At 38.6% G+C, this 72,089-nt stretch overlaps 2 pseudogenes; both read right to left on the bottom strand.

Moving 5' to 3' along the window:
• Positions 1-30,491: 30,491 nt before the first annotated feature.
• On the bottom strand, positions 30,492-31,240 carry LOC122889747 (annotated as a pseudogene).
• Positions 31,241-53,016: 21,776 nt separating this feature from the next.
• On the bottom strand, positions 53,017-53,112 carry LOC122898253 (annotated as a pseudogene).
• Between the last annotated feature and the right edge of the window lie 18,977 nt (positions 53,113-72,089).

Below are 72,089 nucleotides of genomic sequence, written 5' to 3'. Positions count from 1 at the left end.
TGGGGCCCGCGGGGGCACTGGCCGGCGCTTTCCCGTGATCCTCTCCGGTTTGAGACCGCATGGGAGCTCTTCGGCCTCCGTAGTTGCTCTCCCAGCATTTGGCCCCAAGGCTTGGGGTCAGACAGCCTTTTTGTTTTGGGGGTTCTTACGGGAAGAATTCACTAAGTGATGAGAGCGAGCTATGTTGATAAGTTCAGTGTGAGTTCTTGAGCAACCCTGAGTTTCTTTTTGCCTGACTTGTCCGCTGGAGAAAACCCGTAAGTTTGATTTTTTTTTTTACTGTTTTTGTATTTGCACCTCTGCTTTTTTCATCCATAGGAAATCATGGGGGAGTCCTAGAGTGAAAAAAAGCGTCCAGACAGAGAGTGAGGGTGTGTGGGGGTGAAGATAAATCAGAGCAGTGGATGGATTTGAGGTCAAAGCTCGGAAAGGAAGGGGTAGTGTCCACGCCATGGGGGCAGATCAGGAATTGGGACCCAGAGACCCAAGCTGGCCCGGTTAGAAGGACTCTGAGAGAGAATATATATGTAACTATTATATATATAATTATAAAAATAATATATACTTTCTTTTATGTTATAAAATATATAATAATTATATAATGTATGTAATTTATATATAAAATTAAAAATAAAAAATCCCTACTATTAATATCCTACTATTTCTTCATTTACCTAAAGTATACAGATAGTGAGGACTTTTGCTTTCTTATACCCTCTGTTTCTTGAATCATCCTGATGGAATCCCATTTTAGTTTTTAGTTAAAAACATATTCATTGTTTTCATGAAAATTACGAGAATATTGTTAACTACTGATGTGAGTGATACGCTATGATTATGTTTTCTTTGTTGTGTCTTCCCCCCGCCCTGCCCCACCCCGGAGTTAATAATTGTCATTTTCATTTGCTTAAATTTCTTTGAAATGTGATAAGTCGTCCTGACTTCCAATAGCTTTGTAAAATGGCTCTCTATACAATTTTCCACATGGACAAAGTTTTCATATCACTTATCAGTTCCATTTCATTCTGTAAAGTTCTTTCTGTGCACCTCTGGCCTCCTACTCTATTCTGGACTGATTCTCCCTAGGCTAGGAGGTTCTAGATTTTTAAAATGATGGACTGTTACCAATTTCAGCACATAATACCTTCAATATTTGTATTATTTGTTTATAAAATATATTTTTCTGTAATAAAGTACTGTGTACATTATGAAACATAAACAAAAATATAAAACCCAAAGGCTAACATAAAAATAAATTTTATGTTATTTCCTTTATGTGCCCCTAACAAATAGCTTTCACTCATTGGGGTGTGAGACCTCTCTACTCTAGGTTTACACACAATGTCTCAGAAGTTTTTACTAAGAATTTAGGAAATTCTTTTGACTATTTCTTGTGTTGGATCTTATTTCTTGTGTTCCATGTTTCATCCTTCTGAGTACTTTCTCTCATTTGGATGGAGAACATCTTGTTATTGCTTCCTAAGAAAAGGTACAAGGGAAGCATATTTCATGAGATCTTGCTTGTCTCAAAATGTCTTTATAAAGGGAATGAAGATATAAGTGACAGGCTGGGAAAAATCATGTTCAAAACACTTATATTGTAAAGGACTTGTGTCTAGTATATACAAAGAACTCTCAAAACTCAGCAATAAGATAGCAAATAACTCAGTTAAGAAATGGGCAAAATATCTGAACAGACACCTCACCAAGAAAAATATATAGATGTCAGATAAGCATATGAAAAGCTGCTCAAATCATATGTCATTAGGGAATTGCAAAATAAAACAATATGAGATACCACTACACACCTACTGGAATGGCCAGAATTCAAAATACTAACAACACCAAATGTTGTGGAGCATTCATTCATTCACTGCTGAGGGAATGCAAAATGGTATAGCCACTTTTGGACAAGAGTTTGGCAGTTTCTCACAAAATTAAACATAATATAAAATCCAGCAGTTATGCTCACTGGTATTTACTGACATTTTTGTGCCTTAAAAATCACTTGAATTGTCCTCATTTTGTCCTCAACCAAATACACATTTAGGTTCATTTTTTTTTTACTTCAAAAAGTTCTTTCTTGAAACTTAGTTTTGTTTTATAATTTTTCAGGTATTTACATGGTTCTGAAGTAAAATCTATAAAACCAGACATATTCAAAGAACTTTAGTCTTTATTCCTTTTCCCTCAACCTCAATCCTATTCTCTCTTTTACAGGGAACCATTGTTTTTATATTTTAGCCTTTCATTTAAAAAATATAGTCGTATATACACGTATAAAGGTACATTTTGTGTGTGTGTGTGTGTGTGTGTGTGTGTTGCGCGCGCGTGCCTGGGGGCTTTGCAGTCCATTTCACTGACCCTTCTTGTGCCTTCCCTTGCTAATTGCTGTGCTGTTTCTTCCTGCTACTCTTTTCTCTTCCTCTTGCCCTTTACCTCATGCTTGCCTTCTCACCGCTCATCTCTCTTTAGCTCTTCATTCTTTCCTTAAGTACTCTCTTTTAGTCTGGTGGCTTCAATTACTACCGATGTACAGTGATTGGAGTGGGAGTGGTGGTCCATAAAACTCTGTTTTCTAGACATGTGGTTTTAACTTCCTTCTGTATGTGCATTTGTTTTCATTTTTAGATTTCTCAAGCTCCACACTTCCCAAAGTGCACTTATCTCACCATTTTGTAGCCTCTCATCTTTTTCTGTGATTGTTCCAACAAGAGCACCTTAAACCATCCCAGTTCCCCAAGTATAAGCTGGCACCTCCTTTACTCTCAGTCCTCAGATTCAATTGACTTACAAGGCCTACAGAGTCTACTTCCAAATGGTTTCTTTCAAATTCCTCTTTTCCTCACCATTACCACCTCCTTTAGGGTCTCATTATCTCTTGTCTCAACCAGGTAGAAATTTTTTGATCTCTCTTTCTGCATCTAGACTCAGTGTAGCTGTGGTCCTCTGTCAATAGCAGAGTAAATTTTCTGAAATGTAGAGCATATCATTTTCCCAATTTAAATCCTTTGATTGCTTCCTATTGCCTTAACATTAAGCAATTTCTTTTCTGTAATCTGGTTCAAGTCAGCTTTTTCACATTCTCTTTCACCATATCTCTCCATGTATACTTTGCACCATAGACCAATCTGAGGGCTATGTTTTTAGCCTGAACACATGGCTTACTTGAAAAATTTTTTTGTTCTTGTTCCTTCCTCTCTTGAAACATTCTTACCCTTTCCCTATGTATCCTAAAACTTTGTCAAGGCACAGCTTCAATGTCATCTTCCTGGAAAAGTTCATTTTTCCCTGTTCAAAGTTCGTAGGGCCCTTCTTCCTAAATGAATGTAGCACTTAACAGAGTGAATTGAATACAAAGCAGTTTCTCCTGGTAGAATTTAGGTTCCTTGAGGGCAAAGGGCTATTGATTAATTTTCTCTTTGCCCCCACCTTAGTACAGTGCCTGTCCTTACTAATTATTTGTTGAATAAATGTATGCTTAATAAATATTTCTTGGATTGAATTGCATGTGAATGATTTCATGATGGGTGATACAAATAGATGCCACAAAAGGGCTATCCATTTAGTGATTGATGCTTGTTTTATGGAATTTATTCTTGTTATAGTCATTTTATATCTTTTGGCTATCTTTAATTCTTTCCTTCTGCTTTTTCCAACATCCCTGTTGCCATGTCTGTGTTCACTGTATTTTTACAGCCATCCTTCTCTTCCTTTCCATCCCATTGACACCACAATAATGCAAACCCTTACAGTCCTATGCTTGACAGTTTCTTTTTCTCTTGACCTCTCTGCCTTCAGCCCATTTTCCTCCTATAACCAGACAGATAATCTTCTTACACTTAACTCAATTATTTCCCTGTTCAAAAAAAGTCATTGGCACTGTCTTGATATAGAAAAGAAATCTGTATTTCTAAATTCATTTAGGGACCCCCCCACCTTAGTTTTATTACCACATTTCTGACTCATCTGTTCAAACTTGTGGTTTCAGCTACATCATCCAGCATACACAGTTTTCACGTTTCTACCTCTCTGTCTTTGTGTAAGCCATTTTCTCTCCCCGAAATGCTCTGGTCTTCTTGGTGCATTTAAATTGTATAGATTGTCAAGACCATTATGGTCACCTTGCAGAAACAGAACAGGATGGACCTATTATCCAATATTCATTTCCCACCCAAAATCTGGTTTGGATGTCAAGACTGATGATGTTTCAAGAGGGAATGAAAGTTTTGTTACACACATCTTTGGGAACTTCTATGGAAAACAAGGCAGGCTTTCAAAGTGTTCTGAAATGACTTGAGAGAGGAGGAAAAGGAGACAGCTCATGCTGTAGTTAAGGAGTGGGATGGGATGAGGTCTTCCACATGGGCTGGGGCTAGCGTGTTTTGAATTTACTACTGGCACCAAAAGAGGGGGCAACCAAATCTTGTATCAGCTTGCAGAACGGTTACAAGAGTGATGGGGCTTGAAAGCAGTTGGTATCAAACATAAAAATGAAGTCAGTTTATTTCAAAGACCCGGTCCACATTCCATTGACCTCTCTAGTCCTCTGACATCGCTCTTCTTATGAATTCCCAGAATTTAGCATTTGCTGCCTCATTCTGTTCTTTAACTTCACCTGTATTTAACTCAGGGAAATAAATTTAATTTCTTTAGAGTCATACTTCCAAGGAGTGAATGCAAGTTTCATGTCCTGAAGCTTATAGAGTTTGAGATGGAGCCCGCTTTACGAAAAAGAGTAGAAAATAGGTATGGGGACTTAGAAGGATTTATGCTTGTTAGCGGTCCTGAATGTTCAGCTTCATTAGCTTCATAGTAAATCTGTCTCTGAATTCCTCTTATACATTAAAAAATGTATTTAAAAATTTTACATGCAGTAGAGTAATGAGTGTGTATATATGCATAGATTTTGTAATCCCCATGACAGGGTATTCAGGCTTGTCCCAACCTGTCCTTTTATATTTTGATTTCTTCCCTAGGCTCTAATGCTTTATATCTGGTAAGAGTTTGTTGTTGTTGATGATAATAGTGAGAAAGATGACTCTTTATTTTCAAGTAAGAATAGATTCTTAGTGACAGATAGGGCCATTAAACATATTCTCTGATAAGGGTTATGTAGGAAACCTTCTATTCATTTAAGTCAGAATTCACAAATTTAAAAAAATGACCTTTTTGGTGTGAGACCCTCAGTGATGAAATTCATGAAATTCAACTACTTTTCCATTCCTTCCCTTTGGCATTTGACTTAATGGCACAGCATAGTACCTTGAAATGTAGATGTTTAATAAATACGTGGCGATTTAAATTAGTGGACTAGCTGGCTGAATCAGAAGTTACTAGGGCTCAACTCCAAGTGGCATTCTTTTTTTAAAAAATATGTTGAAAAGATGTTTGTTTGTTTGTTTAAAGGCCCAAATATTTCCTGTTCTTTTAGAGTTCTAGAAACAAGATCAGTAATCACAGTACTGCAAATCAGATCCTTGAAGGAGGGCTGATTTCTCAAATCTAGAGAAAGCTAGGTCTTTTCAAATGAAGCAAACTGAGAGAGGAGAAGAAAAAGACTTTTGCTGAGATAGCAACTGAAATATGTAATGACTACTTTGTAGCCTAAATGCCCCAGTATCCAAAATGATTTCGCATAGTACAAATCCTATTTTGCCCAGGCTCATCTGCAAGTGATGAATACTTAATTTACTGTTTTGACAGAATCTCTACTACTGGACCCTAAATTTTCACTTAATCTGAAGTCGAAAATGCCTTTCCAACAAGGAAAGTAGGAAGTGGAATGCTTTTCTCTCTTCCTTAATGCCTGATGATGAATTGTTTTCAAATACCGCTGTGTACCTGACCTTCAGCAGGAAATAATTGTGCCTGCGTTTGCTCATTGCAGAGCAAAGAAGGGTCACACTACTGGGTGTTTCAGATAAAAGTCCAATTAATCTCAAAATAGTTCCTCACCGAGTAAAGAGAAGCAGCTAAGAAGGCACAGGCTTTAGCTCCTGAGTGCATCTTCTGTCCCTGTGATTAATTGTATTAACCAAACAGTGTTAATTCAGCCTGAGAGGAAGGTCAGGAGTTCCGCTCCCTCCTGTCTTCCTGCCACTCCCTGAATGTCTACCTATCAGAGTCTTGTCAACAACCAGGTGGTTTGCTTGTTTAGTGAGACTACAAACAGAAGTGCTGGTGAGAATTTCAAGAAAAAGCAGTCTTAGGATAAGCTGGCCTCCAGCCAGGATAGAGTTCTCTAGAGAACTGAGGACATTTTTATCCTCATCTATAGGCCTGGGGATTTGAAGCAGTGTGATCATTCCCAGAAGCAGAGCACAGGTTTACAAAATGCCATCTTTCGTAGTAGTGCCACATTGTGTTTTTTAAAGCTGGCTAACAGTTGCTTTATTCACCTTTCTGTGAGAGATTTATCTGTAGAAACCAGACTTTTGGCTGTGGATTATTTCCTATTCTGTCTAAAAATGATAAGACTAGTTATTTCTTGTGTTCAACACTTGTGGGGAATTGGGTGGCCATCCCTTTGCCTCTTTGGTTTCACTCTCCTTAATTCCCAGACATTTACAGTCATCCAAATTGTGTTTGATTAGCATAAGCAAGATTTCCCACAAGACTTTCCTAATACATTTCTTCTGCAATCAAGTCCCAGTTGGATAGAGTAAGCCCCTTTTGTTCATTCAGTATGTCATTCAAACAGATACCAAAGAGAGATGCATAAGATCATTGGTACGACAAAGGAATGAGTGGGATTGCAGGGTGCAATTCGGAAACCGATGCAGTAACAATAAAGATAAAGGCAGGTAGAAGCAACAGAGCCCTTGCTACAGCTGTCCTTAAGATACATGCTGTCAGCCCACTGTGTAAGGACAAAAACTGATAAGAAGGGAGTTGTGATATTTTTCAAAGAGCAGTCTCTCTAAAATGTGATCAAATAAAGGAAGACTTTATCGCAGCATTAAAGAAAATCTCTTGGCTACCTAAGGATAGGAACTGCAGGGTGAAGGCAATTCTCTTTCAAGAGCTGTGTGGCCTTTTCCACTCATGGTGTCTCTTTGTGTGTTTTATGGTTTTTCTGTCTGAGAACTGTGTATTTTTCTGGAACTTCGTCTGTGGAATCTTTTGAGAACTCGGTTGCAGTTGGGACTACTAAGTCAGGAACTCTAGAACTACACTCTCTGCTGGAAGTTTTTCAGACAACACAGCTAGTATGAATTTGGGCTATAAGCTATGTGAGGACTGGCTTATGGCTGTGAACCTCATGGGAGAATGTCTAACCATCCACTTAGCACCAAGTTCAAGAGAGATGTGGTCCTATCTGCCACCTTCTGCAGAAGAGGGTCTGTTTGTTGCTCATCTGTATGTTAAGCCTGTAGCCCTTTGGGCTTCCAGCATATGTGAGGGTCTTCATTTAGATTATCCATCTTAGGTGGGTCCCCAGCCTTGTGCAGCCCTAAAAACATATGCTCAAATGCTCCAGGATTTGGCAGAAACTTTCAGTGTGAAAGCCAGTTTGGTATTCACTTAACCAACCAGGGTCCCTGCTCTGATTGCATTTTTGGGATCCACAAAAAACCTTTGTTTTATGCCAGTTCATTGATGCATTTAAAAATATTAAAAACAGCTGATATTTTAGTTTTTTGTCAATCGGGGAGTCATTTGGAAGATCAGAATAAATCTCATAGTGTCTCCACTTCCCTATGGATATATCTCTGTGTTCCTTTTTCTATTTGATCAGCTTATTCTGTTTATTCAAAGTTTTCAGTCTTCCATAATTTCAGCTTCTTATGATTTGGACAGTTAAGGCTTCTTTGGTTCTGACACTACTTCAATTTCTGCTCTTATTGTCTTTTGCCCTGTCACTCCAGTTCCCAAATGAAAATTGAGAGAGGATCTGATTTTCAAGTTGAGCCATTTATGTCCATAGGTCATTGGTCATTATTGGTCATAGGTCATTGAGTCAGAATGTACCTGAGTTAAGTCAGGTATGGTCAGTGTGTGTGTGTGTGTATTGGGGTGGAGGAGTGGTAGGGCCATATGTTATAAAACATGGCCACCATTCCTTAACAAGGCTGTGGGTCTTCTGTGGTTTCCCATAGAAGATGGAGTGGGAGGGAACTATAAAACATTTCTAGTTCAAAAACCTTTAAGAACAATACTACTCGTTCCCAGCCTTAAAAACAAACAAACAAACAAACAGTTGGATAGGATACCAGGCAGAGATGTTTTCTATCAAATACTTATTTAAAGTGAGAGAGGTGGCTATTGTGAGGTTATAATATGATATCCAAAGTGGAATCCTGCATGAGGTCTTGGTATCCGTGCCATCACCCTTAAAACCAACTCTGTGTTTATAACTTTTGAAAGACCATGAAATTATTACAGACACATGAGAATCAAAATAGATTCACCAACAGCAGTTTAGGAACTGTATTAGCAACTTTTATTAAGAAGTCTTTTTTAAGTACTACCAAATGTCCAAGAGCTTATTTAAGATACATATTTGTATTTCTATATTAGTGCAACAGTTGAATAAAATAAAGTATGGCACTGACCCCACCTCCCCCTTCAGCTACTGCCACTTTACAGCTAAACTTGCTGAAGGAGTATCTCTACTTTTCCACCTTGTTTTCCCCTCAGGCCACTCTACTTTGTGCCACAACCCTTAGTACTATGCGGAAACTTCATGGGAACAGGAATCTGGTCTGTTTTATTCACTGCTCTAGCTCCAGCAGTAAGGACAGTGCCTAACCCATAATTGGTTCTCAGTAGGTATTTCTTAAAGAAATGAATGACTGCAATGGAATATTAGCCATCCATGAAAACTGATGATATTTATGAAGAGTTTTTAATGATATTGAGAAAACACTCTGACCAAAGCCTACATGGGAAAAAGGATAGAGAATTATATATGTAATATAATCTCAGCTGCCAAAATGCATGGGAAAAAAGGCTGGAAGGAAATATGTTAAAACATTAGCAGTGGTTCTGTGGAAATGGGAATATAAGGGATGATTACTTCCTTTTTGTCTGTATTTTACTGTTCTGTCAGTGTTTAATAATGGGTAGTTTTTATAATTAAACAAAAATTAAATCCAAGCAACAACATGAAGGATGCACTGTAGTATTTCAGTGTACCTTAGTTTCAAGATCGAATAACAACTGTTACTGTTAATGGAAGCTAATGTACTGAGACTGCATTTGGTACGTATCGGTGATTTGTTCCCATGAGAATGCATTTTTGGTTACCTAAGCATTTTCATTGTTTCAGTCTCATCCTTCCAACCAGATAGCAACAATCTTAACACAAGGCAATAGCCAAGACTGCAAACATTTACTGAGTGGTAACTGTGTGTGGCACATGCATTATCTCATTTAACCATCATACAAACCCTTTGAGGAGATATTATTGTTCCCAATTTTCAGATGAGAAAACTGAGGCATAGGGTATATATGGAACTTGCCCAGGATTGCACTGCTAGTAGGTAGTCCAGACCAAGTACAGTTCTTAACCAGTGCTCTTGGAAGCATAGCTTTTTATCAGTTAGCACCTCCAGAGTAGTTTATCCGGAGTGCAGAAGGACGATACCAAACACACAGTTTATAAATTGTACCCAGAAATGTAGTATTGCAGGGATTTTCAGAGGCTGCTACACTCATCGCTGTAGGTATGCTGTTTTTTTCACAATGGTTGGCAGAAGTGAGAAAAGAGTTCATGGTTGGTTTGGATCAGGTTGGTTACCAGGCTAAAATGAGAAGCATCCAGGGAAAATAATTTGGGGAGTTGTCATTGCTGAGAAATGTATAAAAGCAAAGTATGTTCTAGCTCAAAAATATATTTTAAAAAAGCTGTGCTGTATATGGATAAATGGAAGCCACATGGGCCGAACTGGGCCAAGACACCACATGTGAGCTGCTGGGCCGTGCTGACATATGGGAGGACAGGTGATATCAGTAACCATGGCCCTTTGCCTCCAGTCTCTGTGCATGCCTTTAGAAGAGAATAGAACTTTTTTTTTTTCAGTTGATAAAGTTACATGCACATGGTAAAAAAAATATGTAGGAAAGAGAATTCAGTAAAACATTCCCCACAACCCTCATTTCCTCTTCCCAAAGGCAACCATTGTTACCAATTTCTTGAGTGTTCTTCCAGAAATATTTATGTATAAAAGTATATATTTAGTATTTGTGTATATGATGTTCGAAACACACACAAATGGTATCAAATTACACCCACCTCCCTTTTCTCCCCTTAATACATCTTGGCAGAACTATCATATATAGCTGTGCACAAGGCACTTGGCTGAGGGGAGAGTGGGCGCTGAAATTCAATAAACTGTGTTCTCTGGCAGGAGGCTGGGTCTGCCTGGAAGGAGGCCCCTTTTCTTGATGTGCACAAAAGTATCATCTTGGGCTCTAGAGTTTGTCCTGATCAGCACATACAGATTCACTTTATTCTTTTTCACTATCGTAGAGTAGTTTGTTGTAATGGATGCACAGTACTTTATCAAGTTTCCTCTTGGTGGACATTTGGGTTCTTTTTAATCTTTTGCTCTTAGAAAACATGCCGTTATGAATTTCCGTATCTAAACATTTTAGTGCACCTGTGTGAAGCGCTTTTGAGGAGTGAGTTTGGGTATGCCACTTTTTGAAATTCTGAAGTGTTTGGCTTCAAATGAGAAACAAAATAGATTGATTTTAAAAATCCTGAACTCTAGAGGTATTTCTTCTTTAATTTTTGTAACCACTATTTCAAATTTTCATTTATTATCCGCCTTGATAATTGACTTCCAGCTGCCACAGGAAATGCTTGCTTTCTTCTCTAATCATCCACAGCAGGTGCTTTTCCTCTCTTAAGCTGTCCTCTCCACTCCAGAATTATCCCTGTCAGCAGGGTCCTAGACTGGAGTAGTGTTCTTCTTTGGTCTTAAGGAGGTTCTTAGGCACTGAAGTTTGGAAGAATCAAAATTCCTCACCTGATTTCCACAGGAGGGTGTACTTTGTTCTCATATCTCTGGGGCCCCAGCTTTTCTGTTATTAAATATCTATAAATCTTCCGACTCTTCAAAGTACAGTCAGTAGAAGGCTGAAGTAAAGGGATTTTGGTGACAGGATTTTTATTGTTAGAGGCAATATTATGTAAACAGGAGGGCTTTTTAGAACAAACAGAATAAGAACTAGAATTCTAGATCTGTCATGACGGATAATGAAAGTGTATAAAGCAATTTGCACATAGCCAGTAATCAGAATTAATATTGATGATGATGATGATGATGAAGATGATAATAGGGATGATGAGGATGATGATAGCGAGGTAGTAAGTGTAAACGGATATGGAAACAGGTATACCCTGGGGATTGAGCTGGGTGTTCTGTAGAAATTAACTGATGGTCACCCTCTATAGTAATGGAGATAGGAATGTAAAGACAAACCCAGAGAGGTGAAAAAGCCTGTTCAAGGACTCGCAGCTGCTAAGTACAAGCCACACTTTTCCACATTTGAGAGTGTTTCTTTCCTAGGTATGTATAATAAAATACATGTTCCTTTCTTAGGTTTATATAATAAAAAAACATTTTAGCCACATTTTAAGCAGTGAGTGATATGGGTTCATTCTTTCTGCTTTGTGAAAACCATTTTTTTTTCAACCGACCTGTGTATAGCATTTGAATTTTAAGAGTAGCTTTAAATTTCAATAACAACACAAAAGATGGCTTGTTAGGATGACAGGTTTACTAAGAAGGTTTGGATATCTGAAGAATTAATAAAGAAACCTTTGATCTGCAGTTCTATAAAAACATATTGTCATGATGAAGTGCTTTGCTGATCCCCAGTGTAGCCTTGAATATTTTAGTGTCCTTTATTTATTTTTCTCAGTATGTACTTCAACCCTAGAGAAACTTCGCTATTTTCTTTATCCTCTGTATTCATTGTTCCACCTAGGAAACATTGGGTTCCTAATTCCTTTGTCCTTTGCTAAGCTGGAATCTAGACAGCTTATTTCTCTTATCTTGTTCGAACTCTATGGTGGTAGATTTTCCTGTTTCTTATCGCTTTTTTGAGAAATATGACTAGTAGGATACTTTTTAAGGTAGGAGGGAAGAAGATAAACCAGCCTTGAGGGAAATTCAGTCGTGAAGTTTTGTCTCTTAGCAAAGTTGCACATATAGCAGCTGCCCACTTGACAGTGGCCTTTCCTTTGAGCTGGATCATCTGTCATCATGTCCTTATTAATGTCTGAGGGAATCGCTTGGGCATTGCTGCTATCCCAAACTTGTTCTTTTTCTTTCTGAAGAGTAGCTTCTTTTCAGGTGGCTCTACCCATGTTGGGCTCAAGAATGAACACTTAATCTTTAAAAAAATATCTTTTTAAGATTATATTTATTAATTTGAGACAGAGAGAGAGAAAGAGAAAGCACAGGCAGGGGAAGAAGCAGGCTCCCTGCTAAGCAGGGAGTAGATCCTAGGACCCTGGCATCGTGACCTATGTGAAGGCAGACACTTAAGGGACTGAGCCACCCAGGTGCTCCACATTTAACCTTCTTGTGCTTTCTTTCTTTTTTTTTTTTTTTTTAAAGATTTTATTTATTTATTTGACAGAGAGAAATCACAAGTAGATGGAGAGGCAGGCAGAGAGAGAGAGGGGAAGCAGGCTCCCTGCTGAGCAGAGAGCCCGATGCGGGACTTGATCCCAGGACCCTGAGATCATGACCTGAGCCGAAGGCAGCGGCTTAACCCACTGAGCCACCCAGGCGCCCCTTTCTTGTGCTTTCTGTCGTGAAAGTTTAACTTTCAATGTGACTTGCTGCCATTTCAGCTCTGGGTGAAAGTTCTTTCCATCCACCCGAGGAACATTTACGGAGCGCCTCCTGTGCCTCCTGTGTATGCAGCCTCCGGTGAGGCGAGGGCGGTCGTACAGCACTGACACTAGCCCATTTCCGGTAGGGTTGCCGGATAAAATTAAGGATGCTCAGTTCAGTTAGGATTTCAGGTATTAAAAAAATCAGTTTTTTATAAGTATGTCCCATGCAAAATTTGGGACATACATATATTAAAACACTATCTGCTGTTGTTTAAAAGGAGGTTACAAGCCCCACATGGAATCACCTGTGCTAAGCCTACATCACCAAATTGAGTCTTAATACCTAACCTAATTGTAGTTTCAGGCTCTCCCAGAAATGTAATCTTAACCTGGAATTACCTGATCAGCCCTAGGGAGGTCTCTCATCTGAGAGACCCCTGCTCTCCCTTAAAGGAAGGTGACCCTGCCTGAAACAATCTAGTCTTTGCTTATTCTGCCCCCTTTGGCTTATTAAATTCTTTCATTTTGTAGAGCTCTTTCGAGCTCCTTTCTATGTCCTAGATGGGATGCTGCCCAATTTATGAGTCATTGAATAAAGCCAGTAAGATCTTTAAAATTTACTCTGTTGAATTTTTTTTAACACTGTTTATCTGAAATTTAAATTTAACTGACACCTTTTATTTTAATTCATTAAATCTTACCTTAGTTGTGGGAGACTAACATATAAATAATAACATGTCAGTGAGGGTAAACGCTATGATAGGGGTCCCCTAAAACATCCAGCTGTTACCTCTGTGGTATTCGCGGAGAAGACAGTCTGGTAGGGAATGAAGGGGCAGCCTGACAAAGGATATGTCTCCAGTCTGATGGGTCAGAGAGCTAAGACTGTAATGGTCTGGTGCTTGAGAGATGGGGAAAAATCAAACAGTTTTGTGACGACACTGTGCAATTCAACATGTAGATTAATTAAAATCCTTTCTGTTCCATCTCCCACCCCCAGTGACAATCCTTAAGAGAACCACTGGTGTTGACATTTTGGGTGCCTACTGGGTCATGTATTTATTTGGCAGTTTAGTTTCCAAGCCCTTCTGTCTCTAGCTATCAAAAGGATGATGAACAAATATTTATTTGCTCAATAAGTATAGTGCTAAAAATGCTGTATTCTGTTAATTTAGGAAGGATGGGAGAAAAGGCATGGGACAAAGTGTATAAAATAATCAAACAGTTTCCTGTTCACGATCAGTCTGTTGTGTGTATGTGTGTGTGGAGGGAGAGAGCAGGGTGGGTTGGGGTGGAAGAAGGGGTTGGGGCTGGGAGAAGAAAGAACCAAATACTGAAAAGCCATGTTATTTCAAACAGTATTGGAAAGAATCAAAGGACCTTACAAGCAAAGGACCTGGACTTTTGGGTCAGGATTTAGACTTGACACTTAAGTGTTAAGGCAGTGAAGTGGCTTTCATCCAGCAAAGTTTCCTGGAGAAAGTGACTGAGCTTGGTCTTTATAGTCTGGGATTTGTGTGGGTGTAAAGGAGGAGAAAAGGCACAGCTTCACAGGGAAAATAACATCTTCAATGGCATATTTCAGTACACTTTGTGCAGGTGTGTGTGTGTGTGTGTGTGTGTAGTATCAGTAGGGCTGGTTAGCATGAAGGTGAGACTGTGAGGAGGTCCATGATGACTCCCAGACTTGAAGTGGAAAGGTTATTTTAACTGATTAGATTTCAGACTCAAGGAAAAAGCTAAAGCAATTCATCTTACCAAACAGGAAAACTGATAAATGGAGATTTCTGGGGCATGTTGGTAAAAGTAGGACAAAGCTGTGGTTTGAGGTAGTATCTTGGATAATTCAAGGGCTGTCCTACTTTTAATTGAATTACTCAGGAATTCAGAAAATTGCTCCACAGAAGTTTTGTTCTTATAATCATATTCTGCCAGAGGCTTCCAGCAGGTGGTATATTAGGAAAATATTTACATAAAAAAAGATAAAGATTCATTTTATTTTTCTCCTAATCCATGTTATACCTTAACTGCTTTGTGGAAAAACCTTTTTGCTTGGCCCTCTTTCTTGCACGGAAACACAGGTCATGACCACTGGAAAATTTAACTGCAGTCTTCTGCCACAGCAAGAAAATACACTGTTTGTTGGGTTGGGTGTTTTATTAAAGATTTCTGCAGAGGCTGAATATCTTTATCTAAAATTCACAGAAAAGCCTCAGGCCAGGATCCTAAAAAATGAGAATTATTTACTTGGAATCTTTTTAGTTCACTGTTGCTGCTTTTCTTTCTCTCTCTTTTCTTATAATTATTTTAGTATGGCTCTGTATTGTCACAATAATTTCTACCAACCTACTAATTTCATCCAGCCTTACTTAATTCACTACAGAAAGGGAAAGTGTTTGATTTTTTTTCTCTTTGTGGAAACCAGGAAGGGTGGGAGATTTACCTCTGAATTTTATTTTTTTTTCCCCCTGAATTAAGAGGGAACAATTATCCTGAATTCTCAGGAGTAGATGGTGTGGAGAATCCAGGCTCGTTTCAATGGAAGTGTTTTCTCTGCACATTGATGTCCCTTCTTGTAGTTTATCTTTATTGTGAAACCACAGACCTTGAAAGAGTCTCCAGAGGATGTCTAAGAATGGCTTGCTGTCTCCGGAAAGCACAGGTTGTCAGTGTGGTGGGAAGTTAGATTTTGGGCCTGAACAATCATTCCAAGAAGGTCTTTATATTTCCTAAATTTGAAAAGTTCTGTTAGAGATGGCCTGCTAACTTTTGTGGTTGACATTTATGGGCAGTCACTAAATCACCCTTAAAGCTCATCACAGATCCATTTATAGGAATGGATGTTATCCAACAGGGTGTTCATTCTTATCACATTCCACTTGCACACTTAAAATACGTAAAAAGGGTGTCTGGGTGGCTCAGTGGGTTAAGCCTCTGCCTTTGGCTCAGGTCATGATCTCAGGAGGTCCTGGGATTGAGCCCTGCATTAGGCTCTCTGGTTCAGCAGGGAGCCTGCTTCCCCCCTCTCTCTCTCTGCCTGCCTCTCTACCTACTTGTGATCTCTGTCAAATAAATAAATAAAATCTTAAAAAAAATAAAAGATTAAAAAAATTATGTAAAAATATACATCCACTTTTCCAAAGGTTTCCATCTGTATTAGAGTTAAATGGCACACATCCATTTTTCTATAGTTTTCTTTGGTAGTCTTAGTGTTTAATACTAAATTCGTATTTACATAGATAAAGTTTATGTGAACTTGTAACCACTGTCTGTTAATTCAAGCCTAAAAGCACTTTGACAAATGCAAATAATTGAGGAGAAATGGTTTTGGGGGATTGTATTACCCAGATAACTTCTTTAAATTTTTTTTTCATGGGGAGATACAGCTGACCCTTGAACAGCTGACCTCCCACACAGTTGAAAATCCATGCATAACTGTCGACTTCCCCCACAACTGACCAATAATGTAAACAGTTGATTAATACATATTTTGTATGTTATATGCATTGTGTGTATATTATTTTTACAATAAAGAATGCTAGAGAAAAGGAAATGTCACTAAGCAAATCATGAAGAAGAGAAGATGGATTTATAGTACTGTCCTGTATTTAAAAAACAACAACAACAACAAAACAATCTGGGGACTTCTGGGTGGCTAAGTTGGTTAAGCGGCTGCCTTCAGCTCAGGTCATGATCCCAACGGCCTGGGATCAAGTCGTTGGGGCTCCTTGCTGGGCAGGGAGCCTGCTTCTCCCTCTGCCTCTGCCTGCCACTCTGTCTGCCTGTGCTTTCTCTCTCTCTCTGACAAATAAATAAAATCTTAAAAAAAAAATCTCCATGTAAGTGGACCCATACAGTTCAAACCCATGTTGTTCAAGGAACAGCTGGAGTTCTTTGTGTCCAGTATGATGATAGAAAAAAATGATGAAGTTAGCCTTCAGCCTCCTCCTCCTCCTCCCCCTCCCCCCTCCTCCTCCTAATAAATAAATAAAATCTTAAAAAAAAAACGATTTTATTTATTTATTTGACAGACAGAGATCACAAGTAGGCAGAGAGCCAGGCAGAGAGAGAGAGAGAGGGAGAAGCAGGCTCCTCAATGAGCAGAGAGCCCGATATGAGGCTTGATCCCAGGACCCTGAGATCATGATCTGAGCCGAAGTCAGAGGCTTTAACCCACTGAGCCACCCAGGTGCCCCTCTTTCTTTCTTTTTTAAAAGATTTTATTTATTTTATTTTAGAAAGGGAGAGAATGAGAGAGAGCATGAGAGAGGAGAAGGTCAGAGGGAGAAGCAGATTCCCCGCGGAGCTGGGAGCCCGATGTGGGACTCCATCCCAGGACTCTGGGATCATGACCTGAGCTGAGGACAGCCAGTTAACCGACTGAGTCACTCAGGCGCGCTCAGGCCTTTCTGATCATAGAATATGTTTAGGCATTTCTGGTGTCTCTGAACAAGTGAGGGAGATCCTCTGGGGACTGGGGAATCCTTGTAACCCCACCCCACGACTAGCCTTGCTTTATTTCTTTTCTTTTCTTCTACCCAAGGTGAGGAATAGAAGATTATTGTGGAGTTCGGTTTACTAGCTCTAAGAATGTCAAAGCTCTTTCTGGTTCTGTAATAAGAATCCATGTGTGCATATTGTTTACTAGATGACAGACATACTTCACCTATGTTAATGCACTTGATTCAAGATGATCCCATGGGGGATAATTATTATCGTCCAGTATACAGATGAGGAGACTGTGGGGTGACAAGGCTGAGTAACTTGTCTGAGGCAAGTCTGTGGAGCTACCTAGTGGGTGGAGCCATGTTCAAGCTGAACATTTTGCATAGGTGTTCCCCCCCAGTAGCTACTTAGATACCTTCAGTTTGTGCTCAGAATTGTTATTTTTATTATGTTGCACGGTTTCCACTATTTATTAAAATGTTTTTCACCCAAACTAAATATCATCTTTCAAGGACATCTAGTCTCAGTATCATTAATTGAATTTTTCACTTATGGAAGCCTACATTGTGTTAACCAGAAACATGACGTATTTAATTTTAACTTTTCAGGAAAGGCATTTCATACCCCACTAATGTTTTGTTTGTGGCTGAGAATGGCCCTTTCTGTCTGATCTATTCTTGCTACCTCTGGTTTTGCTTTATATTTCTAAACCTTGTGTAGTAGGCTTTCTGGACATTATAGTAACGGAATTGTGTTTGTATGTGTGGGTGTGTGAGAAAGACACACACACACACACACACACACACACACACACAAAACAGGTGGTCATTTGTCATTTTACTGAAGCACAGATTTGAGTTTCGAAGACTATAAGGCTGGTGTACAGAACCTGTCATGGAGCAACCTGTCATGAAACTGTCTTGTCTTACACCATGTCTCAGTGACACTTCATTTTTTTCCTCTAAAACAGTATTTGCAGATTTGGGAATTTGAGAAGTTCTCAATCATCATTTTCTCACTAACATCACAAGGCATTGTACTGAAATCACAGTTTTCAAATGCATTTTGTTTTTGATGGACTATTTTTCCTACTGGTTTACAGTTGCTTTTTTGCTGTTGTTTTGTTCTAAGTAAACTTTTATAGTAGTGTATTAATTTGCTCAGGCTGCTATAAGAAAATACCATAGGTTGGTAGCTTAATCGACATTTATTTCTCATATTTCTGGAGGCTGGCAAGTTCAAGAAAGAGGTGCTGCCCATTTAGTTCCTGGTGAGAGCCCTCCTCCTTGTTTGCAGATAGCCAGCCACCTCGCTGTGTCCTTACATGGCAAAGGGAGAGAGATTGCTGGTATTTCTTTTCATAAGGGCACTAATCCCATCATGAGGGCCATACTTAACATGACCTCATCTAAACCTAATTACCTCCCAGGGACCCTGTTTCCAAATACCATCACCCTGGGGGTTAGGTCTTCAACATAATGAATTTTGGGGAATACAATTCAGTACATAGTACATAGCATGCAATACTACCATAAGTGTATACTTGTAAGTATATAAATTATAAATACATAACTCAAAATATTTTCACAGGGTTAATCAGCCCCACTCAACTTTGTTTCATCTGAAGGACAAAGGTGCATACTTTTAATCACAGCTTTCATTGTGAGGATACTCTCTGGTGCTTGGATGGACACTAAGCCACTATAATTTGTTTTGGTCTAGCTTTGGACTAGTTAGATGCTAAGCTATATCTTGATAAGAAATTTCTAAGAATATCATGTATATTAGAATTAAGTTTCTTGAGGAAATTGCCTCTCATTATGCCTCCTTTATCTAGACACCATGTCAATCAAACTTGTAGTTGAAGGGCGATATGGGTGCTCCCAGGCTGGCTCTTCATGGAGCCATTTAAGGTTATTGGGACTTGGTGAGTCTCTGGGTACCTTCAGATAGATAGTTTGATGATTTGTCTTAGTGTTTCCATAGGAATTAATGTTGAGGAGTTGAGTTTATAATCATTGTCTCCCTACCTTTCCTAAAACTGTCAGGACAGTCAGACTGTTCACTGATATAAGCCTGGAACATTCTTTGCATTTAGTATTGCCATTGCCAGGATCCTTCCTCTAAAATAGTTCTTTCTCCTTTTTCTTGTGTCCATTTGAAAACCTCAAGTTTTTCAAATGATCAACATCCTCTTGGTCAGTTTACTGTGATATACCAACAGAGTTGATTATGAAATTCAAGGTAAGGATGCTGGCTCTTGATGGATGTGGCCCCAGATATCTCTGTGTTAATCCCATTAAGTGATATGTATAACATAGTGATATGTATTCTCCCCAAAAGGAGCTACTCTAATAATATGTTTTCTAAAGAACTTTGATCTCATTTTAAAATAACACATTAGAACCACTTTGGACTTTGGAAACTACATGTTCCTACGTGTAGAGTTGCCTTTCCTTCAAAAGTGTGTTATTTGTGACACTTTATTTTTAGCATTATCTTTTCTTAAAAATATTGGTCCTAATGTATTTTTATAACTTGCAAGTTTAGACTTCTCTTTGAGTTTTGTTTTTAGATTTGTTATCACATGTCCATGTTTCAGCCTCCAGGAGAAAAAAACAAATTGAACAACCCAATATCCTCCTACCAGCTAGCTTTTTGGATTTCTGGGACTTGAAAGGGTGCTTCATGTTGATTAAAAGTGTGTTCTTGTATTCTCTATTAACCAAACACTAGATAATTATTAGGAACATCTTCTAGGGGTGACCAAGCTTTCCAGGGGTGGCTGATTCATTTTGGGATTGCTGCTGAGATGGTCATTAAGAAATACCAGTCAGTGAGGAACAGCATGGCTGCCTGTTTGGCTTTGAATCAAGCTTATTTCATTTCTCCTGGATTAAAAAACCCAGCACACACACACACACACACACCCTCAAAACAGTGATTATGAAGAGAGATGTCTGCTTGTCAACAGTCTAGGCTTCAATCAGCGGCTGCTCAGTGGACACCATTCCTAGAAGCCATCTCCACCCACCCTCTGATTCTCTTGACCCATCTTGGCTCCATGGTAGACAACAGGTTTGCTGTTGGAGCTTGTTTGATCTCTTGTCACTAACTATACCTGTGGTTAATATTGATAGTCCTGTTGATTGAGGTATTTGTGAACAACTGTGGTTGTCCCATGCTCGTCAGAGGTAGGTAAAAAGAAGGCATTCAGTGATGTTTTTCACTGTGTATTCGGAGATCTGAGACTTTTTAGCTAAATAATTCTCTAGCAACAGTCAACTTCTTTGGGATGAATAAATATGGCAATTTAGATGTTTATGAGCTACTATAGATCTTTTCTGCATTGTGCTTTGAAAAAAATGTTTTCAGATTATCTTCCTTCCCATAGTTCCTAAATACTTAGAAATAATTGATTTTAGATGATTAAACATAGCTTCTCCAACTTATTTAGAGTGTCATCTCAAATCACATTTTTCGATTTCAAAGAAATGAAACAAAATTTGCATTTTCAAGTAGTTTGTCATTAGCCAAGACAATAATCTGCTTGGGTTTCATTTTTTTTTTTCTCTCTATAGACCACATTGGAAGTTTCTACTTAGAAATTTATGCATTGTTTTCTCTCAGAGGAGTTTATCAGTAGGCAGAAGGTAAGAAGACAAGTTAGTTTGACTTGAGAGTGTCTCTCACTTGTTACAGGAAGGGAGGTGCTGGGGGGAAGCTGGCTAAATCATGGCATCTTGATAGTGGATCTTAAACTCGACCACATCAGAAGTACCTGATACAAAAAATTTAATTTGTGGCTCTCACTCTCAGAAATTCTGATTCATTAGGTCTGGCAGGAGGGGGGGCTTAGCCATCTTTACTTTTTAGCAAGTACCTTGATAACTCCAATGTACATGGTCCAAGACCACACGATATGAAATACTGATCTAAGTCCTCTCATTAGAACGCAATGTAAGATTCCTGAAGCAGGCAAGAGGACAAACCGTTGTGAACCATATTACTGTAATTGAAAGGAAAAAAACCATTTTTTAATTTTAATTTTAATTTTTTAACAAATAATGTGTTATTTGGCCCAAGGGAATGGTCTGTGAATCATCAGGCTTACACATTTCACAGCACTCACCATGGCACATACCCTCCCCAATGTCCATAACCCAGCCATCCTATCCCTACCTCCCTACCCCCAGCATCCCTCAGTTCGTTTTGTGAGATTAAGAATCTCTTATGAAAAACTGTTTCTTTAGATACAAGGTTATAAACTGGATGTCTTGGGCTGGGCTCCCTAATAGCAGAGCCTGAGACTGGCATTTGGATGTGTGTTAGTTACTGGAGTGGTCTCAGAAACAAGAGAGTAAGGGAAATACGATAGGGTCAGGCAAGGAGCTAAGCAGGGCTGTGGTCTCTGCTAGAGGCCGGCTTTAACCTGATCTCATGAAGAGCTCTGCAGATGATTTGTACCACATAGCTAGTCCTGCCTTGAGGAAAGGAGATGAGTCTTTTGTATCACACATCAGTCACTGGTTAAAAGCTGCCCTGGGATGGATGAGTGATATAATCTACTGGCTAAGATTAGCTCCTCTTTTGCAGATGGCAGTTGTCCTGGGAGGAAACCTCTGAGCTCTTTGTAACCAACACTCATGGCAACAGGAGGATGTCAGGTAAAAGGGATTCAGGAGGGGCACTGTCCGCATCCATTATGAGATGACAACGTAAAGTCACATGGGAGATTTTTCACAACACGGACCCTATTCTTGGTCACCCTGGCCACTCTGGCTGTCGTACATTCCTTGATAAGCTTGCTGTGCTTAAGATGCTTTTTACAATTCTAAGGGAAAGCGTGGGCAGCAAACATACTTGGATTTTTGTTGTTTAACATTTTTCTTCCTGTGCTTAAGTAAGAATTGTCATCCTGCAGCAGAATGTAGAAAATATGGCAACATGCTTTGTCTATTTTGTTTTCTGTTCTCCATAAGAGAAACAATGACTTCAAATATTGAATTATAGCTCCTCAGACTGTAGTGAGATCTTAATGTGTTTTACTCAAAACTTCATTTGCAGATGATTCTGTCTTATGCTTCTTATAAGGATATTGCTTGTGGGGAATGTTCCCTTACTTTGGACTTTGACCGACAAATATGATGTTCTAGAAATTATTGAACTGGTTGTCATTGGTTACTTGGCTTTATTAAATACAACAGCCTCTTCTAAACTGTGTTCTGTGGAACATTAGTACTTTTGTGTTCTATAGAAAGTAAGTTCTATGATCAAATAATTTTAGAGGTGCTCTATTTACTACATTTCCCTCTAGGAGATTCACAAAACATTTTGGCCTATTGAAGGCTTGAAATATCCTGAAGGAAGGAAAACTGCTTACCTTCGTTTAACCTACTGTTTCTCAATCCTGTTTGTTCATGGAGGAGCCCCTTATCATGGCTGCTTCCTTCCTTTTCATTTTCTCAGAATATATGTTACCATCTTACAGAACTAATGTTCTGTAGAGCGTAGTTCGGGGAATACCAAAATAATACTTTATTCTTCATCGTGTATTATCAGTGCATTGGTAAGCAGCAAAGATCTGGCTGTATGCTTGTAGTTTGTAAAACCAGCTGTGACAGTTGATCTGCATGCAAGGCAAGTACAAAGCAGATTTGGGGGGTCAGCGTTGTCTCTGGAGAACAAGGACAAGTTATTTGTTTTCCATCCCGAAGGGGCCATAAAAACAGTAACATATTTAATGAAGCCTCACCATGGACATATTACTCTCCATAAAACATTTTATTTAGCCTAACCTACAATTACTTAATGGAAAGTGAGTTTCACAAACAGCTAGTTCCTGGCCTCAAATGTTCATTAAGCGTCTCTTCTTTTGGACTGACTTTGCCAGGGAGAGTCATGCAAGATTAAAAAGCTAGAATATTAAAAATTCAGCCAGACACACCAGGGCTGCCCTGATGATAACAACCATGGTGTAGTGTTTCTGAATTCGTATGGATTCCCATGTTCTCAGCAAAAGATACCCTGTCACTTCCCAGCACACTTTATTTAACAATGATTTGGATTCTCACGGGTATGCGGTGTTTCCTTTTTGCATAGACAGACCAGACCCTTGGTGAGTTGTATTTTTCTAAGGAGTTTTGAATTGTAAGAGACAGAAATGAATGAATATTTATTTACAGGAAAAAGAGTGAATACTTACATTTTGTACATTAGAAAGTTTACAGAGGACTCTCCTCCTTCCTCAACTATTGCCTTCATTCTTACAAAAATCCTGTGAGAATGGCAGTATTACAGGTGCCACAAAAGTGGCCAAGGACTCTTGGAAGGCTGGCCAGAGCAGCCTTATAGAATTCAGCCTTAGTTGCTATTCATGTTGACCGTTAGCCTAAGTGACAGGCTCTCCTAGATTTGTTTTCTTGCAACATAAGAGAATTCTAGAAGGAAACCAAGGAAGATTTTTTCCCACATTTGCTCTGACTTTCCTCACACTTAATTATGAACCAGTTTATCATTTAGACCAAGCCACAAGTTACCACTTCTTAATCCATTGCTTAGTGATAGTCCCTTCTTGGTTCATGAGAGGTGGTAAGATTCTGGGGTACGTGTGTGAGTGTATGTGCATGCAAAATATATAGAAGGTGGTAGAGGATGGAGTAATCAGATGCCATGTTTAGACAGAGTCCTGTATTCCTTGATGAGGAATGTGGATTTTCTCTTACAGGAAGCTGGAGGTGTCTAGGATCTTAGATGCCTTGGGCAGGATAGAAGAGTCTGATAACACAGATGCCAGTGACAAGGCCAGTACATGAATAGAGTTCACATGATGAGGGTCTGGAAAATGAATATGGGTGAGGTGATGGAGCAGATTCCCAAGGTAGAACTGACTGGTCTGGATGATATATGTAAGGTTTCAAATATGAGTGGACTTCAGTGCTATTGTCAAAAAAATATGGGGGAGAGAACTGGATTGGTGGGGGGGGGGAAGAATCAAGAAGATAGGAGTCACTTTGGGACTTGATAAGTTTGAAATGAGATATTTAGAAAGCAGCTTGAAATATCAGTCCAAATTGCAGGTCAAGGAAAGAAAATCTGAGATTTAGATCTAGAGTTCAACAGTGGATAAAGCCCTGTGCATAGAGAAGGACATCCAGGAAGAGTGTGGTGTTCATCAGCCCACACAGCTCAGGTATGTTAGAGATGTCGTATGTTATCATTCATAAGTCAACTTCACTTCGTACTGAGCATCCCTTCATTTAGTCTGGAGGGAAGCTTAACTTTGTTTATTTGAGTTTTCCTTCTTCTTAGGCAGTGCCAAGCAGCAGGATGCAGAGTGGATATCTGGTCCTTGGTCATCTTTCCAGGCAGGTTACTGCTAGGGCTGCCACCCTTCCTACCAGATCCCTTTTCCTCCTATGGCTATGCCCTGTGATGCTGCCTGGGGTTTTGTCTGCCTAGCCTAAACTCCACCCTGTCCTTCCATTTGGAGTTTTGCTGTCAACATTATGGGAGAATGGGGAGTGTGGCTGTTCTTGGACTCTCTGGTATTTCTCTTCATTCCTCTTCTACTTTTGCCCTAGGGATATTTTTTTTCTAGGGCAGAGAAGAAAGGAAGGATGAAGCCCCCTCCATAATGCTTTTCACACTCTCTCCCTCTTTTCTCCAAACCACTGAGTTCCATTAAATGCTTAAACATGTTTTTTGGGGGGAAAAAAGCCAGAAGGACTTGCTGGTTATTTCTGGTTTTGGTCCTGATGCATACCTTCTGGAAGTCATGGTGTATCAAGACTGCTACCAGTCTGAAATGGAGGAAGGAAACAAACAAATACAAAGAGAAAAAAAGTCTTAATATCTGAAAATATCATCTAGCCACAGTGTTAAAGTACAAAGAGAAAACAGGCAGGCCTGTGGGCTCCAGAGTAAAGAGCCAAGAGAGAGCAGAAAGATGGCATCCAAGGGAGAAGCCAGAAAGCTTCTAGAGGATGCAACAAAACAGCATTTCCAAATGCCAAGTCGAAGTGCTGCCCCAGTTCTGATGATAGCTAGATATTCCAGAGGAGGGCAGGTAGATTCAGAGCCCAGGGTTTTAGAGTGTGTTCGTGGCTTAGCCTGGCATTGGGAAGAGGCATCAGTTGGGTTGGGTTCCAACGGAGCCGCTTTCACATCGTGCATCATTACATCAGGCTGCTTACCATGTTATCCTGCTCTTCTCTGTTTCTCTGATGGTTTCCTTCCCTGGACTATAAGTTCTTTGAGGGCAGGGCAGTACACTTCACATTCTTAAACCCTCAGCCCTTAGCACAAGTCTGACACATTGTAGATTCCTTATTTGTATTTAATGAGGGACTAAGAGCTAGGGTTTTCTAAGAGGGTCATCATTTTGTATGTCCAGCAATAGGGCTGAAATAATCCAAGGGCTCAGAGTAATTTGCCTCTAACTTTGTGTTTGGCCAAAGCAGGACATCTGGGTTCTGTGCTGGTAGGCCTAGTAAACTGGTTTCCTTATTTCTAGTAATGATTGTTGACACCATTTGTAGCTGTTTGTTTAGGTCCAGTGGAAGGAAAGATAGAGTTTAGACATTTGCTATTTTTACCCCCTCATTTGTACCTTAATGTAAACATTGGGGTCATAATATATTTAAGAAAAAATTTAAATTATGGATGCAAGTAAGAAACAAGTCAGTTCATCACTAATCTCTATACTCTGTGCACACGGCACTGAAAGATATAGGCATACAAAGAGAAAGGGTAAAAATATATAGGTCTTTTTTGTTTTCTTTTAAATCCCCTACTGTAGTAGAGGCGAATAAACAAGTAAAGAAATAGCTATAATTCAGAGCACCTGGGTGATTCAGTTGGTTAAGCTTCTGCTTTCAGCTCAGATTATGATCCTAGGGTCCTAAGATTGAGCCCTGTTTCAGGCTCCCTGCTCAGCCGGGAGTCTGCTTCTCCCTCTGACTCCTCATGCTCTCTCTCTCTCTCTCTGTCTCAAATAAATTAATAAAATCTTTAAAAAAAAGAAATAACTATAGTTCATGAAAAAATAAAACTGCAAGTGTTGAAAAAATAAGGAAATGGAAGAGAGGGATTTTCCAGTTCTCTTCGGTATCCCAAATAAAAGTTATTTCAATGAATCTTGCAAAGTAGAAAGACAATTTGTATAGTATACTAAGCTTTTGCAAAAAAAAAGATCTTCAAAGCACAAAACAATAAAATGTAAAGGCAGGGTCTAGGTTATGCCAATGGTTTCTTTCTCAGCAAAGAGGAAATGTGTAAGGAGGGTAGAGAAGATTATTGAAGAAGAGCCAGGACTCACTGTTTCCATTTATGTAAAAGTGTATGATTTTTGCCAAGGAATTACACACAGCAGACTGACTCCTTTTTTAGCTTCTAAACCCAAGTTGGAGAGGTACATGGTTTGGAACCATTTCAGCTGTGTTTGAAGCTGCTCAGGGACCCTTAGGTGAAAGGTGGTGTGTAAATCCAAATAAATACTCTTGTTATTTCATTATTGTTGTGATGAGTTATGTTGTCAGGAATAAAGGCTTTTGGAATCAGACTGGGAGCACGAAGGGGTTGTGTAGTCGTCTAAAGATTGTATTTCACAGCTGTAAGTGCCCAAAAGAACTTCTGGCAGAAGATCATCAACTGTAAATTTATAGCCTGCACAGGCGTCCAAGCTTTGTTAAAAAAAAAAAAAAAATCTCCTGAGAATATGTTATTTTAAATGTCTGGCTTCTATTAGACTCTTATTTATGTATTTTTAGTGTGCAGAGAGGTTGTAGAAGGGGCTGAAAAAGGAGAGGATATCAAAAACACTTTGAAGGACCTGTAAATTTTTCTGTTTGTTTTTTCCCCCCAATAAGCCCATTTTCAGGTTCCTTATGAAACTAGCCATTTGAGTTGAAGCATTAGTGAAGTCATACTTATTGAGTGCCAGCTTATTTATTGGGCTAGGACTGGTGCTTTGGGGGCTATAGAATAGATGTCTAAGGTTAATCCTTGCCTTTCTGGAATGTCTAGCTGGAGGAAAAGGATCAACGTATGAAAAACAATGGAGAACCTTCCTTAAGGGGAGGCTATATCACTGAATGATGGGATGTGTGGTTGGGAGTATCTGGTTTGGAGAGGGCAGGTTAGAGGCTCACATGAGGTCTGAGAGGCCCTGCTGTTAGAGAAATAGAAATGATCCTTAAGGGGGAAAATTCCCCTTATGCGTTGTAACAACACAACCACCAGAGTAAGGGAAGAGACACAGAAATGCTGCTTTACCTCCCAGGAGGTAATGGGAGCTTCCTCCTTGGTACCTGAGGGTCAAGAGCATGCCTTGGCTTTGACTCCTCAAAGTGAGGATGTGTCCAGGGCCAAGAGAAGGGTCTGGCCACAGAGGAAAGCAGACACTAAAGCTGGGAGCTCATTTCTCCAGGGTCCCTTGTTCTTCATAAGCTGTGGAATTCAGATCACAGAGCCAGCAGCCCCTTACTTACCCCCAGTCACGACCCCTTCTGAACTTAGTGGCGCTGTCTGAGGGGTGACAAGATTCATTGTTTATGCACCACACCCAGTGTTCCATGCAATACGTGCCCTCCTTAATACCCACCACCGGCCTCACTCAACCCCCAACCCCCCTCCCTTCCAAAACCCTCAGTTTGTTTCTCAGAGTCCACAGTCCCTCATGGGGTTTGTTTCCCCCTCCAGTTTCCCCCAATTCACTTTTCCTTTCCTTCCCCTAATGTCCTCCATGTTATTCCTTATGCTCCACAAGTAAATGAAACCATATGATAATTAACTCTCTCTGTTTGACTTATTTCACTCAGCATAATCTCCTCCAGTCCCATCCATGTTGATACAAAAGTTGGGTATTCATCCTTTCTGATGGCTGTGTAATATTCCATTGTATATATGGACCATATCTTCTTTATCCATTTGTCTGTTGAAGGGCATCTTGGTTCTTTCCACAGTTTGGCAATTGTGGTCATTGCTGCTATGAGCATTGGGGTACATATGCTCTTCTTTTTGCTACATCTGTAAGATTTGCTTTTTCAGGGTACCAGCCCAAAAGGGCAACAGGGCTATATAAACAGAAAGACACTGAACTTGCCAGTGGTCACTCTGTCTGAGTGAGTCTGATGCGGGTCTTGATCCCAGGAATCTGTCTGCTCACACAGCCTATTGGGTGGCTGGAACATGCCCCAGTGGGATTTTGAGGGTCTTCAGGAAGTACCTGACGTATGCCCTCATGAGCAAGATCAGTCGGCACTCAGTTTACACGTTTCAGACTCCTGCCCGGCTCTGATATGTCCCTGAAGGCATGTCCATGTCTTTAGGCACCTCAGTCTTCCTCTGGATGCCGCTCCAGTGTGCTGGAGCTCTCCATGTGCCCAGGTGGGGAAGGGACAAGGCCAGGGATTTCCCCACTTTCAGGACATATTCTGTCAGTTGGATTCCAAGACAGAGCTGTCTGGGCTGAGTGCCCCTACATAGTTCTTAGTGAATTAGTTCCTGTGTTTTTTGCTTATACAGTTGACCTTGGAACAATGTGACTCCCCCAGAACTTAGCTACCCACTGCCTGCTATTGACTGAAAGCTTTACTGATAGCATAGTGAATTAGCACATTTTGTATATGTATTATATGCTGTGTTTTTATAACAGAATAAGCTAAAAAAAACAAAATGTTTTTAAGAAAACCATAACGAAGAGAAAATGCATTTACAGTAGTGTATTTATTGTTAAACCTCCACGTGTAACTGTACAACCTGTGCAGTTCAAACCCATGTTGTCTAAGGGTCAGCTGCACTTCCCTTTTCCATAACTCTCAAGCAGGAGTTTAGTGGGGATTTGGGATAAGAGCAGTTCTAAGGGACAGCCTATATACTGGGCGCAAGGTGGGCTGTCCTTGCTTTCGGAGGACTAAGACTCTACTCCTGGGTCCAGTTGACTTTGTCTGAGTCTCCTTTCATTGGGCTGCCCTACTTAGGAGGCTCCTCACCCCCTTATCCACCTAGTTCACTGTCAGCCCCTTTGATTTTATTTTTATTTTTAAAAAGATTTTATCCATTGGAGAGAAAGGAGAGAATAAGCACAAGCAGGTGGAGTGGGAGAGAGAGAAGCAGGCTTCCTGCTGAGCAGAGAGCCTGATACAGGGCTTGATCCCAGGACTCTGGGATTATGACTTGAGCCAAAGGCAGATACTTAACTGATTGAGCCACCCAGGTTCCCCTAAGCAGTGAAGGACATAGCTGGGAGCTCACTTTTCTTTCTGAGAGAGAGAGAACCAGAGCTACCTTTATTTTTGAAAATTATTTATAAATTAATGTTTCAATTAAAGTAATATATGCATTAAGGTTTAAAATGAAAAAAATGAAAAATAGTCATCTACTCTATCCCATTTAATCCCAAATCCTAGTCCCTAGAAGTGAAAAACTGTCACCTAGTTAAATATGTTTATATCACACAATTTATGTGTGTGTGTATAATTGCATTTATTTTATTTATATTTAGAGAGGTATAATTGTCATATAACATTATGTTAGTTTCAGGTGTACAATGTAGTGATTCAGTATTTGTATACATTGTGAAGTGATTACCTCAATATGTCTAGTTACCAACTGTCACCATATGAAGTTACAAATTTTTTTTTTCCTTGTGATTAGAACTTTTAGGATTTACTCTTTTGGTGACTTTCAAGAATGCACTACAGTATTTTTGACTATAGTCACCATGCTGTATATTAACATCCTTGTGGCTATTTATTTTATAATTAGACATTCATACCTCTTTACCCCTTTCACTAATTTCACTCATCCCCTGACCTCCTCCCTTTTAACAATCATATTTTACCTGTATCTAAAGATGTGAGGCTGTATCTCATTGTGGTTTTGATTTGCATTTTCCTGATGATCGCTGATGTTGAGCATCCTTCCTTCCTTCCTCCCTCGTTTCCTTTCTTTTGTGCTGTGTATTATCTTAGTTAAGTATAAAGACTTAGGGGCACCTGGCTGGCTCAGTGGGTTAAAGCCTCTGCCTTCGGCTCAGGTTATGATCTCAGGGTCCTGGGATTGAGCCCCGCGTCAAACTCTCTGCTCGGCAGGGAGCCTGCTTCCTCCCTGCCTCTCTGCCTACCTGTGATCTCTGTCTGTCAAATAAATAAATAAAATCTTAAAAAAGATTATAAAGACTGAACCATATCACCTAGAGACCATTTTACCCATTGCTATATGGCCACCAATCTCTCTCTCTTCAGCAGTGGGTGAGGCAGATACCCTTTCCATGGGGAAGAGAAATCCGTGATTTGTTGCCTTTCCCAATAACAAATGTGTTGGAGATCTGGGTGGCAAGGCTGTTGCCAGTGGCATCTTTCACATGAATTATATCAAAAGAACCAGGATGTCCCTTTCTTTTGATGATCACACCAGTACTTCCCAGGTTAGCACCCTAATCACCATACACAGATTACCAGTATCAAACGTGATGAAATCAGTAATCTTACCAGTCTCCAAATCAGTCTGAATGGTGTCATTCACCTTAATGAAGGAATACGGATAGTGGGTGGTGCATGTATGATGGGGTCAGATGAGAGATTCCTTTTCTCTTAACAAAGATCATTCTTACTTTGCACAACTTGTTCTTGGCCTCCTCAGGTGTAATCTGATGAACAGCAAAGCAACCCTCGGTGACATGGATCAGATGGAAATTCTTCCCACTCTTGTCAATGCTGATGACATTCATAAAACCAGCAGGGTAGGTTGCATCAGTTCAGACCTTGCCGTCAGTTTTAATAAAAAACACAGCATACTGATCATCCTTACTTTATCTCCTGTTAGGGCATACTTAAGTCTGTTCCTTAGGAAAAAGAAGAGAGGGAGACATTCTCTTAGCTTATGGGGACCAATAGAGGGATGAGGGGCAAATACACCAGTCAGTTTATCCGGCAACCAGTGCTTTGGAGCTGGTACATGTTTCAGATGCTTCTTGGGAACATGAGCCATGGCTGCACTAGGTATGAAAATAGACTGTTGGACATCTTTTCATGTGTTTGTTGGCCACTGTATGTCTTCTTTGAAAAAAAATGTCTATCCAGATCCTTTGCTCATTTTTAAATTAGATTGTTTGTTAATTTGCTCTTGAGTTGTAGGAGTTCTTTATATATTTTGAATATTAATCCCTTATTGGATATATTTTTTTCAAGTATTTTGTCTCTTTTGGTGTGTTGGCTTTTTGTATTGTTGATGGTTTCCTTTGCTGTGCAGAAGTTTTTTAGTTTGATATAGTCTCATTTATTCATTTTTGCTTTTATTACCTTTGCTTTTGGAGTCAGATCCAAAAAATCATTGCCAAGACCATTGACCATGTGTTCTTTTAGGAGGTTTTTGGTTTCATGTCTGGCTTTAAAGTTTTCAGTTCACTTTGAGTTAATATATGCGTGTGGTCTAAGATAGTATTTCAATTTCATCCTCTTGCATGTGGCTGATCAGCTTTCCCAACACCATTTATTAAAGACTGTCTTTTCCTCATTGTATACTCTTGCCTTGTTTGTTATAGTTATTTGGCCATACATGTTTATTTCTTTCTGTTCTATTCAATTAATCTATATGCCTGTTTTCATGCCAGTACAATACTGTTTTAATTGCTAAAGCTTTGTAGTATAGTTTGAAATCAGGAAGGGTGGAATTGTTGAGTCACTGGATCATACACCTGAAACTAATATAGCATCACTGTATCATACACCTGAAACTAATATAGCATCATATGTTAACTAACTGGAATTAAAATAAAAAGTTAAAAGGCCAAAAAAATCAGGGAGCATGATGCCTCCAGCTTTGCATTTCTTTCTCAAGTTTGCTTTGGCTGTTCAGGATCTTTTGTGGTTCCATAGAAATTTCAGGATTATTTGTTCTATTTCTATGAAAAATATCATTGAAATTTTGTTAGTGATTGTATTGATTTTGTCCATTGTTTTGGGTAGTATGAAAATTTTAACATTTTAATTCTTCTAATCTATGAGCATAGAATATCTTTCCATTTCTTTGTGCCTCCTTCAGTTTCTATCCTCCATGTCTTAAAGTTTTCAGTGTATAGATCTTTTACCTTTGGTTAAATTTGTTCCTAGATATTTTATATTTTTTGATGCAGCTGTAATTGTGATTGTTTTCCTAATTTCTCTTCATGATAGTTCATTGTTAGTATATAAGAAATGCAACAAATTTCTGTATATTGATTTTGTATCCTGTAACTTTACTGAATAGTTACATTAGTTTTAAAAGTTTTTGGCTGGAGTCTTTGCACTTTTACTTCTTGCTTTCCGATTTGTATCCCTTTTATTTATTTTTTTTTTTCTTGACTAAATTACTCTGGTTAGGACCTCCAATACTATGTTGAATAAAAATGGCAAAAATGGGCGTCTTATCTTGTTTCTGATCTTAGAAGAAAAGTTTTCAGTTTTTCATGTTGAGTATGATGCTGAAAACAAGTTGTGGTTTATCATAAATGACTTTTAAAAAATTATTTTATTTTTTATAAACATATAATGTATTTTTATCCCTGGGGTACAGGTCTGTGAATCGCCAGGTTTACATACTTCACAGCACTCACCATAGCACATACCCTCCCCAATGTCCATAACCCCACCCCCCTCTCCGAAACCCCTCCCCCAACCACCCTCAGTTTGTTTTATGAGATTAAGAGTCATTATGGTTTGTCTCCCTCCCAATCCCATCTTGTTTCATTGATTCTTCTCCTACCCCCTTAACTCCCTTGTATTGCATCTCCACTTCCTCATATCAGGGAGATCATATGATAGTTGTCTTCCTCCGATTGACTTATTTCACTAAGCATGATACCCTCTAGTTCCGTCCATGTCATCGCAAATGGCAAGATTTCATTTCTTTTGATGGCTGCATAGTATTCCATTGTGTACATATACCACCTTCTTTATCCATTCATCTGTTGATGGACATCTAGGTTCTTTCCATAGTTTGGCTATTGTAGACATTGCTGCTATAAATATTCGACTGCACATGCCTCTTCGGATCACTACATTTGTATCTTTAGGGTAAATACCCAGTAGTGCAATTGCTGGGTCATCGGGTAGTTCTATTTTCAACATTTTGAGGAACCTCCATGCTGTTTTCCAGAGTGGCTGCACCAGCTTGCATTCCTACCAACAGTGTAGGGGGGTTCCCCTTTCTCCGCATCCTCGCCAGCATCTGTCATTTCCTGACTTGTTGATTTTAGCCATTCTGACTGGTGTGAGGTGGTATCTCATTGTGGTTTTGATTTGTATTTCCCTGATGCCGAGTGGTGTGGAGCACTTTTTCATGTGTCTGTTGGCCATCTGGATGTCTTCTTTGCAGAAATGTCCATTTCTTGATTGGATTATTTGTTCTCTGGGTGTTGAGTTTGCTAAGCTCTTTATAGATTTTGGACACTAGCCCTTTATCTGATATGTCATTTGCAAATATCTTCTCCCATTCTGTCAGCTGTCTTTTGGTTTTGTTAACTGTTTCCTTTGCTGTGCAAAAGCTTTTGATCTTGATGAAATCCCAATAGTTCATTTTTGCTCTTGCTTCCCTTGCCTTTGGCGATGTTCCTAGGAAGATGTTGCTGCAGCTGAGGTCGAAGAGGTTGCTGCCTGTGTTCTGCTCAAGGATTTTGATGGATTCTTTTCTCACATTGAGGTTCTTCATCCATTTTGAGTCTATTTTCGTGTGTGGTGTAAGGAAATGGTCCAATTTCTTCTTCTGCATGTGGCTGTCCAATTTTCCCAACACCATTCATTGAAGAGGCTATCTTTTTTCCATTGGACATTTTTTCCTGCTTTGTCGAAGATTAGTTGACCATAGAGTTGAGGGTCTATTTCTGGGCTCTCTATTCTGTTCCATTGATCTATGTGTCTGTTTTTGTGCCAATACCATGCTGTCTTGATGATGACAGCTTTGTAATAAAGCTTGAAGTCTGGAATTGTGATGCCACCAACTTTGGCTTTCTTTTTCAATATCCCTTTGGCTATTCAGGGTCTTTTCTGGTTCCATATAAATTTTAGGATTATTTGTTCCATTTCTTTGAAAAAAAAAATGGATGGTATTTCAATAGGAATTGCATTAAATGTGTAGATTGCTTTAGGTAGCATAGACATTTTCACAATATTTGTTCTTCCAATCCAGGAGCATAGAACAATTTTCCATTTCTTTGTGTCTTCCTCAATTTCTTTCATGAGTACTTTATAGTTTTCTGAGTATAGATTCTTAGCCTCTTTGGTAAGGTTTATTCTTAGGTATCTTATAGTTTTGGGTGCAATTGTAAATGGGATTGACTCCTTAATTTCTCTTTCTTCTGTCTTGTTGTTGGTGTAGAGAAATGCAACTGATTTCTGTGCATTGATTTTATATCCTGACGCTTTACTGAATTCCTGTACAAGTTCTAGTAGTTTTGGAGTGGAGTATTTTGGGTTTTCCACATATAGTATCATATCACCTGCGAAGAGTGATAGTTTGACTTCTTCTTTGCCAATTTGGATGCCTTTAATTTCCTTTTGCTGTCTGATTGCTGAGGCTAGGACTTCTAGTACTATATTGAAGAGCAGTGGTGATAATGGACATCCCTGCCGTGTTCCTGACCTTAGCAGAAAAGCTTTCAGTTTTCCTCCATTGAGAATGATATTTGCGGTGGGTTTTTCATAGATGGCTTTGATAAAATTGAGGTATGTGCCCTCTATCCCTACACTTTGAAGAGTTTTGATCAGGAAGGGATGCTGTACTTTGTCAAACGCTTTTTCAGCATCTATTGAGATTATCATATGGTTCTTGTTCTTTCTTTTATTAATGTGTTTTATCACATTGATTGATTTGCGGATGTGGAACCAACCTTGCAGCCCTGGAATAAATCCCACTTGGTCGTGGTGAATAATCCTTTTAATGTACTGTTGAATCCTATTGGCTAGTATTTTGGTGAGAATTTTCGCATCTGTGTTCATCAAGGATATTGGTCTGTAGTTCTCTTTTTTGATGGGATCCTTGTCTGGTTTTGGGATCAAGGTGATGCTGGCCTCATAAAATGAGTTTGGAAGTTTTCCTTCCATTTCTATTTTTTTGGAACAGTTTCAGGAGAATAGGAATTAGTTCTTTTTTAAACGTTTGGTAGAATTCCCCTGGGAAGCCATCTGGCCCTGGGGTTTTGTTTGTTTGGAGATTTTTAATGACTGTTTCAATCTCCTGACTGGTTCTGGGTCTGTTCAGGTTTTCTATTTCTTCCTAGTTCAGTTGTGATAGTTTATGTCTCTAGGAATGCATCCATTTCTTCCAGATTGTCAAATTTGTTGGCGTAGAGTTGCTCGTAGTATGTTCTTATAATTGTATTTCTTTGGTGTTAGTTGTGATCTCTCCTCTTGAATTCATGATTTTATTTATTTGGGTCCTTTCTCTTTTCTTTTGGATACATCTGGCCAGGGGTTTATCAATCTTATTAATTCTTTCAAAGAACCAGCTCCTAGTTTCGTTGATTTGTTCTATTGTTTTTTTGGTTTCGATTTCATTGATTTTTGCTCTGATCTTGATTATTTCTCTTCTCCTGCTGGGTTTAGTTTTTTTTTCTTGTTCTTTCTCCAGCTCCTTTAGGTGTAGGGTTAGGTTGTGTACTTGAGACCTTTCTTGTTTCTTGATAAAGGCTTGTACTGCTATATAGTTTCCTCTCAGGACTGCCTTTGCTGTGTCCCACAGACTTTGAACCGTTGTGTTTTCATTATCATTTGTTTCCATGGATTTTTTCAATTCTTCTTTAATTTCCTGGTTGACCCATTCATTCTTTAGAAGCATGCTGTTTAGTCTCCATATATTTGGGTTCTTTCCAAACTTCCTCTTGTGGTTGAGTTCTAGCTTCAGAGCATTGTGGTCTGAAAATATGCAGGGAATGATCCCAATCTTTTGATACCAGTTGAGTCCTGATTTAGGACCGAGGATGTGATCTATTCTGGAGAATGTTCCATGTGCACAAGAGAAGAGTGTGTATTCTGTTGCTTTGGGATGAAATGTTCTGAATACATCTGTGATGTCCATCTGGTCCAGTGTGTCATTTAAGGCCTTTATTTCCTTCTTGATCTTTTGCTTGGATGATCTGTCCATTTCTGTGAAGGGAGTGTTAAAGTCCCCTACTATTATTGTATTATTGTTGATGTGTTTCTTTGATTTTGTTATTAATTGGTTTATATAGTTGGCTGCTCCCACGTCAGGGGCATATTTAAAATTGTTAGATCTTCTTATTGGACAGATACTTTGAGTATGATATAGTATCCTTCCTATTTCTTATTATAGTCTTTGGCTTAAAATCTAATTGATCTGATATAAGGATTGCCACCCCTGCTTTCTTCTGATGTCCATTAGCATGGTACATTTTTTCCACCCCCTCACTTTAAATCTGGAGGGGTCTTCAGGTCTAAAATGAGTTTCTTGTAGGCAACATACAGATGGGTTTTGATTTTTTATCCATTCTGATACCCTGTGTCTTTTGATTGGGGCAGTTAGCCCATTAACATTCAGGGTAACTATTGAGAGATAGGAATTTAGTGCCGTTGTATTGCCTGTAAGGTGACTGTTAACTGTATATTGTCTCTGGTCCTTTCTGATCTACTACTTTTAGGCTCTTTCTTTGCTTAGAGGACCCCTTTCAATATTTCCTGTAGAGCTGGTTTGGTGTTTGCAAATTCTTTCAGTTTTTGTTTGTCCTGGAAGCTTTTAATCTCTCCTTCTATTTTCAATGATAGCCTAGCTGGATATAGTATTCTTGGCTGCATGTTTTTCTCATTTAGTGCTCTGAATATATCATGCCAGCTCTTTCTGGCATGCCAGGTCTCTGTGGATAATTCTGCTGCCAATCTAATATTTTTACCATTGTATGTTACAGACTTCTTTTCCTGGGCTGCTTTCAGGATTTTCTCTTTGTCACTAAGACTTGTAAATATTACTATTAGGTGACGGGGTGTTGACCTATTCTTGTTGATTTTGAGGGGGGGTTCTCTGCACCTCCTGGATTTTGATGCTTGTTCCCTTTGCCATATTAGGGAAATTCTCTCCAATAATTCTCTCCAGTATACCTTCTGCTTCCCTTTCTCTTTCTTCTTCTGGAATCCCAATTATTCTAATGTTGTTTCATCTTACGGTGTCACTTATCTCTCGAATTCTCCCCTTGTGGTCCAGTAGCTGTTTGTCCCTCTTTTGCTCAGCTTCTTTATTCTTTGTCATTTTGTCTTCTATATCACTAATTCTTTCTTCTGCCTCATTTATCCTAGCAGTGGGAGCCTCCATTTTTGATTGCACCTCATTAATAGCTTTTTTGGTTTCAACTTGGTTTGATTTTAGTTCTTTCATTTCTCCAGATAGGGCTTTTATATCTCCCGAGAGGATTTCTCTAATATCTTCTATGCCTTTTTCGAGCCCAGCTAGAACCTTGAGAATCATCATCGGAACTCTAGATGTGACATATTACCAATGTCTGTATTGGTTAGGTCCCTAGTCTTTGGTATTGTCTCTTGTTCTTTTTTTTGTGGTGAATTTTTCCGCCTTGTCATTTTGTCCAGATAAGAGTATATGAAGGAGCATGTAAAATACTAAAATGGTGGCAAAGACCCCAGGAAAATACGCTTTAACCAAATCAGAAGAGACCCCAAATTGTGGCGGGGGGGAGAAAGGGGATAAAAAAGGTTCAAAAAAAAGAAACAATTAAAAAAGAAAACAAAGAAAAAATATAAAAAAGAAAAGATGTATATATATTAGATAAACTAGTTAAAAAATGTTAAAAAAGAAAAGGGTAAAAGTTCAAAAAAATTTAGCAGCAGAAGAAAAATAATTGATAAAAAAATTAAATTAACTGCAAGACTAAAGAATCACGGGGAGAAAGCCATGAGTTCCGTGCTTTGCTTTCTCCTCCTCTGGAATTCCGCTGTTCTCCTTGGTATTGAACCTGTAGTCCTTGGTAGGTGGACTTGGTCCTGGCTGGATTTCTTGTTGATCTTTTGGGGGAGGGGCCTGTTGTAGTGATTCTCAACTGTCTTTGCCCCAGGCAAAGTTGCACCACCCTTACCAGGGGCCGGGCTGAGTAATCCGCGCCGGTTTGCTTTCCGGGAGCTTTTGTTCCCTGAATGCTTTCCGTAGATTTCTGGAGGATGGGAATGAAAATGGCAGCCTCCCAGTCTCCAGCCCAGAGGAGCCGAGAGCTCAGGGCCCCACTCCTCAGTGCACCCTCAGAGAATAGCTCCCAATCACTCCCGTGTCCCTGGCCTCTGGCCACACTCTGAGCTCACCCAGCCTGTGACCAGTTTTAAGGTAACCCCGAGTGGAGAGCTCACTCCTCGGCTCTGTCTCTGTAGCCAGCTTCCCCGTTCTAATACCTGCAAGCTCTGCGACACTCAGACACCCCCAATCCTTCTGTGACCCTGCGGGACTTGGGCTATGCAGACCCCGCATGGGCTTCACCCCGGTTTAGCCTCTGGAGCGATGTCCCTCAGTGGGACAGACTTTTAAAAGTCCTGATTTAGTGCTCCACTGCTCCAGCGCTCTCCAGGAGCCAGCCCCTCCCCCTGCTTTGGATTCACTTCTCTGTCAGTCCTACCTTTCAGAAAGTGGTTGATTTTCTGTTTCTAGAATTGCTGTTCTTCTTCTCTTTGCTCTCCCGTTGGATTTGTAGGTGTTTGCAATGTTTAGATAAGCTATCTAGCTGATCTCCTGCTACCTGATATAGTCTCAGCCTGCTACTTCTCCACCATCTTGACTCTTATCTCATAAATGACTTTTATTATGTTAAGTACATTCCCCTGATATCCACCTTGAGAATTTTTAATCATAAATTGATGTTGAATTTTGTCATATACTTTTTCTGCATCTGTTGAGGGAATCAATTGATTTTCATCATTCATTTTGTTAATGTGATATATATGTCACACAATTTTGATTTAATAGTTTTGGACATCATTTCTTAATTTTTTATCACAGAGAATGAGGATTTATTCTTTTTTTTCAAGTTTTTTTTTTCTTTTTTAAATTTTCACTTAAATTCTAGTTAGTTAACATATAGTGTAATATTGGCTTCAGGAATAGGAACTTAGTGATTCATCACGTACGTATACCATTTCCCAACATGACAAGTGCTCTTCTTAATATGCATCACTCATTCAGCCCATCTCCCACCCACCTCCCTCCACCAACCCTCAGTTTGTTCTCTATCATTAAGAGTCTTTTATGGTTTGTTTCCCTCTCTTTCCTCCCCTTTCCATATGTTCTCTGTTTGGTTTCTTAAATTCAATGTATGAGTGAAATAAAATGGTGTTTTTCTTTCTCTGACTGATTTATTTCACTTAGTGTAATACATTCTAGGTCCATCCATGTCATTGCAAATGGCAAGATTTCATTCTTTTTGATGGTTGAGTAGTATTCCATTGTATATCTCTTCTTTGACCATTCCTCAGTTTATGGACATTTGGGCTCTTTACATAGTTTGGCTATTGTTGGTAATGCTGTTATAAACACTGGGGTGCATGTACCCCTTCGAATCTATTTTGGGTAAGTAGCTAGTAGTGCAATTGTTGGGTCATAGGTTAGTTCTATTTTTAACATTTTGAGAAATCTCTATACTCTTTTCCACTGTGGATATACCAGTTTGCATCCCCCCCAACAGTGTAGGAGGGTTCCCCTTTCAATGAGGGCTTATTCTTTTTTTTTTTTTTAAAGATTTTATTTATTTATTTGACAGACAGAGATCACAAGCAGACAGAGAGGCAGGCAGAGAGAGGGAGAGGAGGAAGCAGGCTCCCTGCAGAGCAGAGAGCCCGATGTGGGACTCGATCCCAGGACCCTGAGATCATGACCTGAGCCGAAGGCAGCGGCTTAACCCACTGAGCCACCCAGGCGCCCAATGAGGGCTTATTCTTACACACACACATCCACAGATCCTCTTTCCCACCCCATCCCTGAATAGTAGTATCACAAATTTTGCTTAAATCATTCATCAGTGCTTAGAGTATGATGATGGTGGAAATAATATTCACTGCCAAGCCCAGTAATATACTACAATCATGCCTCTTATCTTATACAGTCCTTTTGGAATTAATACTTTTCTCTTTGCATTTGTTACATTTCTCTGGACCTATTGTAATTTTCCCCCCAAAGCTCTAATGTCTCTATCACATATACCTATCAGTATTTTCCATATGTTCAAAAAATCAATTCCATCTTTTCCCTTTAAAACTGTTCTTCTTGGAGCTTTTCATCCTTCTACTCCAATCCAGATGTGTTGCTTTATTTTTGAATCCCATTTACAGTTCCTTTCAGATGAATTCCTGTTTTGTGGTTTTTTTGTTTGTTTGTTTTTCTCCAGTAGCCTCTAAAGAAATTGTATAGAGAAAGTAAAATTTTTGAGATCTGAATATCTGAAAATGTCTTTATTTTATACTCAAACTTCAGTGATAGTTTGGGTATAGAATTTCATTTCTTTCAAAATTATGAAGTCATTGCTGCATTTCTTCTACTTACTATTGAGAAATCTGCTGCTATTTGGATTTGTAATTTTTGCATGTGAACTGAATTTTTTCTCTGAAATCTTAAAACAATGTTCTTTTTCTTGTTGAGATTTTTAAATTTCACAGCAATGTGCCTTGGTGTCCGTCCTTTTTCATTTATTGTGATTGACCTTTTTAATCTAAAGATTAAGTTAAAAATTTAATCTTTAGTTCTAGAGAATTTGGTTATGAGAAAATTATGTCTTTCATAATTTCCTCCCCACTGTTCTCTCTTTCTAGAGCCCCTATTGGTTTGGTACAGGGCTCTCAAATTGATCTTCTGATTTTCTTAACTTTTCTCTTCATTTGTCTCTTTATCTATTAGTTCTTTTCTTCTTATTTCCTCACCTTATTTCCCAAGTTTTTCATTCTTGCTGTTATGTTGTAGAAACTCTTTGTATTTTTCTAATTCCCTACCCCCAACCCAAACACACACTTTTGCTTTTTTTTTTTTTTTTTTTTTTGGTGGCAGCCTGATCTTTTTTCAGGGATTGAAAATCTTTGCTTATTTTTATGAGAATAATATTCATAATTTCTGAGTGTATTGTCAGTGATTCCTCTATTCTCTCTTCTTGTTTTGTTCCCTTTCATATTGGAGGCCTTCCTCTAATGTCTGGTTATCCTAGGCTCTCCATTTATATTTAGAGTGAGACATTTAAAAAGGAGGTTGAAAGCTCTGTGTGTGTGCATGTTGGCTTGTGTGTAGTGAGGGGAAATTCATCTCTCTGGCTTGTTCAGGGACAAAGTCAGCTTTGGAGACCAAACCCCAGGTTTTCCCTCCACCAATATCTGATATTTTTAAAATTTGCTTTTGTTGTTTTATGTTTGTTTGTTTATTTTGGAGGGGGGTTTGCTATTTAATTTCTCCAGAGAAAATTTTTTCATTTCCTGCCTGGGGAGTTAAACCTGGCTGTAGTTGGAAGCAGAGGTGGGAAAAGAAACTAAGGAGTCCTACCCTTCTCCTTGCAGAATTGTCACTTTATCCCTTCATTTTTCTTCATGTCTATCCTCAACCCCCAACACATAATGTGATGATCACTGAGACTTGGGTTCAATGTCCTCAGAAAAGAGTTCTTGGGACTCTGCATGGACCATAGGTAGTAGTATGGAGGGGGATATAGTTGACTAGTTATGTTGGGTAGGAGAATGATAGGGGATTCAACTCAGGACATGAAGTCTTGTCTTCTGCCGTGGCATGCCTTCCTGCCTCCTCTGATTACTTGTGCCCCATGTCCTGGACCTATGATTGATATGAATATGTGACGGTCTCATTTCTTTTCGGGTTTTCCTCTGTAGCAGCTTAGCTGTTCCTTCCTCCTTGTGAATCAAAACCACATTTCTGTCCTTTTGCTGTTTTATAACTACTTGTTGAAATCTCCTTTCTACTGGCAGCTCTTTAAATGGTCATTTGCTCTTGTGGGCTAAAGTCTTTTAAATTTCTTTCTTGCCATTTGATGGAATTTAGGACAGAATCCTATGTATGCATCGGTCTGCCATGTTTAGTGTGCTCTACTGCATTTTGAAGACCTCTTCTGACTCATGTTCTGTTAAGAATCCTAGTTCCTGTTCACTTCTAAACTTACCATGTAACCTTCAGTCAAGCACTCAAGCTCTCCAGGCTTTAGTTTCTTAGCTGAAAAGACAGCAGTAAAAAAAACCTGTCAGCAACAAACCAAGTATCTGTTTTGTCAATTTTGTGTTACTCTGTGGCTGAAATGAGATTTGGTACATGAGAGTATTGTGGAAAAAGAAAAAATGGATTAAAATAGAAAACATCTTAAGTAAAACTAATAAACAGAGGGAACGTCTTTTTCCCAATGGCAAAGAGCTCCTCTCTCTCAGGTATCTGGGCTTCCCCTATACTGATGGATAGTGGATAGGCATGCCCCTCTGATAAACCCCAGGCAAGAAACTTGTTTTGATTCAAATTCCTTTTCTCTCACTTCATCATAGATCAGCTTAGCATGATTTCTGTATTTATCCTGTTCATAATCTTTGAATATCTGAAGAAGGTATAGGATATTTCTAATGGTTTTTGGTCTCAGTTTGGGCTCTTAAAATTTAATTGCAAATTTATGTTCTAACACTGTAAATCCATTTCTTCTTACATTGTCTGTTGGATTATAGTACTTGTATAAATCAAGGAAAACAGCAAGGAGAAATAAAAATAAAATGTTAAACACAGTCATTATTTTATAGCATTAGTTGCAACTTGTGCTGGAATCCATGGCATTATGAGGCTATACCTTCATAAAGGATTATTGTGGGGATGAAATGGATATTGTGAGGAAATGGTTTTTTCGTAAAGATTTTATTTATTTATTTGTCAGAGAGAGATTGAGAGAGAGTGCACACAAGCAGGGGGATCAGTAGGCATAGGGAGCAGCAGGCTCCCCACTGAACAAGGAGCCTGATGTGGGACTCCATGCTAGGACCCTGGGATCATGACCTGAGCCGAAGGCAAATGCTTAACTGACTGAGCAACCCAGGCGTCCCAAGGAAATGCTTTGTAAACCATTAAGGTCTTTAATAAATGTAAGGAGTTGCTGTCATCATTGTTCATCTCTCTGGGCCTCGTTTTGTTCATCTGTGAAATTAGTTGTTGAATTGTAGTTCTGCTATGGGGGGTTAATCTCACTGTAGTTCATGTCTCCTACTGATTGCAACTAAAAATTCAGGATAAAATTTAAAAATTAGCTCTCTGAGGATTCTGAAAGCCTTATGTGTAGTTTAATTAGGCAGTCAACCATATAGTAGGTTTAGAGAGGGACACCAAATGCTTTGCAGCTCTCTTGACCTGACGTATAGGTTTTCTGTCAAGTGCCTGAATATCCAACTTCGTGGTTAACTTCCAGTCAAGTGTTAGGTAAAAAGAAACAAAATGCCAGTACTCCTGGGAAGGTTAACACCTCTGGGCTCACTGTTAATACACATTATAATTTAGTTTGCTTAGAGGGGACTTTAATCCTGTGAACAAATCCAGATATGAGCTCTACTTTATATGTCCTGTGAAGCAAGCACCGTAATATGATCCTGTTACTGTTTATGCTTCTAAGTGGGAAATGCAGTAAGATTTAAAAGTCCTAGAACTAAAAGTCTTCAGTTACAAGTTGGTGATGTAGCTCCGTCAAGGAGGCCAGTTCCTGCTAAAAGTAAAAAAAACATTTTCTGAAAAGAATTTGAAGAATCCTAGAGCTTCCAACTTTAGATAAGAATTAAAATATTCTTTTTTTTAAAAGGTTTTTATTTATTTGACAGAAAGAGACACAGTGAGAGAGGGAACACAAGCAGGGGCAGTGGGAGAGAGAGACACAGTGAAAGAGGGAACACAAGCAGGGGGAGTGGGAGAGAGAGAAGTAGCCTTCCTGCCGAGTGGGGAAGCCCAATGTGGAGCTCAATCCCAGGACCCTGGGATCATGACCCGAGCTGAAGGCAGGTGCTTAATGACTAAGCCACCCAGGCACCCCAAATTAAAATATTCTTATAATAAGGTTTAGTAATATTATTTTATGTTTTTGTAAATCCAAATGGTTTTATGCCTTCTTTACATTAAAATAATTACAGTATTAATAAATATTTCTTGTCTTTGTGTCATTTCAGAAAATGCTAGACTGGCTTTTATTACTAATTATAACCATTGATTAGAGTTTTGTTTATCTATTCAGGTTTTAAAAACAAGCAAGATCTGCTCCAGCATTTAAAAATCAAAGTAATCTACCAAACTAATAAGCTAAGAAGAAAAAATGATGTGATCATATCATTTGATATGGAAAAAGCATTTGACAAAATCCAACACCCATCATGATAAACTCTCAGTAAATTAAGAATTGAGAGGAACATCCTCAACTTGATAAAGAACATCTACAAGAAATCTCCAGTGTGAAACTGTGTGGTTGGGTTGGCATTATTATTTCACTAGCGGAATAGTGCCTTGGCATTGTGGTAGCAGGGGTAGGGATAGAGAAAGAACTGAACATTGTTTGGGAGAAGACACTGAAAATGGAGAGAAGAACACTGAGATGATGAGTGTTTGGTCAGTCACACCAAACTCCTGATTTTACCAGGAGCCATCCTTGTATAGCAAGGTTTTGGTACTGGTGTTACCCTCTGCTCTATAGACATAGCTGTGTCTGGACATGAAGAAATAATGTCAACAAACACAAGAAGTGGTTGGCCATGCAGTCTCCTAGGTCTATTTAACTTTCCATGTTCAGGATTGATTTGGTCCAAGAATTTTCACTGTGTTTCAGTATTTATAAACACCAAGTTAAAGATAGTAGAATTACCTTTTCAGTGTGTGATACTGAAACCAGCAGATATTGGCCTAAAGTGTTCAGTTGTGGTATGTCTGAGACAGTTAAGTCCTTCCCCTTTTATGGGTTTTGATACAGAAGCTATTGGAATGTTTTATTTAGGATTTTGCTCATCTTGGGCCACCTTTCTAAAATCCTGTCCTCGTTGGTTTAGAGAGATGTTTCCAACTCAGAAGCTTCGCTCACCAACAACTTTGAAGAAGAAACTAACACTTCAAACCTTATTCTCTTTCTTTGGTGTGGTTCCCATACTGGCTTCAAAATACTGCTGTGTGATGACTTACGGCAAAAGATGCTTCATAAAAATCAATTATAATACGTTTTACAGCAGGTTAGACTCCTTTAATGTATCTTATTTGTAGTATTGCAACAAGGACATTAGTAGAATTTTAGATCTGCCAAAATAAAAGCACAAGAACCATTGGTGGAGGAAAATTTCCTTGTCCTGAAAACAGTTCTGTTGTTAGAGAAGAGAGTGGAATGGCTTTCTCATACTAGCTCCAAATCAAAGAAAAAGGAGTCCCAACTCTATGTACTTTTTGGGATTTCTCCCCATGACTGAATTTTAGGGTTTTGGTATTATTTGTGCTCCAAAAGTCACTACGAAGATTTTGTTTCCAATATCTCTAGGGTAGGGGTGCCTGGGTGGCTCAATGGGTCGGGCCTCTGCCTTCAGCTCAGGTCATGATCTCAGGGTCCTGGGATCGAGACCCACATTGGGCTCTCTGCTCAGCGGGGAGCCTGGTTCCCCCTCTGTTTCTCTCTGCCTGCCTCTCTGCCTACTTGTGATCTCTCTCTCTGTCAAATAAATAAATAAACTCTTTTAAAAAATATCCCCAGGGTAAGGATCAGCTGCAGAAAGTTGGAGCTGGGCTCCCAGCTAGTGTTTCCAGGATAGTGAGCAAATTTACTTTCTTCTTTGCTATTATTTTATGTAAGGTAACCTTTAAAAATATATGTTAGTCTTACTTTAGCCATTGAAAAGTCAAGTACATAAACCAGAAACTGAACTTGCTACCAAAAAGCATAGTTGAACCAGAAAGAATATGGAAACCACTGAATTAAATCTGATACTCTCTCACAAACACACCAGATGTTTTATATACCAAATTATGCCTTGGTGCTGAAATCTAGATCTTCTGACATCCAAATATTGCTATTGCAAGTGTTGAAATACTCTCAAGTTTAACATGTGTAAGGAAACCAAACCTTTCTGCAGATAAAACTATGCAATCTCAAACTATTCAAAGAGCTGTGATTTATTTCAGAGATAGCAAATGTGTGGTAAGGCATAAAAAACACCATATGACATGAGGTGTTTAGGTTGTGCTTAATATATTTATTTTCAGAAGTTCACCACAATTAATCCATGACAGGTGTTGGGTTTATAATTTGGAACAATTATCTTTCGAACCATTCATATCACTGCTTAAGAGATGGCTTCATTCTTCCTAGTCACCATATGTCCTAACCATGCAAATGAGAAGGAGAGTAACATCTGGTGGACCGCCGTTGTCTCGCCTGTCATGCAAAACATGTGGTATTGCATGTGCCCTTCATCGGGTTCCTTCGGGACATCAGCATGGTGGATGATTTCATATTTTATACAGCTGGTGCATTTAGGACATACCATCAATCTTAGTTCAGTAGCATCTTTACACCTTTGGTTTTTTATTGGGCTTTAGGTGGTGAATTACATTTTTGGGTTATGCAAACATCTCTCCTGGAGCTTCAAGTGAGAGTAGCATATTTATGTAACAGCATCTCTGTATCATTTGACAGGTGATGGGTAGAAGTGTGGCCTAGGAAGAATTAGTTCTCTGGAAATCCTGAGTTAGGATATCTATGTTTTGGAGTTAATACTGACTTTATTTTAGTTGTCTTGGGAAAAATTCACTAAGTTCTGTATGTCTTTACTTAATACCTTGTAAAATGAAAAAATAGCCATCGAATATTCATCCTGCCATTGTGTTAATCATTGAATGGAGGCCATCGTACCCATGCATGCCATCATGTACAAAACAAATCACTTTTTCTCTAGGGTGCATGTTTGAATGATTATTTTAAAAAGCATGATTTGAGAATTACAGTATTAGTTTGGTAACATGTTTATTCACTGTGCTGCTTCTCATTTGGCCAATTTGGTCATATTCTTACTTGCCCAGGGCTCTGACAGCAAACTGAAGCATCATGAGGGTATAGTTTCTTGGGATCAGTGACCCATTCTTTGCCACTGTTAAGTCCATCCTGTAAAGGAGTGTTTATTATGTGAGGAAGCCTTAGTCTCAATCTAAAAAAAAGACTTGGGTTACCCTGACATATTTTTTAAAAATATTTTAATTTTTCTGCACTTTAAAAATTTTTCTGAATTGAGGACAGTTTTACTGCTCATTTTTTCCTAAGCCTGTGTGTTTTTTGAACTATTCCCAAGTAGAATTATTTTTATATGAGGAATAATTAAATTGAGAGCTTTAGTTTCAGATGAAGGTACAGATGCCAATGTGGATTTATATGGATATACGTGGAAACTGAAAAAATAAATTATAAGTGAACAATAGTCCAGACGTTCAGAACATCTTTAAATAATGGCCAAAAAAAAATACAGAATGTATTTTCTTTGTTATCTTTTTTCCTTAATATTCACATGATGGAACAAAAAAGGGGGTTTCTTTCCTTTTTTTCTCCTGCATAATCAAGTCTTTAAGTAGCTATGAGAACTGTACTGTATTTTTTTTTTTTTTTTTTTAGCCTCTGAATACCAGCCGGCACACTGGGGGCAGTTAAATAATAAATAAAAACAAATACTCAGTTTATTGACTCCCAAGCCCTTGATTCAATCAATTAATCATGATATCAAGGCAAGATCAGGGGAATAAAATTCTGAAACTGACTGCAAGATGCAAATGGATAAATCCCCCAACAGAAATAATTGCAAACCATTTTGATCAAATATAAAATGATGATCAGTTATGTTCTTTAGGGCCCAATAATTTAGGTTTATTTAAATGCTGTAAAGTACACCTCTTCAGAATCTAATAGCCTCCTAAACATCACTTATGGCATCACAATCTAATCACTCTAAAGACTGAAACCACAGATTCAAAGTGGTGAGCACCATCTCAATTTTAAAGGACAATTCTCTGAAAAATGTCCCTATGCAACATGTGATTTAGATATTTCACTAAGTCTTATAATTAGGCCAATTTCTTCTGTTTACATTGAAATTAACTTTCCTTTTTCCAGCCTCCAACATTGGTTAGGTACTAAAGTAAGAGATTTTATGTGACTATTTTAATCAGTGTAAAAGAAACAATGTAGATGGTACTAAGAAAGTGAATCACCAGAGAGAGAGAGAAGCCATAGGTCATAACTTGCAATATACAGCAATAATATTCAACCACAACAATGTGCACAAAGGTTTGCATATGGCCACAGGACTCTGGAATAATAACTGTTAGAGGTTTATCCTGGCTGTCCTGGCTGGGTTCACTTGCCTACCCTTGAGTAGTGTACCAGATGTGTAGTTAATACTCAGGGGAGATATCCCTGAGTACACAGAATACTCCTCTGAGTTTTGTCAGGGGATGTGGTCTGTCCCATAGGCTTCTGAGAACATAAGCAGCAACCATAGTAATAGAATTTCTTTTGGATTATTGAGATGCTGCCTTCAGGAAGTCTATTGTCCTTATGATTCTGGGGTTGCTTGGCTGTTAAAAAAAGGACATTTGGAAAGTCTGTTTTCAAGGCTTCAGATTGTTAGTATTCAGGTTTGAGATCTGGACATTGTATTCTAGGATTTTATCTTTGTAGAGATTGAATTCACTCAATCATTCAACAAACATTTGTTGAACATCTAATGTGTGCTAGATGTAGATTCAATAAGAATAAGATTTGATCACTGTACTTAGGAATTCATTGAAACATCTCTTAGAGTTGAATGGTAATTTTGCATGCATTATCTCCTTTAATCAACTGACCATTCTTTGAAGGATGTATCATATTTTAAGATATGGTAGTGCAGCTCAGTGAGTTGATAAAGTTTGCTAAAGTTTCCTTAATGTCAAAATGTGGATTTGACAGTGTTCTCTGGCTTCCTGGTCTTGTGCTTTTTCTTCTACATCATAGCATATAATCCCTACTCTGAGCCTTGGTTTTGTCTTCTGTAAATTAAAGCAGAGAGACTGTTTAACCAAATTCTCCTTTTCTCTCCAAACAATTTATGTTTTATGTATAACCAGTATTTGGATACAAGGAATTAGACAGGACTTCAATTTCAGTGACTCATCAACCTCTCTCAAACCTTGGAACTTGGGTAAACCGGTTGGCACAATGCCTTCCCAGTCTTGGACACCTTCAGGTCTGGTGGTGATTTTATTCCCAAGAACTTCTTGGTGTTCATCTTCCATGACCTACAGAAGAACGATTAGAGGTGGGTCTGATTCTGAAGACCCTTCCTCCCCTCCTTTTATAGTCTGTCCCTTCCCCAGGTCCCAGTGATTGTGTGGTTAGTCAATAGTGTTTTCTAGGGATCTCCTACTCCTTCTATTTCTAAGCTATCAATAACCCAGCTGTCTTCCTTATGTGTTTCTTATAAGCCATCTTAATATGCTGGGAAAACAGGATCTTCTGGGATGAACACCATCTAATCTCTTGAATTGTGTCCTTTTAAAACTTGATATGTTAAACTTCTAATCTGCTGTACCTCAGAATGTGAACTTCTTTGGAAATAGGATCAGTGCAACTATAATTAGTTAAGTTAGGACAAAGTCATACTGGAATAGGATGTGTCCCTAATTCAGTATGATGGTGTCCTTTAAAAGAGGGAAATTTGGACACAGTTACATACCCAGGGAATGAAAATAAAGATCAAGGTATAGATCTTACTATCAGTGGAATGGCCACTCGTACCTTTCTACTTGGGGCTATCAGTCTTCCTCAGATTACCAAATAATTCCACCAGTTGCCCAAAGCCTTGTGCACATGATCTGGGATACTGGGTATCACTTACCATTCTTTTTTTCCTAAGGGCCTGCACACAGTGCTCACTGACACCTTTCTGTTATACTCTTTGACTCCACAGGCCTTTGGCTACTTGAATATCTAATAGTAATTTTGCAATTCTCAGTGTGCCTCTCATTGTAAGAGAAAAGATAAAGCCATCCTTTCCTTTGCAAATTCTTATTATTTGAGATGCTGCTTTCTTTCCCACTAAACAAATACCAGTGAGTGTTTTCCATTTCCCTCTGAAACTAAGCTGAGTGCTCCCTCCCTCCACGTCTGATTAAACTGTCCATTCATCCTTTCATACATTAAACGTTTATCAAAGACCAACCACAGGTTGTTAGTATAAAGAAGTAAACTGTTGACTTGCCCCTGCAGAGCTCAAAGTCTAGTAGAATAAATGCCCAAAGTCTGGCGGGAGAGTCATACATGGGAGCAATTGTTCTATAATAAGCCCATGGTGGAGTATTTACCATATGAGACCAGAAGCAAAACTGGTTAAATGTCCCTGGAGAAAAGTTTTGGAAGTCTTCACAGAGGAAGTGACTTTCTAAGAATGAGAAAGAATGAATGGCAGTTGGAGGAAAGGCAGAATAGGGCACAGGTTGAGGAAGGGATCCCAGGTAGAGGTCACAAATGGAAGTCTTCAATACTTTGGAAAACCCAGCCCTATTTGACTAGAGTGCATAACACACACACACACACACACACACACACGTGTATATATAAATTTGGCAGGAGAGGTTGGCTCAGAAGTGAAGCTGGAGCTCAGTAGTGGAGGGTTTTCTACATTTCGAGTGGAAGAGATATGGTGAGATTTGTTTTTTTAAATGATCACTCTGGTGGCAGAGTGGCATATGACTTAGGGCACAGATGGGAGGCTGGAGGCCAGTGGGGAGGCTGGATTTCTTGAGTAAAAAAATTAGAACATGGTTCAACAAGTATTAACGTAGTTATAGGCTCACAGGACAGAATATTTGAACTCAGGATTCTTTAGAAGATTTCCTGTGGCTGGATATAGGGACTGTGCAGGAAAAAGAGAATGAAATCATAAACAAGGGCAGTGCCAGTTGGAATAGGGAGAAAGGAATACATTTATGAGTTAAAAAGGACTGAATAGATGATATGATATATTTAATATCAAAGTGAAGAAGAAACAGGACTTAAAGATGGCTTCCTTTGTCCATAAAGATATTTTCATTTGTCCATAAAGATAAAGACAGATTAAGGAAAAATAGTGATGGGTTTCCTGAGAATGCTAATGGGTCCAGTTTTAGAAATATGCATTTGATGTACTTACAGAGGCCATCTAGGAAGAGAGAACTATAGGCAGTTGAAAATATTGGACAGGAGCTCAGAAAAGACATTTAAAAATAATTATAATAATAACAACAAAGTAATATCAACAATTTATTGAAGTCTTATGATCTGCCAGACACATGCTCAGTCCCTGTGTATATGATTTCATTTAGTTCCTTCAACCATGCTATGAAGTATTGTCTTCTTATAGATGCCAAACTTAAGATCACAAAGCTAGTAGGTAACAGAATTGGGATTTCTCCCTGAGTCTGCCTGATCTCAAAGCCAGCATTCTCAACCCTTCCCTTCTACTCCCATCACCGCATGCATGTCTGTGAAGCTGTCAGCTAGGGTAAGGTCATGCAGTGCCTGTCTTTGGAAGGGAATGCACAAATGCCTGCTAAATAACTGAATGAAGCTTTGGATGTCACCTTGGCTAGGTAGCAGTAAGGAGGGGGCTGCCCAGCTGATTGAAAGACATCAACAAACAACAGGCACCACGAGTGAGGACACCATTGTCAGTTGCTAGTCCATGGAGTATCAGACACAAGCTCCTTCTCTCTGTTGGAGGGACACGTTTCCCTGGCCTTTACATCTCGCAGAAGCTGCCACTGAAGATGGTTCCATCTTTTGGGGATGAGCATCCCTTTGAGCACCAAGTCCTCCAAGATGTCCTTTAAGATTTTCATGAAGTGCTGTGCAGTGTCTAACCCTCCTCACCCCAGTGGCCCGGAGTGGGGCGCCGGGAGTGGGGGGACTTCTGAGATTCTGCTCTGACATTTTTGCATAGAAGACAAAGAATCGAAGCCACTAAAATTCAAAGGAAACTGGAGGCAAGAATGAAAATCTGAAAGTAGTACTTTTCACAACATTAATTTGCATACCAAGAAGATGGGAAGAATTTGAAGTTTCAGTCTGCTGCTGAGACATGCAGGGACCCCTCAGCCCTCTGAACAAGTTACTGTGGTTCTGTCAGGAGAAAACCTTTACTTTTTGGTTACTTGTCTCAGACTCAATAATGTCAAGCCTAAGGATATTCATGTAAGTGTCAATATTAGCAAGAAAATACCTTAAAAGATAGAATATCTTTCTGATTTTTGTGTTTTGATGAATCTGATGTTAAGAACGTACCCCGAATCTAAAATCTTTCAAGGTTCTGGATCAACAACGATTTTTACATTGACCCACTTTTGGGGAGCAGGGATTGATAAGAGGCCTTTTGAAAATTTAGATTCATATAATTGAAGTTTGCTTGGAAAGGAAAACTAAAGTTTTGAAACTTTGTGACCTACAGTTTTGATGTGCAATCATCACTTTCTTTTCTGGACCTTACATTTCAACAGCCTAATTTTTTAAAAGAAATGTTTCACTGAAGCAGTGGAAACTACAGCACTGACAGGTCACTTTGATTGAATAGGTGTTTTTATTTTAATTCAATAAGTAAATTAAGGTCGGATTTCTTGCTGTTAGCAATGTTTATCTCACTACAGTAATGGCTATAATATGTTATGTGTGAAATCTTGTATTTCTTTTAGAAAAAGGATATTCTTTATTAAAAAAATAAGGTTTATTAGATCATGAGATTGTCTGAATTTACCACCTTTGTCAAAAGAGAAATATGCAGTGCTTCACAGATTTGCATATCTTTGCTCAGGGGCCATGCCCTGTATCATTCCAATTTTAGTTTATGTGCTGCTGAAGTGAGCACAAGGATATTCCTTTTGGAATGTCCTGTTAAAAATATATTTTCTTTTCTTGACTTTTGTACTCATTTCATGACTCAAATAGAATTTTGGCATATTGCAAACAACTTTTAAGTGTAATTATAAATATTATCTTTTAGTTCCACTGATTATTAATCTTACCTTAAATTATTTACTTGGGATTAAAAAATTTTAATTAGTGTTTTATAGGCCTTATGGTCAGAAGAGTATCAGTACACATGTACAGATTACATACATGGCTGTAGAAGTACACTGTATATGAGAATTTTCCTGAATAAATAGTTATTTGAGACTCTAAGTTTCAGGTCCTTATGACCCTCAATCTTTTTTTTTTTTTTTTTTTTTAATTTATTTATTTATTTTCAGAAAAACAGTATTCATTATATTTTTCACCACACCCAGTGCTCCATGCAATCCGTGCCCTCTATAATACCCACCACCTGGTACCCCAACCTCCCACCCCCCCGCCACTTCAAACCTCTCAGATTGTTTTACAGAGTCCATAGCCTCTCATGATTCACCTCCCCTTCCAATTTACCCCAACTCCCTTCTCCTCTCTAACACCCCTTGTCCTCCATGATATTTGTTATGCTCCACAAATAAGTGAAACCATATGATAATTGACTCTCTCTGCTTGACTTATTTCACTCAGCATAATCTCTTCCAGTCCCGTTCATGTTGCTACAAAAATTGGGTGTTCCATCCTTTCTGATGGAGGCATAATACTCCATAGTGTATATGGACCACATCTTCCTTATCCATTTGTCCGTTGAAGGGCATCTTGGTTCTTGCCATAGTTTGGCGACCGTGGCCATTGCTGCTATAAACATTGGGATGACCCTCAATCTTTTAGGGATAGTCATTTATTTATTTGTTTAGGATTTTGTTTGTTTATTTGAGAAAGAGAGAGAGAGAGAGAGTGAGTACAAGTGGAGGGGAGGAACAAAGTAAGAGGGATAAGCAGACTTCATGCTAAGTGCACAGTCTGCTCTGGGGCTTAATCCAATGATCATGACCTGAACTAAAATCAAGAGTTGGATGCTTAACCAAGTGAGCCACCCAGGTGCTCCAAGTAACATTTATATAGTCATTAGAACTGTTCACCTACTTTTGGTGAAAATTACTCTAAATTCTGGGATAATTCTGTGTTCTAGGATATTGGTTCTCAAATTTCAGTGTGTGTTACCAGTCAGGGTCCAGTTTAGAGATGGAAACAACACAGTTATTCAGATAGAAAAATCTTAATTAAAGAAATATTAACTATCAATGAGTCATAATTAGTAAGGGGTAAAAACAGCTCTAAAGAAAACCAGAATGGCAAATATAGATAGCAGCTAGTAGCTCTTGGGTTGAGGTAGGGTACACAGAAAATGAACACATTTGGAAGAGGGGTTCTCTCTTCCCCTATCACTAAGTGCTGAGAGATCTCTTTGTAGAGGATGTAACTGAGGTTCACTGGGTGGTGGAGAAAATTACTGAGGGGCCACAGGCTGAATGAGTAGAGCCAGTGTTCCATAGGAGAGCATCTGCAAAGACTTGGAAGTAGCTTAAGAATTTATAGCCATTTAAATATCAGAATACTTATACTGCTTCATTAACTTCTAGAGGATTTTTGAAGCTTTTATAGATACTGAAATAAGAAAAAAATGTCTTACATTTGTGCAAAACTTTATGCAGATTGTTTCCTGTATGTTTTCTCATTCAAAACCCACAGTTCTGTATATTGAAGTGCCCTCCTCCACCATTTCCTAAGGATTAAGGCCAAGTTCCTCAGAATGACTCATGTTTTCAAGACATGAAACTAACAAATTTTTCTAGATTCATTTCTCACCAGTTCCTCTGCTCCATTCCTAAAAGTTAGGATGGATGCTTTATTATTTTCCATTTAACCCCCTTATCAGACTTATAATATTCCCTGTTCTTTCTGTGAAACACACTAAATTGATGTTTATAGACTTCAAAACACACCTGGCTTGCAGGACACTTTCTAGTATGCCCTAAATACTTCTGCTTCTACCAGTCAGAGTTGTATATTCACAAAGAATTGAATTATTGTGTATGTGAAACAAACAGGTCTGTTTGTTTCAGTTAAATTTATTATTATAATCATATAATTAAACTGAATATAAAGCATTATAACATTATAACATTAGTGCAAAAAAGAGAAGTGCCTGTTAAAAGATAAAATTGAGAATTTCTGGTTCCAGCAAGCTGGCAGATAAAACGGAAAATTCTCTTTCTAATAGCTTCTATACATGCTGGATAAAATGCAATAAAAATTCTTAGAAATATATAACTGCGCTTATGAGAAAATGGAAACCTACAGGTCCCAGGGATAAAGAAGAAACTGTAAATCAAAGAAGTATGAGTCTGAGCTGATGCTAAGTCTTCCCTGAAGGTTGAGGCAGGAGAGTTTTAATGCCTACAATAGAGAGGAAATGAGGCTGGTCTTATATAGGCAGAGAGTCTGAAATAAAACCCTTGTATAAAGCCAGGATTTTGAAAGTCTGCACCCTCTTTGTTGTAAGGTGAACTGAAAAACATCACACACCAACATAGGGAGATAATGAGAAGGCTTATCTGTGTGTGTGTTGAGCGGGTAGAAGGCAGGGGTGAGGGAAAAACAGGAAAATCTCTTCTGAGAACCTGAAACTCAAGGTTTGAAATTATAATATCCACATGTTATGGACACCCTCAAGCCAAGAAATTCAATAAAAAATTGCTGTGGGCAGATGTCCCTGGGATATTTTACAGTAGCAAATGGAAAACCACTTTTGAGGATCATACATTCACCCCTGTGGCAAAAGATTTCAGTAGAACTTGCTGAAGATAAAGTCACAATCCAGGACTGTAAAACAGGTGAGGAAATACCATGCCATGAATGAGAGCCACCTGGCACAGTAAATAGAAGAATGGATTTCCAAAGCTTTTCGATAATAGAAAGCAATGGAAGTGATAAAGTAGGCACATTTAAGATAATTAAAAATGTAAAAGTAAGCATTAAAATTATAGAAAGTAAGACGGTATGGAAGAGTGTATTTGCCAATATTGGTAGACATGTTTGCAAATAAAAAAAATAGAACTATTAATAATGACTACTATAGTCATTGCAAAAGAAAAAAAAAAGAAAAAAGAAAAAAAAAGAAACCTAATATGTGAGTTGTAAAGGGAATTCTTAGCGCAGTGCAGTTTATGTAAATTGTTTGCCAATACAGGTGTGTTGGCTAGTGAACTCCCAAGCAGCAACTTCTGCCTTCTCCCCTTTTCATGTTCCTCATATGGTATGATAATTTCAAATACAATATGTTATTAAGGTTTTTAAGTATGGTATGATAATTTCAAATAGAATATGTTATTAAGGTTTTTAAGCTTAGTCCTATAGACCTTGGGATATGGACACCAAAAGATATATGTTAGCTGATGAGGAGACAGTTACCTTCCAACTCGTGCAGTCCAGCAGCATTGAAAAAGCTATAGCAATTCATGCTCACATGGGTTGTACCATGACTGGGACTACTGTCTTTAATTGATAAAGACAATGGCAGTGGAGAGTTTGACCAGTGCTTTATCCAACCTAGCTCCACAATTTAGAGAAGAGATTGAAGCTCTGAGTGGTATATCTTATCTTATTAGAATACTGTTTGGAGAAGTTTTTGAGAAAGTATCCCAGTTGTTTCATGTGGGTACTTGACAGATTTTTGTACAATGCAATGTTTAAGCAATTGATTTTTCCTCAGTGGGTATACAGGATTCATTTCTAAAGTATACCATATCCAGGATCTATAATGAACTCCTCAAATTCAACACACACGAAACAGGCAAACACATCAAAAAATGGGCAGAAGATATGAACAGACACTTCTCCAATCAAGACATACAAATGGCTATCAGACACATGAAAAAATGCTCATCATCATTAGCCCTCAGGGAGATTCAAATTAAAACCACATTGAGATATCACCTTACACCAGTTAGAATGGCCAAAATTAACAAAACAGGAAACAGCATGTGTTGGAGAGGATGTGGAGAAAGGGGAACCCTCTTACACTGTTGGTGGGAATGCAAGTTGGTGCAGCCTCTTTGGAGAACAGTGTGGAGATTCCTCAAGAAATTAAAAATAGAGCTTCCCTATGACCCTGCAATTTCACTAGTGGGTATTTACCCCAAAGACACAGATGTCGTGAAAAGAAGGACCATCTGTACCCCAATGTTTATAGCAGCAATGGCCACGGTCGCCAAACTATGGAAAGAACCAAGATGCCCTTCAACGGATGAATGGATAAGGAAGATGTGGTCCATATACACTATGGAGTATTATGCCTCCATCAGAAAGGATGAATACCTAACTTTTGTAGCAACATGGATGGGACTGGAAGAGATTATGCTGAGTGAAATAAGTCAAGCAGAGAGAGTCAATTATCATATGGTTTCACTTATTTGTGGAGCATAACAAATATCATGGAGGACAAGGGGTGTTAGAGAGGAGTAGGGAATTTGGGTAAATTGGAAGGGGAGGTGAACCATGAGAGACTATGGAGTCTGAAAAACAATCTGAGAGGTTTGAAGTGGCAGGGGGGTGGGAGGTTGGGGTACCAGGTGGTGGGTATTATAGAGGGCACGGATTGCATGGAGCACTGGGTGTGGTGAAAAAATAATGAATACTGTTTTTCTGAAAATAAATAAATTGAAAAAAAAAAAGTATACCATAAATCTATAGTACTGAAAAAAGCATCACATCTTGTCATTTTCAAATACAATGTCTGAGAAGTTGAATGTAAACAACATAGAGTTAGCTACACTAGCTAGGCAAGAAATTTCAAATGAAAGATATTTAAAAAAATAAAGATTTCAAATAAAAATTCAAATAAAAATATAAAAGAATTTTATTTATTTATTTATTTATTTATTTTTAAAGATTTTATTTATTTATTTGACAGAGAGAGATCACAAGTAGGCAGAGAGGCAGGCAGAGACAGAGGAGGAAGCAGGCTCCCTGCTGAGCAGAGAGCCTGATGTGGGACTCGATCCCAGGACCCTGAGATCATGACCTGAGCCGAAGGCAGCGGCCTAACCCACTGAGCCACCCAGGTGCCCCAAAAGAATTTTAAATATTGAAGATAAAGTGAGAAGGTCCAGCATAGTTCTAATAAGAGTTCCATAAAGAAAAGGGAAAACAGTAAAAAGGCAATGCATAAGGATATAATGGCTGAGAATTTTAAAAGTTGATATAAGAACATGAATAAGGAGTCAGAAGTATAATGAATACAAGACAGAATAAATGCAAATAAATTCACAGCCATATATTGTAGTGAAACTTAATTCTAACAAAGAAAACATGGAGATTTTATAAGCTACCAGAGAAAAAAGTCTGGTTACAAAAGGAATGACCATTAAACAAACAGTTTAATTTTTTTTTTTTTTACAAAAAACCCATCGATTGTGTTTATTTCCCAGATTGATCAAACAGCTGAATTTTTAATATGACATAACAAATGAAGTCTGCAGTCTGTAGAATGATATATTAAAAATGCCGAAAGTAAATAATTATCTAGAATTACCAGGTTTAGTTATCATTCTAGAGTGAGGACACAATTAAGACATTTTTAGAAAAACAAGAAGGGGTGAATCTAGCAATCACAGAGCCTCACTCTAAGAACTTACAAAGGGTAAATTTTGGTAAAAAGGAAATTTAGCCCAAAGGAAAGAGTGGGAAACAAAAAGCAATGATGATTGAATAAATTGGTAAAATATGAATAAATCTAAAGAAGTATTATATAAAACTATAACAATGATGTTGACAATAAATGGAGGGAGGGAGGGAGAATTTAGAAGCAAGGTGGAATTTGAAGAAGTTTAAAAGCAAGGTGGAATTTAAAAACTGGGCAAAAATAACATGTAAGATTGAAGGAGACCTCAGAGTTAAAATATTCTAAGATTCTCTATTTAGAAGGAGTGAAGGTATATTGATTAATTTTATAATTGATAAGCCCAATATACATTAAAATATGAATAATCATTAAAAATAGGAATAGATGGTATAGCTTCCAAAGTGTATAAAGAATGAAACAACCAATATAACAGAAGTTAGGAAAGTAAAAAAAAAGAAAAGAAGAAAAGAAATACATCAAAAGCTTGCTTAATAGAAATTTCAAGATACTAGAATAGAAATAAATGGAAATATTTAAGTATTACAACAAATATGAATGAACTAATTTGGTAGCTAAAAGCAGAGAATCTTGGATTAGATCTTTAAAAATTTAGCTCTGTAATATTTAAGAGACTCACCTAAAACTTGACACATGAGGGCTAAAATTAAAGGCTACAAAATATATTTTAGGCCAGGGTAACGTAGAGGAAAATTAATATAAATATGTTAGTAACAAATACTCTTTAAGAATTAAGAATATTATTCCTTAGTTACTAGGAATTAAGAGCATTTTGGGGCACCTGGGTGACTCAGTTGTTTAAGCATCTGACTCTTGATTTTAGCTCGGGTCATGATCTCAGGTTCATGAGATCAAGCCGCAAGATAGTCTCCAAGTTGGTCATGGAGGCTGCTTAAGATTCTCTCTCCCTGTCCTACGCTGTACTCACACACGCTCTCTCTCAAAACAAACAAACAAATAAATAAGAAAAATCAAGAGCATTGTTACATAAAAAGAAAGAACATTTCACTAGAAAAATAGATAAGTTCAAGACTTGTATGTATTACATAAAAGAGGGAAAGATCCCCAACTCATTTTTTGAGACTGGTAGAGTTTTGACAGCAAAATTGAGAAAAGAATGTATGTGAATAGGAAACTTTAGGTTATGCTCATTTATGAACAGAGATGACTATAAAATATACAACAATAACCAAATATAAACAATAACCAAATGTAACAATATTCAATATATAAAAACTTTAATATTAAGGGAGAACAACCATGTAATACCTCAAAATTTACAAAAAATTCTGGGCAACTGTCAGCACTCATGATAAAATTTTTAGCTAACTAGAACAACATTTCTTAAATAAAAGTAACAAAAGTATGTATGAATATCATACTTAGAAGTATTCTAGGTAAGAAAAAGACAAATATATTCTCTATTCTTGTTCATTTTTGGCTTTGTATTAGAAGTCTAGTTAGCACAGGGGCACCTGAGTGGCTCAGTTGGTTAAGCGTCTGCCTTTGGCTCAGGTCATGATCCCAGCGTCCTGGGATAGAGCCCCACATCAGGATCCTTGCTCAACAGGGAGCCTGCTTCTCCCTCTGCCTGCTCTGTCTGCTGCTCCCCATGTTTATGTTTTCTCTCTCTGTCAAATTTAAAAAAAAAAAAAAGAAAAAAGAAAAAGTTGGCATTGCAGTGTCTATAGAGAAAATACAAGACTTAACAAATGGTTAGCATTAATCAATAGGGCAAATAATACTACTTGGTTTATCAATAATATCAAAATTGAATTTAAAAAATATGTTATTTGTAATTGCAAGAAATACTCTAAGGGACAGTATACTATTTTCTGTGTACAGACATACCTATGATAAAGTTTAATTTATAAATTAGGCATACTAAACAATAACAGTAGTAAAATAGAACAATTGCAATTATGTACTGTAAAAAAAGTTATGTGAATATAGTCTCTCTCTCTCAATATCTTACTATACTGAACTCAGCCTTCTTCTTCTTGTGATGATCTGAGGTGATAAAATGCCTACATAATGAGATGGAGTGAAGTGAATGACATAGGCATTATGACAGCATTTGGCTATGACTGACCTTATGTTGTTATGTCAGAAGGAAGATCATCTGCTTTGGGATGGCAGTTGACCATGGGTAACTGAAACCATTGAAAATGAAACTAAGGATACACGGGTAGTGGTGGAGGGTGGTTACTGTAATGTGTAATTCACAGACGGTGAAACCTGACTGGCCAATAAACATGTAAGTAATATCCAATCTCTAAATAGATGAGAAACTTAAAACAATGACGTACCATTATAATATTAATAGGATTAGCAAAAATTAAGAAGTCTAATAACTCCAAGTGAGAGTGAGATTGTGAAAATATTGCTGGTGGGACCATACTAGTGGTGGGACAGCTGCTTTGAAGAACTATTTGGTATTATCAATTGAAACTGGAAACACAAGACTCTGGGCACCTGGGTATCTCGGTTGGTTAGGTCAGATCCAGCCCCGCTTTGGACTCCCTGCTGAGCAAGGAGTCTGCTTCTCCCTCTGCCTCTCCCCATGCTCATGCGCCCTCTCTCTCTTGCTCACTCTCTCTCAAAGAAAAAAATAAAATCTTAAAAAAAAAAATGCAGACTGTATGTCTTAGCAATTCCACTGTTAGGTATGCACTGGGGCTACCAAATGGCAGAAGACCTGGAGTTGTGCAAAGTGCAGTCTTTCATTTCATGGAGCAACTCTCACAAGTGTGCAGAGACCATTCTAAAAAATCAGAGGAAGTTGGGGCTCATAGTCATTAGAAATTGCCCTGTTCCCCCTCAAGTACAAGAAGCTGAAACTGGAAATTGTGGACATATTTTGATATTTATGTAAGAAATACAATGCATGCCTCCTATCAAGAGACATAAACTGAAGAAAAAAATTTTTGCCTTATGTCAAAAGATTGAAGAATAAATATACCTTGATATGTTTATATAAGAATGTAAAGTTCTGAGCAAAACAAAATGTAATTCTTTTTTATTTTACAAAGTGTTTGCATTCCTGGAAAAAAAATGTTCCTGGATAAATGAATGGTGACAAAAACAAAAGAAAACAGAACATATCCTTTGTAGTTTATATGTAGAACTTGACTTAGTGTAAGGCTCAGATAGTTTTAAACAGGTTTTTTAGGTCCTAAATGCCTGGTATGACATTTGAAATTTGAAAATCATGTTGGGAGCCAGATAATTCTTGGTACAGAGAGCTGACCCTGGGTGAGGATGCTTAACTTTCCTGACCTCTACCCACTAAATGCCAGCGGTGCCCCAGTCACTGAGACAGTAAGGCCCCTAGGGATGAGAGGCACTGTTTAATCTAGACCCAGCACAAACATTTTCGCCTTCCTGGAGAGCCCTTTATTATTAATTTTTCTGTGCCCACAGCGCACATGACCCCGATAACATTTATCCCGTTGCATAGTGATGAGCTTCTTACATAACTATTCTCTCCTCCAAAATCATGGCTACCTAGAGGACTGGGACCTGTATTATACATCTGAACGTACTCAGTAAATGTTTGTTGTATGGAAAATAATATAATCAAGTCTAGCCTTTTAAGTTTGAATTTCTAGAGTGTCACTGGACTGCTTGCTGCTTTTTATTCTCCTCTTCCAATGAAAGCTTTTATCTATAAAAGGATAAAAAGGGGAGTCCTGGCAGAACTCCTCTTCAATTTCCTAAAAACGTCTGTTGTGTACTGATGGTACCTTAGATCAGTCCTTATTAACTGAATGTCTTTATCTACAGAGAAATTAAAGAGTAAAGAGGGTCGTAGCTCTAGTTAGAGAAATATGTAAATATTATCTGGTCAACATTTAAGAAGTCCTGAAAAAATGTATTTTACATGCATTCTTCGTTCTTCTAGTAGACAACCTTATTTCTTCCCCCGTCTTTTGGCTTTATCTTTTATAAGATGCTCATTTGGCCTGTTCTGTCCAATATTATTTTTTAAATTTTTTCTTTAAATTTCTTTTCAGCGTAACAGAATTCATTGTTTATGCACCACACCCAGTGCTCCATGCAATCCGTGCCCTCCATAATACCCACCACCTGGCTCCCCAACCTCCCACCCCGCACCCCTTGAAAACCCTCAGGTTGTTTTTCAGAGTCCATAGTCTCTCATGGCTCACCTCCCCTTCCAATTTCTCTCAACTCCCTTCTCCTCTCCATCTCCCTATGTCCAACATTATTACAAAGATAAACCCTGTGAATCCAGACTAGACTTCACAGTCTAAGGTACATGGATTGATGGGATAGTCTTTCTAGTCGAAATGGAGATTTTTCACAATCTTTAAAACACAAGTGGCATTAATTGAACCTAAGAAGAAATCAAGGGGATTCATGAACACATTTATAAATTTTCTTCTTTCTGCATTTTAATTATACTGGCACTTTAATTGCATTGTAATTACACTTTAATTGCATGTATTTGTATAAATTAAAAAATAATTAGAGCACTGCAGCACTATGGGAAACTAATTTATGCATATAGACCTTTAAAGATGTACACGTGGAGAATGATTTCATAATTCTCACTATGTTAGACACTTTTAAATTGTCCTTGCTGAAAAGATCTGTAGCTATCTAGATTGATGAGCCTTCCCCATTCTTTCTGTGAGTAAGAAAGCAAGACAGAACTGGAGCTTGAATGGAGGGCAGTTCTTAGTTTTAAGGGACTCCCCACTTGGAAAGTCCTTTAAATACTAAAAACAAAACACACACACACACACATATAAAATTTATGCAAGAAATACATTGTACAACTCATATGTTTTCTGATAGGAGTCATACATTGTATTTCTTACATAAATCATATATATTATATATATGTACATTTATGTATATATGCATATATCTGTATAACTTTTTTCCTAGGTTAGTCAAGAAATTTCTGTGATCTGACTGCATGTGGGTGGAAAAGACAGAGGATGAATCACTAAATTAGGGCAACAGAACCAATGAATTTTAAACAGTATTCCTGGCACAGGTTATCATGACAAAGCATATGCATGATGTAGGGGCCATTCATTCAGCAAGCATTTATTGAACGCTTCCTGGTTGTCTGGCATTCCTGAGTAATGGCCCCACCCTGTTCCATAGGTCATTTATCCAAAAGCAATTTGAATTTTCTAGCCTTCACTTCTATCTCCTTACTCAATGTTTTAGCTTTCACTGGAATCCTGTGTTACACAATCTTGGACTCTCCTCTGTTTTTTCTGCCCCACACTATGCCCCTCTCTTTATGTACTTGATATCCCAGAGAATTCTTAGCGTTAGGTTTATTCCTTAAAAATTGCATTTTAATTTCTTTTTCAAAAGGAAAATCTAAGAAACTTAGTAACTGAGATTGCATTACTCATTTGTCTTGAGATTATGGCACCAAATGCTTTTGTAAGCAAGAGGATCCAGTGTAAATAAACTTCTTGTTCCCTCGTATCTCCGGGCCTGTACTTAAGCTATTCTTTATGCCTGCCCCCTGGGTGATTTTTCCCCTAAACACACAGCATTCATTTTATCTGTCCCAAGAAAAAGTCCTGGTTGTTCCATGTGGAATTATTCCTTTTATCCTTATGGTACATTCTGTTTGTTCTTAGAGCATATTCTGCATCCTTCTCTTCTGTAACACTTGGGTTGGAGTTATAGTCTGTCAGCTCCTGGAGGTCACAGATGGTGTCGTATTTATTTTTTATCCACTGTGGGAGCCAGTGTGGGGCTTTGTCCCTGACGGATATAACCTGAGTCTGGAATTCAAAGGGCAAATATTTTCATGTACGTGTGTGTGCGCGCACGTGTGTAAACTGCAAGCCCCTCTCAGAATCTTCTAGGATCCCTTATTGCATGTAAACACACGTCAGTCAGCATCCTCAGGGGAATTTGTAGGGTCTGCTCTGGGCTGTGGCTGGGTTCCCTGGCCTTGTTCTTTTATGGGGCTGCTCTTTAGAAAAGGAAATTCATCAATTCTTAAAATGTTTTGCAGCTAGATGGTGTTCGAGGTCTTGGAACATGATGGGGAAAACAACAGGGGGGGGTTATATCTCCTTTGGAGTTATCCTTTGGTGTGTCTTGGAGAGAAGAGAATCCAGAAAGGAATACTTCCCATTCAAGCCAGGTAATGCTTATCACAAGAGCCGTCTGTCCCTTGTAAACACCAAGTCAAAGTACGGCAGCTGCAGGCTCCTGCCCCCTTGGACTGATCCTTATTCAGGTCTAGATACTGTCTCTGAAGTCCAGGAATGACATTTACCTTTGGCCTAGTCAGATATATGAGTCAGGGTAATGCTTGCCAGATTCTATTAAAAATGGATCCCACGGTGTATAATCTCTCAAACACAATAGTGTATTTCCTGCTAAGATAGTAGTCCAAAGCAGTAGTTCTTTGTTGGTGGATGCTTCCTTCATGAAATGATTCTAGGCCAAGCTTCTTCCATCCTGTGGCTCTGTTGACACGTAGGGATTGACAGCTGCATCCAGCCAGTGGAATGGGGAAGGAAGCGGAGGGGGAGTAACTGCTGAAAAACCTGGGTCTGGAAGTGATGCACATCATTTCCAGTGGAATTCTATTGTTTTTAGCATCAAGAGCACTGGGAAAGTGGTCCTTGAATGGGCACCTGTTCTTCAGAGACCGCTCAGAACTCTGCACTATAGAAGGAGAATTCTGAATTTGGAGTACTTAGCTTCCAAGGTTGCTCTGCTGCTTTTCTAGGGCAACACTGTTTTGTCCAATGGCCTAGATGCCCAAATTCCATCAAAGGGTTGTCTGCTGCCCACTGCCAAGCAGTCATCTGATTACTGTTTGAACCACTGAAGCAATTCGTGCTTCCCATCCGGTAATTGGCGAATGTCCCAAGGTGCTTCCAGCTCAGTCTCCATCTGTCTTGGACAGGGGTGAAGAAAGCTGACCTCACTAATAGGTACTTAACAAGACTTGGTGGTGCATTTCTCACCCTTATACCAGGGATTGCTCATCTGTCCCCATCTCATGGGTAGGCACAGCACAATTTTGGATGGCTCGGATAATGGGATGGGACATTTTCTTAAGAATTTCACCTAAGCTCATGGTGCCTAATTGATTTATTTTTTAAAAGATTTTATTTATTTACTTGAGAGAGGGAAAGAGAGAGTGTGTGTGTGAGAGAGCACAAGCAGAAGGGAGGGATGGGGGGAGAAGCAGACTCCCTGCCAAGCAGGGAGCCCACTGGGGGACTTGATCCCAGGACCTTGAGATCATGACCTAAGCTGAAGGCAGATATTTAACCAACTGAGCCACCCAAGTACCTTCATGGTGCCTAATTTAAAACAGTTGCTTTGGCAGAAGACCTCTGTCTCCAGTTATAGCTCACAGTTGTGGGCCTCTTAGTCCTTGAGTTTTCTTAAGCAGACTTCTTTAGTCCTGGGCATGTGAAAATGGTCCTCAGCCCCTGGGCCTGATCTCTTCATCTCTTTTTCTTTTTAGGCATCCTCTTTAACAACTGCTGGACCTCACAACTTAAGGCCCATTTTCCAGGTAGAAAGATATTTAATTTAATTGAATTTCAGAGTTTTCTTGCAAGAGGAGAGGTGTTATGTGTTACAGAAAACATTTTGTAAGAATTTTACTGAGCAAGTGTTGTATTTGGTGTGGTATGAAAAGAAGAATGAGAAATTTGAAGGAGCATAAGATATGGTCTCTGCCTATGAGGTTTTTCTAATAAGAACTGCTAATCATCCAGGAAACAAAAATACTGTAGTGAGTAACAAGGTACTAATTTCAGGCTACCACGTGGATAGAAGATGAACTGAGGGGAGGCATCTTTATAAGTATCCTTCCTGATAGTCTTCCTTGCCATCCTTCATTTGATAAAGTACAAAACTAAGGCTATGTTTTTCCTAACATATCCACGTATAATTAAAAAAAAAAAGAAAAATTCCAAAGTATGGTTGTTATTTATCTTTCAACTTTCGAGAGTATTCATTTTTCCAACTCCTGGAAAGTGCACCAAAATTTAGTTTGCACTTCTAAAAATGTTTAGGATTAGAAATATTTATTTATTTAATTCTTGCTCATGATAAAAATGTAAACAACATTAACAAGTTTATGGTGAAAAAGAAGTTTCTCTTTTAACCTGTACTGCAGACCTCCTTGGAGGCAGCCCCGGTTCCTCGACCTCCAGAGGTATTCTGCGCACTCTCTGCGTGTACTTGCTGGGCTTTTACTGTGCAAAATAAACACCTAGGAACTTCTGAGAAATGCAGATTTTCTAGTTTTTTTCCCCCCCAGAGATTCAGTTGGGCTGGGTGAGTTCAAAGAATTTGCATTTGTAACTAGGTGATTCGGAAGCAGGTGGTGTTTGCGCCTACTTTGACACACTGATTTAGAAAATAATTAGGGTCTCATTGCACTGGGCCTTGTGATCAAGTTACAGGCTGCTGTGGTAGATTTTATCTCTTCCTAATGCCATACTCACTTTTCCAGTCTTTGACCTTTATTGGGGTTCCTCTTCCTTTGGTCACCATGGTGATGTGCAGAGGTCTTCCACACGTAATTAGCCTAAGGATGTTGATTTGTTCCATTGCCTCTCACTGACTGCCTCACTGCTGAGCTGCCGAGTGTCATTAGCTAGACTGAGAAAACTCAATTTGTTTTCTTTCTTCCTCCAGTGGTATGATTACAGTTAACAGCAGTTGTATTAAACAGCAGTTTCTTGTATCTCTGAGGAGTGAGTGACAGTCACAAAACTATAGACTTTGGAGAGATGACAGTAACTTAGAAATTGTTTCACCCACTTTGTAGATGAGGAAGCTGAGGCCCAGAGAGATTAAGAAACATAACCAAGGTCACAGAATTAATAGCAGAGCCGATCAGAAACCTGGTTCACTAATTCTGAATCTGGAGTTGTTTTCTCATCTTCGTAGGTGACTAAAATCTCAGGGTCCCTAAAAAGCTTTCAGAAGTTCCTGTTTCCTAGTCTGCCTACCACTTTGAAATATGTCCTTCTGTGATCTGTACACCCCTCCACCCCGACTCACATGGGTCCACCAGTCCCGATTGGTTGTCTTGCTTGGGGTAGTGGTAGTGTGAATTATTTCTGAGCTCTTGAATGTGGCAAAATTTCATGTTTGAACTCAGGTCACTAAATATAAAGCAATTTTCAATGGAAGGTGTTGTGGTTACCCTGAGTCTCTGTGGAAATGCAGAAGCTCTCAATTCTTACTCTCAGCTTCCTCAAACAAAGACCCGAGGAACAGTCCTTATTATTTTTCAGAGGTTGGGGGAGGGTTGAGGTCATGAAAAGGTTGCTTGATTTACAGTCTCATCCTGTTTCCCTCCTCCTATTGACAAGGCTTCAGGATGGTTTATAGATTGTCACCTCCCTTTAAGGCCTGTTTGCTGATGTTTTGAGACATTTATCCAATCTCAGGAAACTCAAGGGACCGGATTTCGACTTTGAATTATATATTATCCATATTTGGGATGGAATGGGCAGTTTTAATGGAAAAAACCCATCAGTCAGGCAAGGGATTAAGAAAGGCTTTGATTTGTCTATTTGTTGAAATCATCTACATTGATGTAAAATTTCTGAGGTTCTACGAATTTAACAACAATTTAGCTTGAATGTGATTAACACCCTCCCACTGTACCACCCCTCCACATGTGTTCTTTCTTTTTTTTAATTTTTTTAACCTTTGGTGAAATAGTAACTTACTGTACCATAACTTTAATAATGTCCCCAGCGTTTAGCCAGGAGAAATATCAGGCTGTCCTTGGAGAACATGTCTGTCTTGAGAACAAGAAGGATTCCAGGAAAAAGGGCTCAGTTCCTGAAATAAATTACAGTAACTTTAGAAAGGAAATTAAGTGTGTATGGAAAGATACATTCACTAGACTAGTGACTTTCTCCACATTTTTGTAACTCAGATACTATGTTCAGGAAAAGGAAATTACTGGAGGTTTTGGATACAAATGGTAAGAAATGGGAAATACTGTTTGAAAACCTTTAAGTACATATAGTATTGTATTTATAATTAGAACTGGTCATGAATCACTCCAGTACCTTAACTGATGAAGTTGCTGTCCTTCAAACAGGTATTTACATTATGCGTGAAGATAGGTACAGGCATGAAAACAATGGTATCTTTTTTTTTTTTTAATCTATTGTAACATGCAGCCAGTAAATAAGTCTCTCTCTAATCATAGGATAAGGAATGTTGCTATTTTGCTTACTTGCATTACTCTTGGAATTCTGCATCCCTGGGTAAATGTTTTAAATATTACATTGGCCATGCATTGAGATAGGGTCAGGGTAGCCAGACACACACTCAAGGTAAAAACCATGTTGTATGTGTCTGTTCCCATTACCCTATGCATGAGTGCTTATAATTTTTAAGTATCAAAATTGTCCTTTGCTATTTTTGGTCCACTTACTTTCTTTTGAGAATGAAGGTTATTCTGACATTTTGTTTTATATGTATTTCTCCTGTGTTTGAAATCCAAATAGATGTTAGTTTTCTATCCATATGTTTTCCTACCTATTACACAATTGGACTTGGCTCATTTGCATTTAGTTGTCTTGGGAAGGTTAATGATTTTATTTTCAAAAGGTCAACTGCTGACACATAACCTATAAAATAGCTGTCCAGGGTTCTTTCCACTCATTCCTCAAATACTAAGGTTTGTTTGTTTGTTTTTAATTCATTACTGAAAATCAGTTGCCTCTAGGAATTTCAATATTACATTACAGCATAACAAACTATCCAATATCACTAATGGCCTATTTAGGAATGAAATGCTTTTCTTTTTGTTTTAAGCAATTTCTAATTTTGACGGGATCAGGCACCATCTACAAGGATGGAGTTAATAGCTCCCTGAAGGGACACATCACTAGCCAGGTCATAAAAATCATGCATGGCTTGCTCTTTTCAGCCATAAGGCAAGAGGAAAACAAATACATCTATTTTCTCCCAGAATTACGTTTATGTTCTGAAGATGCTTAGAAAATTACAGTCATTATATTATTATTGTTATTGTTATTTTTTGCAATGTTTTTGAAATCTGGGTAATTATCTGTGTTTACCTATCTGTCTGATATTTATGTATTTATACATAAATTCCCTAAGAATTTATTCTCTAAGATGTCTTCTCTCAAAATCATATCCCAAACAGGATACAAGTGCTGGGTTGAACATATACCATTTGAGGCTTTGCCCTGTGAAGCTATGGTCTGGAAAATTCAGACAAAAGCACTAGTTAGTGAAAGAAGAAATTACTCAACATATTTGTTTTGGCTGCGCAGTCAATCAGATTTGTGGGAAATTAACTTTAATTCTTTGTAATAAAACACACCAGTCCTCCCCTATTTCTGTGTTGTAAATGTACCCGTTTGACTAAGACAAAATTGATCTGACCACAAACGTGTTTGGTGGGTTGTTGTAAAATGTGCTTGGGTGAGAGCACCTCGGGAATGGCTGGAAGAACACAGAGCAGCAGAGAAGGAAATAGGAGTGGGTGGGGTGAAGGCAGGATTTATAGCCCACCTAGAAACTGGATTATAAAAATTGGTAAAATCATGTCAGTGTTAGGAAAATAGAAGCTCAGATGGTCAGGTGCAGAAGACCTATTAGAACTAGACAATAGTGGGGAGGGGGCTACCCCACATAGCAAAAAGATATTCACACCATTCTCGAAGGGAAGAGAGAAGAGTGTTTATTATTAGATGGTGGTAGAGAAACACCTTGGATTCAGATCACCCATAGCCCAAGCAGATTCGAAAAGGAACCAGTTTTCCTCATGGGGAAAGAAACTAATGTTTGTTGAGCTCCTACTAATGGGCCGGGTCTTCCATAGATGCTATATAATTTAATTCTGCCCAGTGTCCCTATGAAGGAAATTACAGTAATAATAGCTAACATCTTTTGGGTGCTTATTATGTGCCCCACACAGTGTTTAGCGCTTGTTTTGCACTGCTTCTTCATAATAGTCTTTTATAATTTAGGAAACAGACTCAAAGATGAGAGCAACTTACTCAAGGATGCACAGTTAATAGAGCTGGAATTTAAGTCTAAATATATCTGACCCAAAGCCCAGACCTTCTGGCTTACCATGATGTTTCCTAGTGAATGAAAATCCATGGAGATGGAAGAGCCCTCTGTTAATATGTGACCTCCATCTAATGGGTGAGCTGGGTACCTGCCATGTACTTGGATAGGCCAAGTTGCTACCTAAATCCCTCAGAGTAAAGTCGAGATAATAGTCTAAGGAGGTTTTACAGTGAGAGTTTTGTGACTTATGGAGGGGCAAGGACAAAGACTGGTTACCATCTAATGATAAACAACCAGTCACACAAAAACAAAAGATTCTAAATCTTTAACCCTTTGGTAGTGATGCAAGGAATCTTGGGAGAATATGGAAACCCTTGAATTGATAGTACTTTGGAAAATGTTATTTGATTGAGCTTCACACACTGCCTTCAGGCTTCACAACTACCACATAATGATGTCTAATTCTATTTTGTAACCGTTTCCAAATGTGAGAAGAGGGACTAAGCCTCTGGAGAAGAAGACTTTCTGGAGTGTGTCTTTGTGTTGGGTTGTTCACAGATGGATTGGCTGGCTCTCCACACAGCCTCACAGGGTATAGCAACAGTATTTGGAGATGTAATCTGAGGGAAGGAAAGGTCAAAGATGCCAAAATCAGGGGGTCAGTAGCTTGGGCATCAGTAGCTAGAGCAAAGCAGTCTCCACACCCTGCCTCCCCCCTGACCGGTAGATTCCAGTGAGATCAAAAAAAACTTTCATCATTGGATTTCCTTGGCCTCTGATATTCCAGGATGTGGTTGTGGCATGTCAGAGTGTAGTTATTTTGAAATATGAGGTTTGTGCCCAGCTACCACCAAGAATTCTCAGTGGGTGGCATTGACTGTACTCTTTCAGACTTAAATGGGAAAAGAAGGGGGTTCAGAAAAGTTTTTGTCTAAAAAATATAGTATTTTCATGATTATTACAATTTTTGTAAGTGAGACAGTATCATTATATTATGTAATGGTTTTCAGTTAGAATTTTATGATGTGCTTAAAAAAACAGTATATCAGGTCTATAAAATAAAATTGCTAAATTCTGAGCTCTCTTTTCCTTCTTCAAAATACCCCAAACTTCATGCTGTATTTTTTAAATTTATGATAAAGATTTTTTTAAAAGATTTTATTTATTTATTTGACAGAGATCACAAGTGGGCAGAGATGCAGACAGAGAGAGAGAGGAAGAAGCAGGCTTCCCACTGAGCA

This window comes from Neovison vison, chromosome 1 (genome assembly GCF_020171115.1).
Source record: "Neovison vison isolate M4711 chromosome 1, ASM_NN_V1, whole genome shotgun sequence".
NCBI lineage: Eukaryota > Metazoa > Chordata > Mammalia > Carnivora > Mustelidae > Neogale > Neogale vison.
Note: the sequence above shows the minus strand (reverse complement) of the source record. Positions and strands in the feature narration are given on the sequence as shown.